This window comes from Aulostomus chinensis, chromosome 1 (genome assembly GCF_037954235.1).
Source record: "Aulostomus chinensis isolate RoL2024-O1b breed Wild chromosome 1, RoL_Achi_v1.0, whole genome shotgun sequence".
Lineage (NCBI taxonomy): Eukaryota > Metazoa > Chordata > Actinopteri > Syngnathiformes > Aulostomidae > Aulostomus > Aulostomus chinensis.
Genome location: NC_141320.1, coordinates 19,983,905 through 20,045,484, shown reverse-complemented (window position 1 = coordinate 20,045,484; position 61,580 = coordinate 19,983,905). Strand labels below are relative to the sequence as shown.

The window sequence follows — 61,580 nt, the reverse complement described above, 5'->3', positions numbered from 1 at the left end:
ACCTCAAAGTGATGCTGACAGTCATGTACTAAGAGTTGGTACGAACCTCAAAATAATGCGACAGTAATGTAGTAAAAGTCCCTACGAACCTCAAAATATTGCGACAGTGATGTCAGAAGAATTGGTAATGATCTCAAAATGATGCTAACAGTAATGGAGTGAACGTTTCGAATGACCTCAAAGTGATGCTGACAGTCATGTAGTAAGAGTTGCTACGAACCTCAATATAATGCGACAATAATGTAGTAAAAGTTGCAACGAACCTCAAAATATTGTGACAGTGATGTCGGAAGAATTGCTAATGAACTCAAAATGATGCTAACGGTAATGTAGTGATAGTTGCTAATCAACTCAGTGATGCTTACAGTAATGTAGTAAGTGTTTCGAATAACCTCAAAGTGATGCTGACAGTCATGTAGTAAGAGTTGCTACGAACCTCAAAATAATGTGACAGTGATGTCAGAAGAATTGCTAATGATCTCAAAATGATGCGACAGTGATGTAGTAAGAATTGCTAATGAACTCAAAATGATGCTAACAGTAATGGAGTGAAAGTTTCGAATTACCTCAAAGTGATGCTGACATTAATGTAGTAAAAGTTGCTACGAACCTCAAAATATTGCGACAGTGATGTCGGAAGAATTGCTAATGAACTCAAAATGATGCTCACAGTAATGTAGTGATAGTTGCTCATTAACTCAGTGATGCTTACAGTAATGTAGTAACTGTTTCGAACAACCTCAAAGTGATGCTGACAGTCATGTAGTAAGAGTTGCTACGAACCTCAAAATAATGCGACAGTGATGTCAGAAGAATTGCAAAAGATCTCAAAATGATGCGACAGTGATTTAGTAAGAATTGCTAATGAACTCAAAATGATGCGACAGTAATGTAATAAAAGTTGCTACGAACCTAAAAATATTGCGACAGTGATGTCGGAAGAATTGCTAATGAACTCAAGATGATGCTAACAGTAATGTAGTGATAGTTGCTAAGAAACTCAGTGATGCTGACAGTAATGTAGTAAGTGTTTCGAACAACCTCAAAGTGATGCTGACAGTCATTAAGTAAGAGTTGCTAGGAACCTCAATTTAATGCTACAGTGATGTCGTAAGAATTGCTGATGAACTCAAAATGATGCGAACAGTAATGTAGAGATAGTTGCTAATAAACTCAAAGTGATGCTGACAGTAATGTAGTAAGAGTTGCTACGAACCTTTTAATAATGCAACAGTAATGTAGTAAAAGTTGCTACGAACCTCAAAATATTGCGACAGTGATGTCGGAAGAATTACTAATGAACGCACAATGATGCTAACAGTAATGTAGTGATAGTTGCTAATTAACTCAGTGATGCTTACAGTAATGTAGTAAGAGTTTCGAACAACCTCAAAGTGATGCTGACAGTCATGTAGTAAGAGTTGCTACGAACATCAAAATGATGCTAATAGTAATGTAGTGATAGTTGCTAAGAAACACAGTGATGCTGACAGTAATGTAGTAAGGGTTGCTACGAACCTTAAAATAATGCAACAGTAAAGTAGTAAGAGTTGCTTTGAACCTCAAAATAATGCGACAGTGATGTCAGAAGAATTGCTAAAGATCTCAAAATAATGCGACAGTGATGTCAGAAGAATTGGTAATGATCTCAAACTGATGGGACAGTGATGTCGTAAGAATTGCTAATGAACTCAACATGATGCTAACAGTAATGTAGTGATAGTTGCTAATCAACTCAGTGATGCTTACAGTAATGTAGTAAGAGTTTCGAACAACCTCAAAGTGATGCTGACAGTCATGTAGTAAGAGTTGCGAATGAACTCAATTTAATGCTACAGTGATGTCGTAAGAATTGCTAATAAACTCAAAATGATGCTGACAGTAATGTAGTGATAGTTGCTAATAAACTCAAAGTGATGTTAACAGTAATGTAGTGATAGTTGCTAATAAACTCAAAGTGATGCTGACAGTAATGTATGTGTAGGTTCTCATTCATCCAGGTCATCGTAGATCGAAGCGAAGTAAAATCTGGTCAACTGGACGTAAGTTTATCTTGAAGACGTTTCACCTCTCATCCGAGAGGCTTCTTCAGTTCTAGTGGAGAGTGTGGAAACTCCAGCTTATAAATCTATTTGGGAGTGGTCAGTGCTATTGTGGTGGAAACGACCCTCCCGAGACTCACCTGGCCTCCCCAAACGACAGTCGTTGTGAGGTGTCAGGGAGTTTCAGGGGTGGTCGGTAGGGAGTTTCACCGACCACTCAGATGCTAATGGGCTGTGCTGGCATCAGCCGTTCCACATGGGTCTTTCAGCTGAGCTCTTTGGGGAAGTTTTGAAAGGACTTGGTTGTAAATAGGTGAAAGGAAATGTCGCAGTCCACCTCCTCTGTTCAAAGATGGTTTCTCTATCCTGACGTGGATGGCTTCTTTAACTCCTCTTTCAAACCATCTGTCCTCTCTGTCGAGTATTTGGACATGGTCGTCCTGGAAGGAGTGGCTTTCCTCCTTGAGGTGGAGGAAAACCGCTGAGTCCTGTCCTCCAGAGTTGGCTCTTCTATGTTGGGCCATGCGGTTGTTGAGGGGCTGTTTGGTTTCCCCTATGTAGAGATCCGTGCAGGCCTCACTGCATCTGACAGCGTATAACAGATTGCTTTTCTGGCTGTGAGGGGTGGGTTTCTCCTTGTTCTGATCCAGAAACTCAACAGCTTCTATCATTGATTGACAGCAAATGTTGATGACACACTGGGATTTTTGTTCTCCTGCTGTCACTGTCAAGTGCAGCTTAACATGAGAGGCAGCAGGATCATTCATGTGTTCATGTTTCCAGCAGACAAGAAGGAAACCTGGGAGGACTTCAGTGATTTTGATCACTGGTTCTCACTTCATCTTCTCAGTATAAAGTTCAAAGCGAGCTGGCCAGGAGTTGAACCTAGAATCTTCTGATCCGTAGTCAGACGCGTTATCCATTGCGCCACCAGCCCTGTGAAGAAGCTGCTGTGTTCATGTGTCCTTGCTGTTACAGAAAAGCCCAACAAGGTGGTGGCATTTTCAGGGGACACAATGGTGCAGTGGTCAGCACTGTGGCCTCCCAGCAAGAAGGTTCAGCTCTCCTCCTATTTGGTTGCTAGGAACCTGAATCAGTCCTCAGTGGAGCGGTGCTGCTGAGGCTGAGTGAGGCTGAGTGAGGGACTGAGCAGGAGCCAGCAGGTCCAAGCAGGTTCAGGCAAACTCCCCTCGGTCCACCAACATCAAAGCAGAGGAACTGAGTTCATCTAACAAAATGATTCATATCATCTCCTCTTGGAATGTTCTGGAACTACAAGTACACTTAAAATGGCCGACTTATGACCATAGAAGGAACTTTGAAGTAGATTTGATTTATTTAAGTCAGTCACAGTCATTTTTTTCAAGAACTTAGTTCAGGTAACTTGATTGTTTTACTAAGATGAGCTTTAATGTTAAAACATTGAAACAAGACCTTCATGTATTTATGATGACATCACCAATAGGAGCCTTCCCAGTCTGTCAGGGGGTAGAGTTCAGTCACCACCAATGACATCAGAGTCAGAGTTTAGACATCAAAGACAGACATTAAAGCCTCTCTTATTAAAAAAAATTAAAGTGTTATATCTTTGAAAATATACTGCAATACATGAAATACTATATTTCCATGGATGGTAACCTCGTTCTTATATTCTTTAATATACTGCAATAGTAATGGACCCTCTATGACACTGTAGTGATGAATCTATCAAGGAGTACAAATGATTAGAATCAGAATTTTGAAGTCAAGTTTGAGATCAGTTTGATCCTCTCTCTCTCTCCCTCCCTCTCCCTCTCTCTCCCTCCCTCCCACCCTCTCTCTCTCTCTCTCCCTCCCTCCCACCCTCTCTCTCTCCCTCCCTCTATCTCTCTCCCTCCCTCTATCTCTCTCTCCCTCTCTCTCTCCCTCCCTCTATCTCTCTCTCCCTCTCCCTCCCTCTCTCTCTGTCTCTCTCTCTCTCCCTCTCTCTCTGTCTCTCTCTCCCTCTCTCTCCCCCCCCTCTCTGTCCCCCCCCCTCTCTCTCTCAGGAGCTTTTAAATGAATATTTTAATAAAACAGAACAGGAGACTTAAGAGTGATCACTCAAACCCACAGGCTGAATGGGACATCTCTTAAAAACATTGAACCACTGAGTAAAACCATAGAAGCGCTCCTGTCTAGTCGGTGCTAACAAGTTAGCTGTTGCGTGAGTCCAGCTGTGCTGTCTAGGAATCCTGGTCAAAAGCCTCCACACATCAAACAGCTGGTGTGTTGGTGGATCTGTGGATCCTGCTGGAAGAAGCAGGGTGGAGCTCTGAATGGTTCCTGTCTCAAAGAGCTTCTCTGTGCAGCTCCCATCAGCTCCTAAAAACAGGAAACCAGCAGATTCACTGTTGAACGGTGGCATTAAAATGTCTCAAAAGCTGTCCTGTCCACCATTTGTTGGTGCAAAGACATTTAAAAACACAAGTTGAACATTTTCCAAAGTTGCTCTCACCGTCTTTCAAACACCTGGAATGATTTCCTCCAAATCAAAAGAAACTGGTGAAAAAAACAACAACAAAAACTCCTGGAGAATCAAACTCCACCCTCTGCTCCAACTGGACTTGGGACTTCAAATGACCCCCATTAAAAGCCTGCCTGCATCCCCATTCACTGACTGTTGTGCTGTGGGTCTCCTGGACAAACATGGCAGGATCCTCTTGATCTCCAGGAGAATAAAAGAGGGAACCCTAGAAAACAAGTCAGCGTGAAAGAGGAGCAGATTTTAAAACTCCTCATCATTTCCACCTCCAGGAGTGAAGCCTCCCAGGACCCAAGAGGCTCCAGCTGGCAGAGCTCTCACTGGTTTCTCCACCACCTCGCTAACCTGAGCTGGAGCATCTGAGAACCAAACAGTGACCCCCTTCACTCCAGAGCCGACTCCACAAACTCTGAGCCCCCACTTTACCCACAGCCAGCAGGCCTCCTCAACACTGCATGACACACGACGACTAAATTTAACACTGAAGCGTCTCATCAAGAGATCTGTCACATGAGTCTGCTGTGGAGGGTCAGTCTGTCCGTCCACATTCAGATCATTAACGCAGCAACTCCTAAGCACCAGTAGAGCCTGTTCATCGTCCCTGGGTGGGCTCGAACCACCAGCCTCTCGGTTAACAGCCGAGCGCCACAGAGACTCTGAGTCTCCTGCTTTTCATGAAGAGTTTTCAGGCTAAATTCAGTGTGTGAGGTCCACACTGCACATTTGAGGGACCATGAAGGACAGAGGAGAGTCTGACTGTCATGGTGAAAGCCTTCAGCACTAGAACTGAAACAGCCCCACCATCTTAACCTGCCAGGTGATCCTGCTTCATTCAACTCTGCTGCCTCTGCCACTGCCCTGACTGGTGAGGCTGACAGCAGGTTCTCTCTCATCTAAACTCTCTGTTTACAATGGAGGCTGAAATCCTTGTGATTGGTGGTTCAATCATCAGGTCTGTTGAACTCCCAGGAGCCATCACCTGCTGTCTTCCTGGTGCCAAAGTTGTGGACATTATTGAACGTCTCCAGGACTCATCGACCTCCACCCCTCCTCCATGTTCTCCCTGTTCCTGTGTGGGTTCTCTCTGGTTCTCCAGCTTCCTCCCAAAGTCCAAAGACATCAAGAGGGTAGTGGTTACCTGGACACTCTAAATGACTGTGAGTGTGAATGGTTGTCTGTCTGTGTGTGTTGGTCCTGGGATGGACTGGTGACCCATCAAGGGTGAACCCAGGGCTGGACTGGCCACCTGGCCGATGCACATCTTTGGGCCGGCCCATAACTGTCATAATTTTTTTTTCAAAAGTGTATAGTTTTTCATCGACCGTAACGGTATCGGAGACGTGAAACGCGGCCCATTGGTTGATTTTCTTGAAGGACATTGGGCTCGTCCAATGAAATCTCTCCGCTCTCTCTCTTTCTCTTAGTCAAGCCATGCTGTTGCAATGGAAGTGGAGGAGTCAGATCAGACAGTTGGAGACTATTTTAGTCGCCCTTCTTCCACACAGAGGACTGATTTTTTAAAGTTTCATCCTCAACAAGATTCCATGAACCCTGTCGTCCAGAGGCTCTTCGTTAGAACGGACGGCACGACGTGGAAATGGCTGACTTATTGTGGTCAACGTCATGCTTTGTTTTGTTTTGTTTGCCCTGCTTTTAGCAAGCCCAGTGATCCAAGTGTCTTCATTAGAGGCCTGACAGACTGGAGGCATGTGCACCAAAGAGTAGAGGAGCATGAGAGAGGCATGGCACAGAGGCAGTGTGCTGAGGCCTATTTTTGAAACTGCTCCAGAGCAAGACTGGCCACCTCCTTGAGGGAAGACAGCTGACAGGACACCGTGAGCAGGTTAAGAAGCAGGGCTGGACTGGGACCAAAAAATGGCCCTGGCATTTTTCATCCCTGGCAGCCCTCCATGGTTATTTACACGATATGTGTAAGCACACGCCATACCAGAGGATGTATGCGCACATTTTGAAGTTTCAAAAATTAAAATAAAGTGCAGTATTCTACATGGAAGACAGTAACCATGTTAAAAGAGTGATACTCTTTCACTACTCACAGAGACCTTCTTCTTCCACTACACGTTCCAACACCTGACGTCTCTTCTTCCCAGTCCAGCCCTGGAAGAACGCGTCGAGTTTTGGAAATTCGGCTGCTTTTCTTCTCGGGAGTGTCTCTTTTTCGGCTCCTCCTTTCTCCTTCCTCTTACTGGGCAACATTCTTCATGGCTTCTGACTGCAAGGCAGCCGCTGAGTGGTGGCACTACAACTGGATGGGTCTGTTTCTCATTTTAACACAAAATAAACTAACCGCTGTTTCTGCGTTTTTACCAAAAATATATATTTTGAAATGCCTGCTCACACCGGCCCATCCGGCTACATCCACCAAACTTTACACACATAATATAATATAATAATATAATATAATAACCCTGAACACAAGCCCCAAAGCAGTAGTTGTTTTGTTTTTCTTCATAAAGGAGGTGCACAGTCATGACTACGATATCTCTGGCAACAAACATGGAAGGGGCTTTGGGGTCTTGTGTTTCAGCTCTGTAACTTCTGGATGGCTGAAAATGTCAGAATCAGTCCTCTCACTGACATCAACCATTGGTGTGACTTTTGGTGGCTTCAGCTCAAATGAAACCAGGGAAGAGGGGCCAGACTTTGAGGAGCCCCTTAGGGTTAGTGGATGCCCCGGGACCGTGCTTGGGCCCCTTAGCACCTAGATGGCTGAAATTCCCAGCACATGCTACTCTGGGGCATCACACTATGTGTGTAAAGTTTGGTGGATGTAGCCCAAGTAGAAGCACCAGAACCCAGATTTGATCCTCAATTCTGCTCCAAAAGGCTCTCGGAGTGCAGAAGTCCCAGACCCTGATTTTGCCCAGTTTCACAAGGGGATAGTTTTTTCTCTTTCAACCTAGGAAGTTGAAATTTTAGTGTGTTGTTCTGTCCTCCATAAGGATCACATCTGTGCTGGTTTGACCCCCCTAAGTCCTTTCTGCTGTCCGTAAAGGGTGTGGCAAAGTCCAGTAAAGTCTTTAAGCATCATAACTGGTCAAAGTTGCTCCAAATGAGATGAGCTTTCTGGGAGGAGTTCACACCTCTGCCAGAAACCAATATTTAAAACTTTGAAGCCCCACCTCCTTCCTGAAGCTACTTCCTGTTTGGGAGGGGGTTCTAGAATTATTCCACCAGATTAGGATTTCATAAAGTTTCAGGTCTGTATCCACTGGAGAGGCCAATGAGAGCAAAAGAGCAACAGGGTCAAAGGTCAACAGGCCTCGTGTCTCAGCCAGGCCTCAAAGGGTTAAGTGAGCCTTTTGGAGCTCCTTTGAAAAAAGGCCTGACACCAATCTTGTTCAGGACCAACATGAAGAAGGATCTTTGGAACATTTTCACATCTTTAAGACCGCCTTGACTCCTTTTTATAGCAGGAGTCACTGAACAGCACAAAGCTGCTATTGCAGCCATCAGGCCTCATTTCTGATCAGTTATTATTGTTGAAACAAAGCTGAATATCAATTATTGATTTTTATTGTCATCATTTTGAACACCTGATGAGAGAAACACAATAAAAACATTTGAAAAGGAAGGATCAGAGTGTTGTTGTACTGCAATACTACAGTACAGCATCAGAGACACTCAGTTATTGATTGCCTGAATGATTGATTTCCCCAGAAGAGGAACAGCTTTGTTGGAGCAGTAAAAATACACACATCAGAACGACAAAGTTACATTGGAAAAGAAACTACATGACATTACCAGCACAACATCTGAAGAACAGTTAGGATCAATTTAACTGGCCAGATAGTTAGGATTTCTTTAATGATATCCTTGATGAACCCAGACATCAGAGTGGTTTGTTCCCCTCAATCATAAATCTGTAAATACAGCGTGAAGTGATGGAACTAAAAGGCCACCTCTGAGTGCAGGAGTGAGCCTCTGTGACGGATGTGACGTCAGCAGACCGCCATGAGTTTGAGTCATTGTTTATATTCTTAATGCTGATTGGTCGATCTATAATGGTGACAAATGGACTTCGTAGGTAGAATAAACATCCAGAAATTAAATGAATTTGTAGATTGTCTTATTAATCAAAAGATAAAGTAGCAGCGTGCTGTCTTCACTCGATCGTTCCTTATTGACTGCTAACTCAAAAGAAATGGACTTATGATGTTTAATGCCCCTCCATCCATTTTCTACACTGCTTATCCATCAAGGTTGTGGGGGGCTGGAGCCTATCCCAGCAGCCTTCAGGCAAGAGGTGGGTTCACCCTGGACAGGTCACTAGTCCATCACAGGACCAACACATAGAGACAGACAACCATTCACACTCACAGTCACACCTACGGTCAATTTAGAGTATCAATCAGCCTCGTCCTCTCTTGATGTCTTTGGACTGTGGAGGAAGCTGGAGTACCAGAGAGAACCCACACAGGAACAGGGAGAACATGCAGACTCACACAGCCGGGACTCCAATCTGGAACCTTCTTGCAGTGAGGCAACAGTGCTGACCACTGCACCATTGTGTCACCAGAAAGTGACACCAGATTGTTTGGATTCTCTGTAAAATGAAGTACACATGAACATAGCACCTTCTTCACAGGGCTGGTGGTGCAGTGGATAAAGAGTCTGACTACGGATCAAAAGGTTCTAGGTTCAACTCCTGGCCACCTGGTTTTCAACTTCACACTGAGAGGCCTTCACACCTGAAGTGAGACACACTGATAAAAGTCACTGAGCTCCTCCCAGGTTTCCTCCTTGTCTGCTGTCAACATGAACACACGAATGATCCTGCTGCCTCTCACATGAGAAGCAAAACATCCCAGTAGAAGCTGTTGACTTTTGTATCAGAACAAGGAGGAAGGAGCCATTGAACATGAAGAACAAGTGGATGCAGAGTTTTATTGGTGTTCAGGAATCAGCCTCTGGAAAACTGGGGTAGTGGAGGCTCCAATCTTCAGAGCCTCACCATCTGACAATTTCTCCATCTTTTCATCTTGAACCATCAGCAAAGGCAGAGGCAGAGGTTCAAGATGACCTCCCTCCAAAGGCAGTGGGTGGTGTTCTCAGAGCCTCCCAGCAGATCAACCCCTCCCACTCTCATTCACACAGAGGCATCAAAGAAAGGCAACAGGAAGATGGTTCCTCCTGCTGTTCAGTAGTCAGTCCAGAATCTGGGTCACCAACAAAATGCTGGATCTCCTCCAGAGTGTGGATGAGTCCACTGCTGGGATTGGAGCTCTCATGGAGCCGTCACCTGACATGAGCACACAGAGTCACCTGACCGCTCCTCCACTGAAGCTAGAAGACTGAACAGGGCTGTTGTTTACTTGCTAGCTGATGGGTGAGCAGCTGATGTTTGCAGTCACACTGAAATAAACTAAAATAGAGTCAGGAGCTCAAATCCTGTCAGCACCAAAGGAGCCACGTCTCCTCCACCTCAGTCACACAGAGACTCCTCAGGATTCCTTCATCTCTCCATGTCATTTTGTAGCAGGCTCCTGCTGCTCCACCCTGCCTCCCCCTGACAGACTCAGCTCCTCTGAGACTGAAGGTAGCTAGGAAGCTCAATATTGGAACCATTTATGCTAATAGACATCATTAACATTCCCATCCAGTAACGATGAGCTCTCTCCAGCAGTTTGGTTGACAGTTAATGAGCAGGCAGGTCGTGCTTCATTTCCATAAAAGTGACTAATATTTGTTGAAAACTAAAGAGGCAGAAAGCTGAACCTTACATGAACCCATGACCTTCCGTGTCGTTTAACATGTTTTATGTAACATGAATGACACATCAATATCCAAATATATACATGACATCAATTATCTCTTGATACAGATAAACATCTATAACAAGTGAGAGAAGTCATGTTGTTCTCCGACCTCTCAAAGGTACATAGCAGTGCTGGAGGAGTGCTGACATCATCATTCTGGTTCCTTGCTGGATGAAGGCCTAAACTCTGCAGTGAAACCTACTGCCTTGAACTCCCTCTTCATTCTGGCTCAGGCTTTTCCTGCCAACAAGGCAGTGGCAACAGAGGCAGTCAGCTGATGTCCACAGCTCAACATGAGAAGGACACTTTTCTTTGAAGACAAAACTTTCAAGGAGTTTTTCCTGCCAATCCAGGACAGCACAACTCCCAAACCAATGTTGGGCAGTTCCTTCAAAGCTGTCATGCCTTATTTATTACTTCTTACTGTCATTTTAAAATAATTGGTTCCATTAGGACTGTGTCTGCCAGCGCTTGGTGACTGTACAGGAGGTCTGTGGAACGCAGGGCCACCACAAGCCCATTTCCTCAACTCTCCATTTAGTCCAGAGGTCCCCCAAGTCTGGACCAGTGAGGAGAAATGTGATAGTGGAGAAGACCTTTTGTTCTTCAACTGGTCCAACTTGATGGTGAGTCTCCTTTTATCAAGGGTTACTGAATGCTTGTGTTATTTATGGCATTGTTAACACTTTAGAAAGCCTTCATTCTCTCTAAACAAGACATGGAAAAACTCGTCCATGCATTTATTCTTAGGAGGCTAGATTATTGTCATGGTGTCTTTACAGGTCTCAGTAAAAATCAATCAAGCACCTGCAGCTCATCCAGAATGCTGCCGCCAGAGTCCTGACCAACACTAAGAAAATGGACCACATTACACCTGTCCTTAAATCACTGCACTGGCTCCCTGTGTGTCAAAGGATTGAGTTCAACATCCTGTTACTGGTCTATAAGTCACTGAATGGGCTTGGGCCTAAATACATGTCAGAGCTGCTGGCTGGGTATGAAGCATCCAGACCCCTCAGGTCATCAGGGACAGGTCTACTCAGCGTCCACACCTGTGGAACAAACTGAACCTCTGAGGGGGGCACAAACTGTCAGCTCATTTAAATCAGGGCTGAAAACACTGCTGTTTACTGCAGCCTTCTGATAGTATTGATTTGGGATTGATCTGGGTGATTTGGTATTGATGATTGATCTAATATTGATTTGTCTGCTGTCAAATTGATTTTAAATGATTTTTGAATGTTTTAATTCATGTTTTCGATTTTAAACTGATTCTAACTTTCAATTTCTCATTCTCTCTGTAAAGCACTATGAATTGCCCTGTGTATGAATGGTGCTATACAAATAAATTTGCCTTTGATTCAGAGCTGTAAAGAACCTTTAATCCATCAGAGCACCAGGTAAGGTTCACATTTTACAGCCTTTATAAAACAAGAAGTGAAGTTCTGTGGTGCAATTGTAGTGTGTGGGTGTTGTTTTTTTCCCTTCAGGGGGCTGGAACAGCAATCCCTCTGCCGGACAGTTCCAGGGCATCTTCCAGCATCTGATGGTCCGGTGTGGTGTCTCACCAAGTGGGCAAGGCAACGTGGCAGCACAGGATGACACAGCCTCTCCGTCTGCTGTTGAGATCTCCTCTGCTGAAACTGCAGACAAACTCCCTTCCCACAGGCTTTGGTGGTCTTGTGGACAATGCTTTGGTCTTTATCACAGGGTTTGTGGTTCAGAGGGTTCTAAAAAGGACTCTTGTGATGTGTGCAGTGCCAGCCTGGTGACAGACGCCATACACTCTTCACATGATGAGAGCTACCACCTACTTGTGCTCAGACATAATGGTGGGCCTATGATTCCAACTGAAGGCACAGTCAAGGTGGTGCGGGCAGCAGAGCGGGTGATTGGCCAGGTCCACTCAGAGCCAGTTCCCAAAATGTCAGCAGTCATGCATGTGGTCCGTGAGGAGACTGGCACGGATGATGTGTTTTTGCTTGGGGACATACTGGAGACACACAATCTGCCATTGACAACCACCATTCAAACCTACTAAAACTAGTGGTGTCTGGGTTCCCCAAAATTAGGCTCCACCACATTGCACAACTCACCTCACTCAAATACCAGAGTGCAAGCACAAGAAAGCCACTGAGCCAAACTGGTCTCTGTACACACCTGGTGTCAATAGCATGACAACTGAGCAGTTAAATATCACTTTTATTGTGTAGAAACACCATTCCTCCAGATATGTAATCATTGATACACATGTAAATGTCTCTGGATGCACTGTAGGAGCAAGTAGCCCTGTTCCAAGATGGCCGCCCTGTAGGCACGCTGCTGTAGCGAGCCTCAGCAGTCAATGTGGCATCTAGTGTATGTATATACTGTATGTCTATGGATGGAATACACTGCAAGGGCAGGCTAGCTAACATTTAATTGATGAAAAGAATCAGAAAGGCAGTTACAATGACATCATCAATACAAAACCTTGTGTTACAAAGGTGAGGTGAACAATTTTAACAGTCAATCTCAAATTTAGGCCTGAAATTAGAAAATAATATTAGCTAGCTAGCTAACATGAGCTAGTTAATGTTAGCAAGCTGGCGATATTTAGCACCACCAACTAGTTCAAACAAGGTCAACAGCTGTTATGATGATGGTCACATGATTGAAAAGATTCAAAACAACTCTGTGTATCAATGTGAGATAGAGTTACATAAATGAATAGAACATTACTCACTGACTGAAAACTGAAAAAGCACCAGACTTTGGTCAACTTTTTTGCCGACTTTTTTTTTTTCTTTTTGCAAAGGAAAATTTCTTTGTGTAGGACCTTTTATCCACAGGGCAATTCAGAGTGCTTTACAGAGGTAGAGGGAGAACTGAAAGTTCTCAAGAGTTTAAAATTAAGTAAGTGAATTAGAACATTCAAAAGTCATTTCAAATCAATAAAAGTTTAAAATCAATCTGACAGCAGACAAATCAATATTAGATCAATCCATCAATACCAAATCAATACACTGTCAGAAGGCTGCAGGAAACAGCAGTGTTTCCAGCCCTGATTTAAATGAGCTTACAGTTTGTGCCCCCCTTACTGTGTGTTTCCACCGAATGCAAATTTGCGTGAACAGTTTCTATTCAAAGTCTATTTGAACGCGCGAATTACGCGAATTTTCAGTCTGGCGGCGCGAATGAGTGAAATTCGCGAGGCGAAATATTCGTGCCACGAAATTCGCGAGGTGAAATATTTGCCATTCGCACAAGGTGAAAATATTGAACTTTGGAGAAAAATTCACATCAAGACAGTCAATCAGCGTTGAGGATGTCCCGACGTCATGGCTGACTGACTGACTGACTGGCTGTGACTGACAAGATGGCGGACAAGTTGATGTGGCTATGTGTGGAAACCCGGTGCTATATGACACTACGTGTAAAAATTACAAGAACCGGTTGAATAAAGTGGTATCCATTCGTTACATTCTGTCACCGATCCTAGCTAGCAGGTCGTCAAACTGGCCAGTCGTCATCCGAAAATACCGCTTGAAGCGGAGGTTATGCAGACGGAGCCCTTGGAGGAGCTCGGTTCACCGAGTGGTTCAATTCACTGAGCTGAGCTCGCCTCTAGATGGTGTTGATAACCCAGATACGACGGCGTTTAGTTTTCTGGTGTATTTCTGCCTTCCACGGCAGGTACAACACAACAGTTCTGTGAATATTCATGGTGAAATGGCAGAAGGAAACGTTGCCGGAAATACTCGCTACTCGGGCAGGCGAAATTCGCGTTCGCGTCCAGTGTGAACACGCAGTCAGAGGTTCAGGGAGTTTGTTCCACTGGTGTGGACCACAGAAGCTGAAAGCAGCTTCACCCTTCTTGGTTCTGACCCTGGGGACGCTGAGTAGACCTGTCCCTGATGACCTGAGGGGTCTGGATGCTTCATACCCAGCCAGCAGCTCTGACATGTATTTAGGCCCAAGCCCATTCTGTGACTTATAGACCAGTAACAGGATGTTGAACTCAATCCTTTGACACACAGGGAGCCAGTGCAGTGATTTAAGGACAGGTGTAATGTGGTCCATTTTCTTAGTGTTGGTCAGGACTCTGGCGGCAGCATTCTGGATGAGCTGCAGGTGCTTGATTGATTTTTTACTGAGACCTGTCAAGACACCATTACAATAATCTAGCCTCCTAAGAATAAATGCAAGGACGAGTTTTTCCATGTCTTGTTTAGAGAATTTACAGAAGAATTATCTTGATGTAGAACCGTCTCTGGTGATAAAATGGTGTCGTCTGGACCTCTGGACCCTCTCTCTGTACCTAGGTAACAATCAGTGGCTGTGCATGTGTCCATGTGTTTTTGATATCTGGAAAAGTAATTGTAGCCATGACTTTCCAGAAAGTGTACCTTATTTTTTGTTTAAATATAATGTGTTTGTATTATCCCATATAGGATGGTTTTTGCCAACGTCCAGACACGAAAATAAAACATTCATACAACATCCTTGGTCAGGGGGAGCAGGAGACGATGACAGGAAGCCTTGATAAAGAGGCAAGTAGATGTTCTTGGTTTGGTAAGGGTTAATTATGATTAGAGCCTATCCCAGCATCAACGGTCGAGAGACGGGTTACACCCTGGACAGGTCCCCAGTCCATCGCAGGGCCAACACACAGAGACAAACAACCAGTCACACTCACATTCATACCTACGGTCAATTTAGAGTATCAGTCAGCCTCGTCCCCTCTTGATGTCTTTGGACTGTGGAGGAAGCTGGAGTACCAGAGAGAACCCACACAAGAACAGGGAGAACATTCAAACTCCACACAGAAAGATCCCGCGCCCGAGCCGGGACTCGAACCCAGAACCTTCTTGCTGTAAGGCTACAGTGCTAACCACTGCACCACCATGCAGCCCTAGAATAGCTTTGACATTAAATAAATTCAAATGTGTGTCCTTGTCTGAAACTTAGTCTTCTTTTTACTTTTTTCCCTGCAAATGTCCCTATGCATTCCATCAACTGCTGCTTCCATGGCTCAGATCTTATTCAGCATTTTGTGATCGAGAAAGTGCTCTTTTGAATGACTGGTACTCTTGAGTGTTTGGGCTCTTGTAGCTCCCATCGTTAACCCATGAAACAAGACGGTCCCTCTCACTGGTGTCAATGATGCCTTTATCATAGTGTTTTTCTATCATCAGCCTGAAGCCCACTTCATAGTAGTCTGCACTGTGGCTGGTGGTCTTGGATTTCATACCTGTGAAAAGAAAAAGAGTCAGGTGGGAAGAGAACACAGCAAAGTCATATTGAATGTTGTGGGTTGTGGGTCTACTGCTCTGAAGGCAGAAATACCTGCAAGAGGTGAAAGGAAGGGAGAGAGAAACCCACTGACTAATGGCAAGTCTTTGCCAGTCGGCACATACACTACCATTAGGGGATGGTTTAAGTCAAGCCTGAAACAGCTCGAACTCGAAGCTTTATCAAAAGCAAATGAAGGCCACTCTTAAATGCAGGGATGGTGTCCCCTCTCAGATCTGAGAAGGACTGATGGTTTCACAGGAGAGGAGCCTGAAAGCTGGAAGCTCATGGCCCTCCAATCTGTGTACGTCCTAAAGAGAAGTTGTGTTCAAGTTCAGGGCTGTGCCATGTCACAAGTCCTGTTTGTGATTTTCTTGCACATGACTATGAATCATAGTTGTGGTTACCTGCATCCTGCTTGAGAGACCGTGAAGTTGTAGGATGAGACACTATGAACATCTTCTTCAGGGTTTCCTCCATGTCGCCCTTAGCTAAGCCTTTAGCGATCTCCCTCCTGCATACGTGGGGGGAAAAAAACAGCCCAAGTGAGTAAATCATGCTGCTATACATTTAATATGGAGATCAGACTGATGTTGTGCTTTGTTTGAAGTGTCATGTGGGGCCCCATAGTTCAGGCAGTGGGGCAGTCACTCAGTGGGTTTTCAACTTTAATCATAAAAACAGTCATTATTTTTTTCCCAATTTTGACCCATAAAATTACAATGAGAATTGAGATTTTTCCCAGATTATTCACTCTCACTGCCTCCATACATACATTTGACGAAAGTGATGCTCTGACTTTCACAGAAACTCTTATTCAATACATTGTTATGATCCAGCATTCCTGTGTCTAACTCACTCTCTCTGCCTAGCCCCAAGTTCCGCCCCTGTTGGTTGGTGATTGGCTGCTTCCTCTGTCAGTCATTCTGCGGCACACGGGAAACACCAGCTGAAGCCATTTCACTGATGACCCTCCGGGGTCTATAAGTCTGAGCTGGTCGTTTCTGTGTTGCCAGAATATTAAATAGCGTTCGTCGTCCTGACCTGCTCACTTTCCGTTCAATTTGTAAGTTTTTTTCCAAGTTCGCTGCCTCGTCGCTGATTTCTAGTTTTTCATTGTTACATTTTTTTCTAGTCCGAGTAGAGAGCACTCCTCGTTGAGTGAACTTTTTTCTAAGTGTGATTTCACTCCACCTTTTTCCTGAGCCACTGGGGTGAGCCAGAAGACCCAGTTTTTCTGTGGTATTTTTGTTAGTTATTTTCCGGATTATAGCAGGTGAGTGCTGACTTTTTGGATTTCCTTTCCTCTTCTAATTTGGCTCGCTGATTCCTCAGCCTTGATTTATTTTCCTCTCCAAATTCTTGTTTCCCCCCAGAGTTCGTCTGGTGGTCGCCCTTTGTTATCGTTCTTTCAGCTTATAGTGCTGCCCGTGTTTAGATTTTAGGGTTTTTCCAAATTTTAGTTTTTGCACCCGTGCGTTTTCAGTGTCTTACTTGTTTGTTGTACCTCAGAGAAACCATGACCATTGTACACCAATAAACCTCATTTGTTTAAAGCTTGAGCTCCTTGTGTGGACAAACTGTCTCCTCTTGTGCTGATTCTGGTAGCCTGGTGAAGGCAGGTCTAACAGAAATACTCTAAAACTCTTCAAGCCTTCTTCTGTGATTCCAAAAGGCCATCATGCTGTCTTTCACCCACTTGGATTTGCTTTGTCTCCGTACGGAGACTCCCTGGCAGGGATTTCTACTTACAAAAAACACAATGTGTTTGTATTATGTAAGAGATGAGATGCTACAGCCTCCGTCACAGTCAGAGAAGATGGAGCAATGAAACTGAACTGGAAAAGAAGATGGTGGTCTCAGACGATACTGAGTGCCCCAATACACTCCACTATTTAACAAACTCATTTGTGCCTACACCAAATTATTTCATTCCATTCACGGAGTTCTCATCACTGGCTAATATAGCTTGTGTTGATTTGTTACAGGTTTTTATGGACATAGATGATTACATAGATGTAGACTACAAGACCACTCCCCTCAGGAGTAATGAGGTATCTTTATCTTCTATTCTACTTCTCTATTGTACTCTATCATCCTCCTTTTTTGGTCAGCCTCCCATGCAGTTCAGGACCAACTTCCCTGACTTTAGCCCTAGAACTTGTAGCATCTTTTCTCCTGTCACCAGAAACAAGGAAGCAGATTTTTGTGATGATTTTCAGGCATTTGTGATCTATGTCTATGATTTATTTTTGGACAAATTGTAACTTTTTCCTGTAAGTCCCAGGTATTTATACTAATGGATGATATTGCAATATTTGATTCCTTAATGTCCATCCATCCCTCCAATTTCTTCTACTTATCTGGGATCAGGTCAGGGGGCAGCTGCCCAAGTAGGCTACTTCATCATGCCTGAACCACGTCATCTGACTCCCCTCGATGTGACGGAGCAGCACTTCTACTCCGACCTCCTCCCCTGTCTCTAAGGGAGAGCCCTGCCAACCCCCAGAAGAAACTCATTTTAGGTGCTTGTACCTGGATCTCACCCTTTCGGCCATTACCCAGAGCTGAGGGTAGGTACGTAGATCGACCAGGAAATTGCAAGCTTTTCCTTTTGGCTCAGCTCCCTCTTTACCACGATGGATTGATGCTGAGTCCGCATCACTGTAGATGCTGCACCAATCCACCTGTCGATCTCATGATCCATCTTTCAGTCACTCATGAACAAGACCTCAAGATACTTGAACTCCTCCACTTAGGGCAGGGTCTCATCCCCATCCCAGAGATGGCACTGCACCCTTTTCCAGGCTAGAACAATGGACTCGGACTTGGCAGTGCTGATTCTCATCATGGCTGCTTCACACTCTGCAGCAAACTAATCCAGCAAGAGCTGAAAATCATGGCCTGATGAAGCCAACAGGACCATATCGTCCTCTAAAAGCAGAGACCTGATCCTGCAGACACCAAACTGGATCCCCTCAACACACCAGCTGTGCCTGTTTTATGACCAGGACAAAAACTACAGTGCTCCTCCTGGATCCGAGGTTCAACTATGTGATGCACCTCCCACCCAATAGGCCTCTCCAGGAAGGCTGAGGTGTGAGATCCCTTGATAATTTGAACACACCCTTTGGTCCGCCTTTTAAAAAGAGGAACCAACCACCCTGGTCTCCAATCCAGAGGTCCCCCCCCCCCCCCCCCATGTCCACACGATGCTGCAGAGTTGTGTCAACTAAGGAAGCCCTACAGCATCCAGGGCCCTGAAACACTCCGGGCAGATCTCAGCCACCTCTGGGACCCTGCCATCAATGAGCTCTTTGACCACCTCAGGAACCTCAGCCACAGTGTTAGGAGAGCCCACCCTAAATTCCTTAGGCACTGCTCCTCACTGGAAGATGTGTTGGTAGGATTGAGGAGGTCTTTTAAATATTCCCTCCACAGATCCACAACATCCCGAATCAAGGTCAGCAGCACACCGCCTTCACCATACATGGTGTTGAGAGTGCACTCCTTCCCCTTCCTGAGATGGCTGATGGTGGTGAAGAATCTCTTTGAAGCCATTCTTTCTCCATGGCCTTGCCGCACTCCTTCCATGTCTGAGTTTTTGCCATAGCAACCGCAAAATCTGCATACTGCTTCGCCTGCCAGTACTTGTTGGCTGTCTTTGGAGTCCCATGGGCCTAAAAAGCTTGATAGGACTCCTTCAGCTTAATGGCATCCCTCACCACTGGTGTCCACCAGTGGGTTCTGAGATTACGCCACAACAGGCACTGGCCACCTTATGGCCACAGCTCTGATTAGCTGCTTCGAAAAAGGGAGGCATGGAATATGGCCCACTAGGACTCAATGTCTGTTGCCTCCCTTGGGACATGGTTCCCAGAGGAAATCTCCCAGAGGTTGGAGTTAAAACTCCTTCTTATGGAAAACTCCATCAGACAGTCTCAGCAGACCCTCATAATACTTTTTTGCCTACCAGGCCTGGCCGGCGTCCTCTCCTACCATTGTAGCCAACTGACCATCAGTTTGTGATCGGTTGACAACTACGCTCCTCTCTTAACCCAAGTGTCCAAGACATAAGACCTCAAGTCCACAAAGTCAATCATCTAACTGCAGTCCAGGGTGTCCTGGTGCCAAGCGCACATGTGGACACCCTTATGCTGAACATGATGTTCGTTATGGACAATCTGTAATGTGCACAGAAGTCCAATAACAAAGCACTGCTCCCCAAGGAGAGTATTCTCTTGTTCACCAGGTTAAACTCCTGGAATCCTGTATGTATGCCCAAAATAATACCTCTACTTCCAATATTTTTCATAGGTCCTCCAAAGACTGGAACACTTTTACAAGTGAGGTAAGTCTGAATCTCACATACCTGCATATCTTGGCAGCCCGACTGTTCCCAGTAGTGAGGGCTTCTTTGTGATGTTCAGTGCGGACCTCCATACACAGTAAGGTGTCTCCTCGGTTGTTGTGCTTGACCTTCCTCAGCTCTTTATAAAGATTTTGGAGCTTATTCGTGTCTTCTTCATGAGACCTTGGACTTTCAGTCTTTTCATCCAGAATCCTCAATGCTGTCAAATAGCTGTCTTTGGGCGGAATGTGATCTGCATTCACCTCATTGTTGCTGCACTTTCGAGCAGATTTCAGGCTGAAAAGATACAGATGTGTTCTTAATCATAGTGACATTGGAATAATAGAACTCTTGGAACTGCCACTAGTATTGGTAGTATACACATGTATAACCTGACCTGCTAACATTTTTGTGTTAACGACAGAAAGCGATAGGAATGATAAATAAACGCTTACTCTCTGTACTCTGCCACCATACCAAGATGGAAGGCTCTCATTTCATCGATTTGTTCCCTTGATAAAGTACTGGTGTTGATGGCATCCAGGAATTTTCGAGTGTCTTCCACTCTTGTCTCTTTTGTACCCCCAATGATGGTGAAAAGTCCTGGATTCTTGAAGGACTCCTCATATTGTCTGTGCAGCCTCAGGAGAGCAGCGTTCTGTGGTATATTCTGTTGGAGCTGAGGAGAGCAGCCAAAGATATCAGAACCCATCACATGGTCCAAGTTACATCCTCTCCACACGAATAATCAGCTGACATGCTGTACTTCCAACCTCATCTTTGTCAGAACTTTTTCTGTGAGATGATTATTACACAGACATATCTTCTTACAGAATACAGTTAAAAAGCTATCAATTTCATTGATGAGGCCCTATATTATCAGTAACAACATTATGTAATGTTACCATTTATTAACTCAGAATTAAAGTAAGAAAACATGCCCAATATAAAGTGTTCTATAGCTAACACACAATACAACAATACAGAGAAAACACACTTTTTCCAAATGGTCTATCAATTGTAAGTGTATGTGGAGGATTAGCAGAACAGAAGTAGTACTCATACTTCTTGACTGCACTTCCTGCGAAGATTTGCGGCATCTTTTCTCAGATTGTTGACATCTCTGTGCCCATCAGTGGTTGCCTGGGCAATAGCATGGAATAAGCAGTTCTGGCCCTCCGAGTCTACGTTGCTCGTTGTGCCATCTGGATGCACAACCCTAAAATGACCAGTGTATGGTTGATGTTCACCTCTGATCCTTCTGTTCACAGCTGATAGGTCACCATTGTTCCTGTGAAAGATGTTTAGGTGAGTTTAATGATGGATGAAATCATGCCTGGGCTGCACGGTGGTGCAGTGGTCAGCACTGGGGCCTCACAGCAAGACGGTTCCGGGTTTGAGTCCCGGCTCGGGCGCGGGATCTTTCTGTGTGGAGTCTCCATGTTCTCCTGTTCCTGTGTGGGTTCTCTCTGGTACTCCAGCTTCCTCCCACCGTCCAAAGACATGCAATTGGGGACGAGGCTGATTGATACACTAAATTGACCGTAGGTGTGAATGTGAGGGTGAATGGTTGTTTGTCTCTCTAGGTTGGCCCTGCGATGGACTGGTGACCTGTCCAGGGTGAACCCCGCCTCTTGCCCGTACGTGCTGGGATAGGCTCCAGCCCCCCCACAACCCTTAATAGAAAGGAATAAGTGGAAGACGAAGAATGAATGAATGAATGAATTAAATCATGCCTGCCATAACAAAGATGTTGTGGATACGTCGATAGTCGCAGAAAGTGCCATGGACTTGGAGGTTTCAGAAATATGTCTTTCAACAGGGTTGTGATGTGGAATAGAAACTCTATGATGCTAGTCTTCCATCCATCCATCCATCCATTTTCTTCCAGTTGTGGGGGGGGGGAGCCTATGCCAGTGACTGTCGGGCAAAAGGCAGGGTACACCCTGGACAGGTCGCCAGTCCATGGCAGGGCCAACACATAGAGACAGACAACCATTGGCTCTCCCACGCCTACAGTCAATTTAGAGTCTGGATTAACCTGGTCCCCTCTGGCATGTCTTTGGACTGTGGAGGAAGCTGGAGTACCAGAGAGAACCCACACAGGAACAGGGTGAACATGCAGAGTCACCAAGAAAGACCCTATGCTCCATCCAGGACTCAGACTCGGAACTTTCTTGCTGTGAGGCGACAGTGCTGACCACTGCACCACTGTGCAGCCAGTGCTAGTTTTATTATACATATTCATTATTACATGTTTATACATCTGTAATTTTAATCATTGAATGCTATCAAAGTCATCAAACATTTCTTTGCTGTTCAAGTGTGATGATTAATTTCAAAGATGTGATGCTTACTGTTGAGATGTGTCTTTGCTTTTAACCAGTTGAAGTGTTATGTCTTCATGGGATTTTCCTCTCCCTGGGTAGTACTCTTCATAGAGAGCTTTTCCTTGCTCATTTGTGACAGTGATGCGGATACCTTTGCCTTCCAGCAAGTTGCTTTCTGTGAGAATATGAAGATGAAGTGCCGTGGCAGGTATCCCAGAGCTGTCCAGACTCTTTGCATAGAGCAACAGTTCCTGTTCTTCAGCCTTTGGCAGGGGCTCCATTGGCGCCTGCGTGGCCATCCTCAGTTTGTAACTTGTCCTCTGATCATCGAAAAATCGCTGTGTTTTCTGTCTGCCAAGGACATTATTAACACATTTCCCAATTTTGTGGTTTACCCGTGAATTGGTGATGCGAGAGGTAATGGATGCCAGGTGTTCTACAAAAGCATTAACAAAAGCTTCGGACACACACTCTGCAATTTCCTGAATGAAATCTCCTTTCAGCCGTTTCACATCTGTCAAATTTTTTCTTCCATCTTTTACTTCATCCTTTTCCAGATATTCCATTTTTGTCAAAAACTGAGGGATAAACTGGTCATTGATGATACCTTCTGTTGGAACAGCCTTTAACATTTCAATGACTGACGTCATGTACTGGGCTGCACTCAAAGCCACGGTGACAGTTGCAACTATATTTGATGCTTTATTTTTCTCCAGAACTCTCAAGGCAGAGTTGGCCACTTGATGCAGAATGTTAATGACCTCGTGCACCCTTGTGAGGTTTGTTAGCAGTTGTGGAATGACTTCTGTGGTCATGTATATAACTGATTTGTGAAGGCGCTTCTTGGACTCAGGATCAATTTCAAAGTTATCTGTCTTTGCTTGGATTGCTTCCTTTGGTACTTCCTGGCTGATGAACTGAATCAGAGCATCATCCAAGGCTTGGTTTTGTCTAACTAATGATAAAACTTTCTTCTTGAAAGCTGACTGAAATATTTCTTTAAAAGTAGCCTTGAATCCTTCATACATACCATAATTCACAGCAGCAAGTACTCCTTGCGTTCCTAGTTCCTGAGCGGTATACTTTGCTGCATGTTTGATGACCTGCATCACTGTAACTGGCGCAGCCCTAGTGCCTCCGACAATGCCTTTAACTCCTCTGTGGATCAATGTCCTTATATTCTTCAGTCCGTTAAGTCCATGTTTCCACAGGAACTGTAATCCACCACAGACCAGAGATACTCCGATACTGATGCTTTTAGAAATGGCCCAGTCAGCCCAGGAGAAACTTCCCTTGAAAATCCCAATAGTGCCACTAATCATGTCAGACACTCCCTCACTTATTAAACCCAAGCCAATATTTGTAGCTGCACCAAATGATAAAGCACAGACTAAAGTGCCACCAAGCACTTGCAAGACACCGATGAAAAAGCAGATGAGAGAATCAAAGGAAAATCTAGGCTTCTTTTTTACTTCAAATACGATTCCCAGACCATAACTGTACATTTTCCTAAGTTCATTTGCTGTGACAAAGTCTTTCTCTTCCAGGAGAGAGAAGGTCGATGAGTCTTCTGTGATGGCATCATCTCCACTTTTCTGAAGTTCAACAATCTTATCCAGGGCACTCTCAATGTAACCCTTCCAAGATTTAAAGATGTTCATCCTGACCTGCATTTGCAGCAAGAGGTTAGTGTTTTCATGGTGGATTTTAAAATCACTCTTTGATGAGAGATTGCAGAAAATCATAGTGTTTGTTGTTTCAGACAGAAAAACATCCACCAAGTCCTGTGCTTTCTTCAGCAACTCTTTTCCTTCAGACATGTAACCTTTCTTGCGAAGGTTGATTGTTACATAAGCCTTGTTATACAGGGCAACAGCACTAAAAAATGGATCAGATTCAGCAGCATTCTGCCAGTATTGCTGTGCACCATAGCATTCTCTGCTATTGCAATGGTGTAGGTCCGTTCTGCTTGCTGCCTGCTTGATATGATCATGGAAGTTCCTGCTTTTCCCTTTAAGAAGTGAGGAGCTTCTCTGTTGTAAATGTCCTCGAAGATTTTCCATTAATTCCTGGATGTCTGTTTCCTTCCGGACTTCTCGAATGTGTGCTTCCTGTTGAATGAGCCAGAAAGCCCATGACTCCTTCAGTGAAGTCACAGCAGGATGATAATCAAATTTTGCCCGATAGCTTTTAAAACATTCTGGAACTTTGTTTATGTTTATGCCATCACAATTGATCTTCTCCCTCTCAGTGTATTTGTCTCGAAAATCATCCAAAAATCCACAAAATGTGGAGAACAGTTTTTGTTTCAGGTCAATCACATGGAACTCCCTCTCCATATGCTTTATGTGGTTGAGCTCGCTCTGTTCTCTGAGCTGCCTGATGATGTCAACAGACTGACCTTGGTAAGCAGACTCAAGTTGCTCTGTGTTGAGGATCATTTGTACCTTGCCTGGATTTCCTTTACGACCCGTGCGCCCAAAGACTTGCTTCTCCACACGTTGACTTGTTGGAACATATGTCAGAAGGACAAAGAGCCCCCCACATGTGTTGACCTTTGGGTCAATACGTATGTCAGTCCCACGTCCAGCAAGATTTGTAGCAATGATAATGTTTCCTCCACTAAATGTTTGATTCTCAATCTCATGCCTCCCACTGACTGTGTACATGGTGATTGGATGCATTTGATCCTTTTGCATTTCTCCGTGTAGCTCATTAGCTGTCTTGACATCCTCACATATTATAAGAACGACCTGTCCTCCGTCAGCAACTTTCTTTGCAGTTTCACAGACTTTCTCTATCCACAGTCTGTTTCCTCCTCGCACCTGAACCGCAGGAAGCTCTACCACCTTCTTACGCCGATGATTTGGTATGACATAGCTGTTGATCTTGTAGTGTTCAGATAGGAAGGATTTCTCTGCATCTCCTCCTAAAGTCCCTGAAACACCAAAAATGCCTTCTCCACTGAGATACTTTTCAAAGTAATGGATGTTTGACATGTAGTTTGTCACTGTAGTCAGTGGCGAAATGGCCAGGCAATGTTTCATCTCTAAAAACTGCTGGAGGCCATCCCCCCACTTTGTGCTCTTCTGTAGCACGCCACTGGACACAAAGTCCACAGGTATGATGGCATCATACTGATGGCTCTTACTTTCATCCTCATCTTTTGCCTCAGCCTCTGGGCCTTTCTCAATCAGGTACTCCCTACCCTCTACCATCACAATGGCTCTAAGCGCATTCTCAGCAAACTGCGGTAAGAGCTGTTCTGTGTACTCCTTCAAAAAAGATGGGATCACAATAAAGGCTTTGATTTCCTGACTATGCATTGGATCACATTCATCCGAATACTTGATTTTGGATTTTAAATAGTCAACAGTCCATGAGATGAGATTATTCTCTGCCATGATTTGACATGCGCAGCCCCTCTCAAGCAGAAGCAGTTTAACTTTGTCTTTTGGCGACTGTGAATGCCAGATTTCTCCATAAGTGATGGCTTTGTTGTCAGTCACAGAGAAGTATTCAAACAGGTCACCTCCTTCAACTATCGTCTCAAATTCTCGCAGCAGTTTATATTGTTCAGCAGGTCCAATTTTGTTCATGATTTTCTCAAGTGCCTTCAGCTTGGTATCCATTAAGTCCTGCTTTGCATCCTGGGCTTCCCCTTTACAATCAGCTTTTACCAAATCATCAATCTCATTTTGTGAGAAAATCTTAAGACTCACTCCAAGCTGCAGTATGTCCTCGATGGAAAAGTCCTCACATTCAGAGACATCCAATGCAGATACCACAGTGTTGTGGAAGAACTGGGGTCGACTGATCCAATTTATCTCCCATGAGTCCATCATTTCTATTGGTCGACATGCAGACAGCCGGGCCCAAATACCAGCAAGGACTTGTTCCATGTGCCTCAAAATACTGTCCTGATGAGACAAAAATGTTATTTGGACTCCGTTGTCCAAGGTCATGTAATCAACTTCGTCTACAATTACCATCTCAAACCGTCTAGTCCCCCTTGTTGTTTGCCCCTCAAAGTCCTGTCTCAATGTGTCAGCTGCAAATGTCCCTATTGTGCCATAAACTATGTCCTGGCTGTATGCCTCTTTAACCAGCTCTTCAAAATTTTCATTTGTCCTTTTATTTGGTGGAACAACAGATGATGTCAAACCAAGCTTGGAAAATAAGTTTTCCCATTCTTTTTGGTCCCGATTTGCTAAAACTGGAGAGCTTGTCACAATGTCCGGCTTGATTCCACGGATGGCTTGTATGGCTGCAAACATTGCTAAAATGCAAGTCTTTCCTTCACCTGTGGAAATTTCTATGAGCCGGCCCTTTTCTCCTCTGGCTTGTGGCAGCAGCAGTACAAGTAAGGATGCTAGTTGAGTCAGTCTGGGGAAGTAGCCTTGGACTTGGACCATTCCGAACCATCCTGCTAGTCCTGTTGTTGTTACCTTTGTGCACTCCTTCACAGCTATAGACATAAATAGCAACACCTTCTGAAGACAAGCAATGTCTGGATCATCCAAATAAAGTGAACATATCCTCTTTTTTCCTTTGTGGATTTGGTCTTTATTTAATGTTGGATTGTTGGGCAGTTTGGCCAGCTCGTCTTTGACATGTCGAAGCACATCTTCGACAATGTTCAATATTGTCTCTGGGTAGTTTGCTTCCCTCATTTCACTCATCAGTGTGTCAAGGTCTTTATCATCCTCACTCTCCACCTGTTGCCGCAGCCCATTTGCTGGATCTCTTTCCTGGAGAGCACTTAAAACAGAGGAACAGCTTAGTCTGTGGGTCAGTGCTATTTCAAGGACAGCTGTGACTTTGCTGCTTGGCCTCTTCATAACCCTTTGCAGAAAAAGGAAGATTTCCACTGGTGTCCAGATGCCATTAAAAAGGATATGTCCAAGAAGCACTCTGCTGGCAGATGTAAGAGCTGACACAGACTCAGTGACGCTGTATAAGATCCTGACTGCCAGGTCAGGGTTTTCCTTCTGCATGTGTTTTAATAAACTGAGCAAAAAGATGTGCTCTTTAGTTTTTGAGGCTGACAGGTAGTCTTCTCTGCCAGAGACACCGTCTTGGAGCAGCTGCAACATAGCCTTAACCACATTCAGTCTTTCTGTGAGGGTAAGATCCTCATAGCCAAATGCTCGTTCTATGGCTAACAGAGAGGAAAAGGTCACACGATCAACTCCAAAATACTTAATCATTAGCTCATTCTGAAGCATCTTCATCCTGTCTTCCAGTTTCCCCACTGTACGGCCTTTATCTTCACTGATTTTAAATTCCATCAGGATGTCAGCAAACTTCTGCTCCACCACTGAAAGCTGCATTGAAAAGGAGGACAACATACTTTAAAAAAACAGGATGTGCAGAATTGATTTTGAAGGATTTTAGCAGAGGAGAGTCAGGTTGTGTGGGGGAAGCAGGACCATAATGCACATACAGGAAGCAGGCAGGGAAACCACAACACACAAGCACAACTGACGTCCATATGAGAAGACCACAACTAAAGGTAAAACTGGACAGTCTCAAGGGCTGTAGTTCCAAACCAAACACTATGGCCCGAGTTGTGATACTAAGGATAACAAGAGGAAACCCACCTCATCCAATGGTTCTGTGGGGGTTGCTTGTCCTTGGTCAATGTAAACCATTTGGTTGTGCTCTTGCTTCTGTAGTTCCCATAATTCTTGTTGCTCTTGCCTCTGCTGTCGTAGTAGCTCCTGGCGTTCCTTTTCCTGTCTCTGCTGTTCTAGTTGTTCTTGCTCTCGTCTCTGCTGCTCTAAATGTTCCTTTTGTCGTCTCTGCTGTTCTAGTTGTTCTTGCTCTCGTCTCTGCTGTTCTAATCGTTGCTGCTCTCGTCTCTGCTGTTCTAATCGTTGCTGCTCTCGTCTCTGCTGTTCTAATCGTTGCTGCTCTCGTCTCTGCTGTTCTAATCGTTGCTGCTCTCGTCTCTGCTGTTGTAGTCGTTCTTGCTCTTGTCTCTGCTGTTGTAAGCATTTCTCCTTTTCTGTTGCAAGAGTATCTCTTGTTAGTAGGATCAACATGAATTAATTGGAAAGGGCATTAATTGGAAATAATGTAATGCACTCAGACTCAGCATTTTACATTAAATCAATGGCAGGTAGAAGTGAGCAATACTTGAAAAATGTAACCATCAGTAATAATAATTAATCTGTATTATACTTGTTAAAATTCTTCACCATAAAAACCTAAATAGCAGACCAGTTAGTGATGTTATTGAGCAGTAAACTGGTTTCTCAATATTGACACAATCTTAGCCTCTTACCAAAATGCGGGCACACGTGGTAATGTCCTTCGGTTCCACAGAGCAGTTGAAACTGTGAGCTGTTTCTGCATTCTCTTATAGTGTATTTATATCCACCATAATCACATTGTAGATCAGCCTCTTTGTGATTTTCATATCTCAGGTAGATTGGGTAGCCAACCTCAAAGACTGCAGTAGCACCAGGTGCTAAAGATCTGTATTCCTGCAGAGAAACAACGAGAAGACAATCAGGATCTGAATGCTATTTGTCTGTTCCTGAAGTGTTTCTTCAGTGTTCCTTCAAGGGTTCCAGTTCATCATTACAAAGAGCTATGGTAATCAGTTTTTTCCTGATCATATAAAGCTTAGAAAATGGAAATATTGAAGGGGTGGATGAAATAAGCACTTTTATTTAGTTTGAGAGGATTGCTCTACAGATTTTGATGGACTGCAGACTGTCACTGAGGGTGGTGGGGGGCATTAGGTTTGGTGGAGGTATACATTTGTGTGTAATCAGCATAACAGTTAATTCCATAATTGCACAGAGTGTTACCAAGAAGGAGAAAATAGATGATGATGACAAGTGGTCCCAGCACTGATCCTTAAGAATGCCATGATGAAGGGGACGCTGACATTTGGTTCCTATGCAAACTGCTTCCTGTCAGATTGGTACGGTGTGAATCAGAGGGGGAATGTGCTGTTGACTCCTCTACCATCCAGATGCTTCATGAATGTCAAACAGGGTCATGGGGTGATGGCAGCTTTCAGGAGGTCCTGACATATCAGGATGAAGTGCAACTTGTCTGCCCTGAAAACCCTTAGCATGGGAGCAGTGTTCCCTTTAATATTCATGTGTCTGGGCAGACACACAAGATCCCTGAGTGCACTGAGGATGTCTGTGAGCAACATTAGTTGTGCACGATGTGGCCACACACCAGTATCACACCAATTCACCTGATGAGAGAATAGCAAGGTACATGGCTTGTTAAAAGAATCAAATTACACCAGAAATTTTGATTAGTTTACTTTTAATATTTTTGAGGGTTTACCACTCAACCACTGAGCTGCTGTTGCCGTCTCTTAAGTCTGCTGAACTGTTGTTAGCTAGCTAACCTTTATGGTGCCGCGGCTCCTATGGGCAGGGCACATCCACAAGCACTGTCAATGCTATGATTGGCTGTGTAGTATAAATGTACAATTGTATTGTACACATCTGTTTTTAATTTTACTGTTTTTACTAAAAAAAACCACTGTTCATGACCTTTTTACTGCACTTTCAAAAACTGGTGACAAACGTTTCACTTCAGCCAGTGTATTTTGTCAGTCCCATGGAATGGTGATATCACTGACAAAATGATACTCTGAAATGGGCAGCAGCCCCCTTGGACGTGGCCTTTGTTTTGGGATGGAAAAACAAAAAACTGAGAACGATCAGGTGCTGGTGAATTCTACTTAAGTCCGAAATTCAAAAGATGAAGGCTCTATCATTGAGACTGTCGGGATTTTTTGGTTTGTGAGAGATCAGCCCCTCTTGCAAACATTAAGAACCCCCAGAGGTGGTCTTTAATTCAAGTGAATGAAGTCAGTGGACTGTTGTCATATTTCACGAAGGTGCGTAACGTTGAGTTTTAGTCTGCAAGGGGAATGCAGATCAAAGGTGCTTTTTTGGCCCCTGCCATCGCCACCACCACCTGATCCTGATCTGGCGAGGCTGGTGACACCCCCGCCCTCTGATGCTGTTGTATCCGTATCTCATCCTGTGCTGCACGTGCTACAGCAAAGCCTAATGATTTGCATTATTACAGTCCCCTTTTGTTGTTAAGATCAGATATTCAAAATCAGAGCACAGACCAGGGCACTAAGAGGCCATCAATAGACATCTGAGTATTCCCAGGTGGGTTCCAGGTGTAACCCTAGGCTAACCCTAACCCCACACAGGTGTGACATCACTCAACCAATCAGAGAGCCTGGTGTCGTTCCCTCTGAAGTCGAGATTGAGCCAGGACTTCGAGGTTGATTTTCCAGTGGTGTTCACTTTCAGCTCAGGAGAAAAGAGCACTCCTGACCTGCAGACCCAGACCTCCAATTGCTCCAGGTGAAGGAGAGAGCACATCTGATGTTTGCACGCAGGAGCATAAGGAGGTGGAGCAGGTGTGGAGGAGGTGGAGCAGGTCTGGAGGAGATGGAGCAGGTGTGGGAAGAGGTGGTCCATGTCTCCAGGTTCTCAGGCAGCAGTGCTGCTCCTCTGCTGGTCTGGGTGATGAGTTTCTAATATCTCATCCCTCATGACCCCACCGACCAGAGACCAGCCTCTTCTGGATCCATGGAGCAAACGTCTCCTGCTGCTCCTCTACATTGAGGCACCATGGAGGCCCCAGACCAGCCTCAGTTACAGGCTGGAGCACCTGGTGCAGGTGGAGCACCTGGAGCACCTGGAGCAGGTGGAGCACCTGGAGGACCTGGAGCAGGTGGAGCACCTGGAGCAGGTGGAGCACCTGGAGCACCTGGAGCACCTGGAGCAGGTGGAGCACCTGGAGCAGGTTCACTTGCTGGTTTAAGGGTGAGGCTTGGCAAGAAAGGACCATGAGCCTGCTTAGAACCAGCAATGATGCTTGAGCCTGATGGAGTGGCAGCTTGATGATTGATTACAAGAGGACCCATGTCACATAAGGCAATCTCTACATTTCATTTGGTTCTTCTTAGGTTGGAGAAAGTGAAAGTTGTGAAAATCCCGTGAATACTCACCCCAGATTTAGTGTTGTGGTGCCACGTGTAGCCAGTGTCATTACATACAGAATAGGTTTTCCCCATGGTGTTCAGGCTGTAAATCACATTTACAGAAACACACACACACACACACACACACACACACAATATTATTTACATACATCAATTCAAATACAACACCGGCCTCTTGCCACCATCCAAAGACATCAAGAGGGGACGAGGCTGATTGATACTCTAAATTGACCGTAGGTGTGACTGTGAGTGTGAATGGTTGTCTGTCTCTATGTGTTGGTCCTGCGATGGACTGGTGACCTGTCCAGGGTGAACCCCGCCTCTCGCCGGAAGGCTGCTGGGATAGGCTCCACCCCCCATGATCCTTAATGTGTAGGAATAAGAGGAAGACAATGGATGGATGAATGAATGAAGTCAAATACAGCAGATGTGGCTCCATGGCTCCCAGGCAGAGGGCTGTCGAGCACATGAAAGTGTCTCTGGTTCGATCCCCACGTCCCTCCAGTGACCATGTCAAAGAGCCCTTGAGCAAGAAGCTGAGCTTCTAAGTGCCCCTGATGAGCAGGCAGCTCCTTGCATGGCAGCTTCACCCTCAGTGTGTGTGTGTCTGTGTGTGTGTGTGTGTGTGTGTGTGTGTGTGTGATATGTGAACGGGTGAATGAGAGACTCTACAGTACTTTGAGTGCTAAGGCAGAAAGGTGCTAAATAACAATGAGTCCATTTACTAAACCAAAGAGAGAACAAAGGAACAAATTTTTAAAAAAATCAAAAATGTCTTTTTCTAAAAAAGGTTTTATTTTAGAAAGTCAAGTGTCTAAAAACTGCACTGAACTTAATTTCTGTAATGTCATCGTAAAAAGTTAAACTGAATTGCTACTGATATTTGAACTTTATTATAGAAAAAATATTGAATACATGAAGTACAATACAAGGACAGTGACCAGTGTGCAATATGAATAAACAAGTAGAAATACCCATCTGTACAATCCATCCTTCCATTCATCCATCCACCATCCATCCATCCCTCCACCATCCATCCACCATCCATCCCTCCCTCCATCCCTCCATCCTTCCACTCATCCATCTTCTCCCTCTTCTCCTGTTAAGGGTATAAAAACGCCTGAAGCAGCAGACAATCGGTGTTGTTCACTGTAGCTGCATGATAAGAAGAGTGGTAGTTTCAGGATGTCACCACAGGAGGGCAGTAAGCCAATGAATTTGGATGGCATTACAAGACAATGAAGAGGCACAGGTTGTGAAGAGAACTTAAAAAAAAGACCGAATGGCTCCATCTAGTGGACATCAGGGCACATGGTCATCTTTATATTAAAGACTCTTCATAGAGCACTTTATTGTCTGAAGGCAGTGTGGTTAAAAAGTGTGTTTTCAATCGGTATTGTTGTAATTTTACAATCTTCAACAACCAGTCTGACAGAAACACTTTCACCTTCAAGTCTCTGATAATAATAACAACAGTGATTTGTGTCTAGAAGTCAACACTTTGAGCTGCCGCACATGGAGGAACCACGTCCTATCCTACTGTTGGTGTTGATAATATTATTGAGTGATTATGCAGGCTTTAGTTCAAATGACTGTCCCCAGCTGGGCACCATACACAGGATACATAAATGTGCTGATTGACTTCCTCACTACATGGCTTAGGATTAAAGCGTACTAGCCACTACCTACTAATGAGCTCGTAGAATAATGAATACTCACATGAGAGGAGGTTCTGTAACGACTGGTTAGAATAGTCTCTACACCTTCATGTAGCTCAGCTGTTGTCCTTCATAGAGTAAAAATGCCTCTGGCCAAGTACATTCCCTGTGTGTGTGTGTGTGTGTGTGGGGGGGGGGGGGTCACTGAAACAGTTTCACTTTCAATTTCCTACAAAACTCCTGCTGACGTCACATTTCTCTTCAAAAGCAGCAGACAATCGGTGTTGTTCACTGTAGCTGCATGATAAGAAGAGTGGTAGTTTCAGGATGTCACCACAGGAGGGCAGTCAGCCAATGAATTTGGATGGCATTACAAGACAATGAAGAGGCACAGGTTGTGAGGAGAACTTAAAAAAAAAACCGAATGGCTCCATCTAGTGGACATCAGGGCACGTGGTCATCTTTATATTAAAGACTCTTCATAGAGCACTTTATTGTAGTAGAATAGTGATTTGTGTCTAGAAGTCAACACTTTGAGCTGCCGCACATGGAGGAACCACGTCCTATCCTACTGTTGGTGTTGATAGACACCCTGGAATCCGTTCAACACCGCCTGCGCTCAACACAACAACTCACTGAAGATCACCCCACTACCTTCCCGAGGAACAACCTCTTCTAAGCAGCCCCACTACAAGCCTGATCAAAAAGGAAGGTCTTCATTCTGCTCTTAAAGGTCGAGAGGGGGTCTGGGTCCTGGACTGAAACTGGGAGACGGTTCCACAGGAGGGGAGCCTGAGAGCTGAAGGCTAGACTTTTGTCTACTTTCAAAGTTGTTGTTTTTCCACAGAGCAAAGACATTAACAAAGAGGACATGATGTCGTTCCTACATGGAAGCAGACACAAAGCAACATTGTTGCCAACTTTCCAGTGAGTGGATATGAAACAACAACAATATGTACGTGGTCACACAAAAGTTCATTATGAGGAGGACGCTGCCATGAGGGACCTCTGAGTCTTTCCGCCATGGACCAAGGCAAACGGGCCAGACCACTTTATTCTCTGTGGAAGGAAATGCCACTGTTACCAGATGTCGTGGTAATAAAGTTGTTTAATTCATGTTTCTTCCAACTCTGACTTCCTGTCTCAAGGACTTTTAAACTGTTGTGCGTCTCTTTACCCGTGACCACATGACTGGTAATGAAGCCAGTCCTGAGAGAGCTCATGTTTTCAGACTCCCAGGCCTCCATGCATGGTTTGGTGATGCAGCACAGAAGCAGTTTTAGGTCTACAGAAAGACTCGTTTAGGCTACGCTCCTATAGCCTTTATTGGTACGTTGTGGCTACGCTCCTATAGCCTTTATTTGTATGTTCTGGCTATGTTCCTATAGCCTTTATTGGTGTGTTCTGGCTACGTTCCTATAGCCTTTATTGGTACGTTCTGGCTACGTTCCTATAGCCTTTATTAGTACGTTCTGGCTACGTTCCTATAGCCTTTATTGGTGTGTTCTGGCTACGTTCCTATAGCCTTTATTTGTATGTTCTGGCTATGTTCCTATAGCCTTTATTGGTGTGTTCTGGCTACGTTCCTATAGCCTTTATTAGTACGTTCTGGCTACGTTCCTATAGCCTTTATTGGTGTGTTCTGGCTACGTTCCTATAGCCTTTATTTGTATGTTCTGGCTATGTTCCTATAGCCTGTACTTCCATGTTCTGGCTACGTTCCTATAGCCTTTATTGGTGTGTTTTGGCTACATTCCTATAGCCTGTACTTGCGTGTTTTGGCCCTTCCCAAAATATTATTTTCCTTTCCTTTTCCCAAAATAATTTTTGTATTCAGACAAACTGCTCAGCAAGTCGATCGTGGGAGCTGGACAGAAGACTGGGCCTGACTTTGCTGTGAATAATAAATGCTTTCTTAACGACTCCAAATAAACACTGCTTTTGCCAAAACTCTACACTTGACAGAGGTTGTCAGAGGGCAGGTTTACCTCTCACTCACGCGTCTTACCTTCTTCCTGTTTTTATTCTTTGTTGTTGTTGCTGATTTTAGGGTTTGCCATGCCAGATCTATGGTAAAGACTGTGGGATTTTTATTCTTATGGTGAGCTCTCAGGTGAGTGTAGGTGCAGGTTAGTGTATTCAAGCTTCTGACAACATTGTGAATAAAATGCTTTGTTTTCCATCTTCTCTGTTTCAGTCTACCCTTTCCATTGTCACAAGTGCAGGGTTTGAATTCCAGGAGGTCAAATAAAAGAATTTAATCTCAGAAGAAATTGCCTACTTGAAATTTTACCGATGTTGCAAAATATTATTCATCTTGAAGAGCAAGCATACATTATGAACTAAAGATTCCCCTCACCACTGTCACATTTCTTTCAGATGGACAAGCCTTTGTTTTGGAAGTGGCGGTGTCTTCTTCTCATGGTCCGAAATACAAGGGTACGACAGCCCGACACAATATGTGTATACTCACGTTGGTAACTCTTTATTTTGAGGGTCTTTGGAGATGATCTGCAAACTCTCAACAAACAAGTAGTAGAATGTCAACATCTGGTGACCACATTAGAGTAAACCATCAGTAACAAGAAATGTTACCAATGTTTCTGTTGTTGTGCCAACTCAACCAGACCAAGAGATTCATTCAGAGATGTGACAATCAGTCCAGCTGAAGAAAGGACTTTGGGCCTGTGAGGCCTGACACCCCTTTCTGAAGCCTGCATTTGAGTGCCCACATGTTTCTTGAAACAAAGGGTCATAAACAGGGGGCTCAATCTGGCCACTGACCCCTCCAAAAACTCGTGCCTCGCTTGACCGGAAGTTTGCGTGCCGCACTGCTATTTGCTGAAAGCCAGTACCATCCCACAGGAAGTGACATCATCTGCCTCACCAGATAAAATTTCAGTGCAAAGAAGGTTCGACCTCTTCGGCTCTCCTCTTCGGACCTCGAGCTGGCAGTGCAGCGACGGCAGAGAACTACGCAAAGGACACCTCTCCCCCCGGTCCACTCGTCCAGAGAAATGATCGTCGAGCCACGCAATCCGCGTTAACTGGTCCCTGGAGAAAGCAAGCTCATCCCAGCTTCTTCATCCTTCCCACCAGTAACTCCAGCAGACCCTGCAGGCTGCCCCGCCGCCGTTCTGCTGCCCTCCGCACCGAGCCAAACCGAGCTGGATCAACAGAGATCAAATCCCTTACCGCTCCACCGGGTCAAGTAAGGATTCCCTTAACGAGGCATTTTCTGGGCAGAGAAATAGCTCAATGTGTTGTATGATGTCTGTGAATGTTCTGTTAATGTGACGAAGTCCTGTAATTAGCAGAAATTACATAGCATTATACATTATTTATTGATGTTAGTTATTAATAACCGTGACCTCTCAAGAAGGTGTTACCTGTTATTAATACTGCACAAGTGTGTTAACACACATTTTTGGGTTTACCTTTGTCCTCTCTCTCTCTCTCTCTCTCTCTCTCTCTCTCGCTAAGCGCTCCGCTTATTTATCAACATTCCACGTTTATACCTCCATGGTGCTAACTAGCGGCTAGCGAGCCTCAGCTAACTAGCCTAGCTGCTAGTCCCGCTGCAATGCTAACTGGTTGCTAGGCAACCACCCCCCCTCCTCACTCTCTCTTCCATATACACACACACACACACACACACACACACATATTATCACTTGTGTCTTTTGGTTAGATAAACGTTATACCAACGTGTTGCTGATTGATTGATGCACTGTTAATAAATGTATTTTTATGATAAGAGAGAAGTCGTAGTGTCTTTTGTGTACAAACTTGTGGTCACGTGTCTCAGCAATAGCCAGTGTTCTGATCTCATCCTCCAACATCAGAGCTGTCCCTTGGTCGTTAATGTTACAGAATATTGACTGTTAGTAGATAAACTCTGTTAGAGACTGGTAACTGTTACAAGTTTGGTCGCATTTTAGTTTCCCTGAACTCATCAGGGTGGTGCCCCGAATAATTAATAGTTAATATTTTGGCAGGATAGCGCTACACTCCCCACCGTGAGGGGCAGTGTGGCAGACGATAGTGAGTGGTCACCTAGAAGTAGACCTGGTCCGACCCTTCTCCGTCCTTTCCGCTTCCTCTCCCTCCTTTATGGAGCCGACAGCCGTGCGTGGTGGCGTCTCGCTGGTCAGCAGATCGGGTTACAAACAAAGCGGTGTGGTGTTACGGGGAGCTGGGCTGTCTCCCTTGGGAGCATGTGCGTGGTGCGCTTTCTGTGGTCTGGGCTGCGGGCTTCCTCCTCCTGCCTCGTCTTACGCCTTGATTCTGGTCTCCGTGCCTGGCCGTCAATTGCCTCTGTGGCATGAAAAAGAGGTCAAGAATCTGGGCTTCTCTCAAGGTTTTGCAGCATCAAATGAGGAGAAAGGTTGAAGAGCTTTCTGGTGGCGCCCCTCTTGCATCCCAGTAAATTCCACTGCTGGTGGTCAAACTCACAAGAAACTGAACAGCTTTACCTTGGACATCTTTTATTTAAAGAATCCATCAAAATACTTTGAACGAATTAGAAAGAAATACCAAAAATATGAAATACAACATAAATAGCACCTCCACCTCTCATCACTGCTCCAGCTTTACTCTGCTGGTGCTTCTTGCAGCAAAGTCATCAACAACATCATATGACGACTGATTTGAGACCACGTGGTTTATGCTCACGATGGCAAGTCCACTGAGCCGTTCCTGCATCACAGCAGATCCCAAGTCAGTTTAAGACAGGAAAAGCTCTGGGTTCTTCTCCTCGATTAGGACGGTTGATACAATACTCATTTTACAAGTTGCACCTTTAACCTGTTCTTCTATTGGCACTTGGATTAAGAGACAAGAGGAAAAACATGAACGTCATTTTTAACTTTCTGTGTCTGTGTATCTTCTGGGCCGGTTGCCAAGCTATTAGTCAACTGTACTACAATACCCACACACACCTTAGTCACGCCCACTGACCATTCCCACCAATCACAGCTGGAGGAGCCAGGAGGCGTTTCCCCTTCAGTCATACACACCTCTCCTTTCACTCCTTCAGGTTCCTATCCCTCCTTTCACTCTGGCTCCTCCATCAGAACTGGGCAACAACAACTCCTCTATCTGTGCTGCAGCCTGGCCTTTTATCCACTTCAACCTCTCCCTCCTCACCCGTCCAGCCCTCCTCTCACACCCTCACTCTTACCTCCAACTTTGGAACTCCAACATGGAGCGACACAAGATCTTCAGAAGAAGTGCAGGTTATAGATTTGCTAGATGAAACGGTTTCCATGAACAAAGGGTTCACATTGATGGAATAAAGTACAAGAATTCTTTGATTTAAAACAAATGCATGACCAGTTTTGTGTGAAGGGGAAACATGAATTAGACTTGAACAAAACGTGGTCCAGATGTAGAACTGCAGCAGTGTTGAACCCAGGTCTGACTGCTAGAGGACCAACAGAGCCCATCAAGCTCTGTGTACTGGAACGTGGAGTTTAGTTCCTGTCACACAGCACTGCTCTCTCTCTGCTCCTCTCAGCCACACTCCTGGATCAAGCTCAGTCACACCACACATATGAACACTCACAAACACACAAGGACACACACTCACCAACACTAAACATGAACAAACACAACCTGGTCAGCCTGAGTCAGGTCTGCTCAGGTGTCCTCATTCAGGGGGGACTGGACCCAAGCATTTCTTTGGTTTTTATTGTGTGTCCTTAGTCTGAGGGATGTTTCCCTCTCTATGTTCAGGAGGTTTATGGGACTTGCTGGTATTTTCAACTGAATGGTTTACTGGAAGCTGGAGTGACTGATCAGACCAGTCACTCCAGGAAACCTCCTTTAAATGCTGTCAGAGAGGGAGAGCCGTCTGCTGGTGGTGGTGTTCATTCCTCAGTGGGAGCCTCTATGGTTGATGTTCTACTGCCCTCTGGTGGTGAGGCAGTTTTCTATTCTTTGACATCCTTCAAATCCAATACAACACACACACACACACACACACACACACACACACACGAACACACACACACACACACACACACACACACACACACACACACACACGGAGGAAGTTTGAGTTCAATGAATTCTGAAGTCAAGTTTTGGAAGTCAACCATGAAAATGAACCTCCATGTCTGAAGTTTAAACTGGTAGCTGTGGTTTGACTGGTTGGTTGTTTAAGTTACCAGGTTTGTAACAACTTTCCCATTCAGGGCCTTGAATTTCAGGGGAATCCTTGAACCAAGTCATGTCCAAATAAGGGCATTTCTGGTTCCTTGAAGCTGCCTTCGATGCTCAGCCACAGGTAAATCCCTCCTCCTTGTAACAGGACAAAGTAAACATTGTCCCCATGGTAACAGCCTCTCCTCACTGGTCACTACACAGTAGGAACATTCCTAAAACATGGCTGCAGCTGATTTATGCTCATTGTTCACGGGGAAAGGAAAGTTTGTTTGAAGGTGAAAAGAACATTTAGATTATTTTTGATGGTAAAACCAGATTTTACCAGGAGTTTCTCCATTAAAACAGAAATGTTTGAGTTTCAGCTGATTTGACTTCCTCAACAACATTGGATTCCATTCTTCTTTCACTCACAAACCAAAAGCTTGAGACCAAATGAGGGCTGGAATGTAAACTGACTGGTCTCTGGCTCGCGCTAAGGAAGTTAGCATGTTTGTGTTCACCACCCCTTCCTAATAAGATGTTTGGAGTGTGCAGTCAACGCTGGTCTGACCTGTTCAGATTAGCCACACCCTCATTGGGACTCAGTAAAGTGAGACAGGAAGGTTCCACTTCTAATGGAACATTTGAACGTTTGGAAGAAAGCAAGAGAGCAAACTGGCTTGCAGTGTGGCTCTGGTTCCAGTGACGTGTTCCTGGTCCTCCACCATCAATCCTCTCTAGTTCAGCTCCAACCCACCACAGAGCTCCAGGCTCCTGGAAGACTTCTCTACTTTCCTCTGAACCTCCAGCTGAAACCCAGTTTGCAGTGCTGTTTGTTCCATGCAACTTACTTGACACAAACATCAGCCACACTGCACTGTCATGTCAAAGGTTGGTTTCTATTTAATCACTGAGCAAACGGAGAGCAAACCAAACCCTCCAGGACGCTGCCTCCCAAAAACAATTCCCTGTGAATCATTCCATGACCTGGAAAACCACATCTGTCATGAACAGACTGGAATTTCCTGTGAGCAAAGAGTTCTGTGGAGGAAGGAGCAGACGAGGCTTCCAAGACAGACGACGGAACACAAACATGCAGTCCACCCAGGCAACATGAACTCTGAGCAGTTGGTGCAGGGCTGCCACGTTTCATTCACTAGCAAACATTCTATGATACCCAGCAGACTACAAACTACTGGGGTGTCACCATTGACTCTACTTGAAACAACTGGACTCACATCCAGTTTGAAGGTTTCTGACTTGGATCAACTTCATATTTTTATGTAACGGCCTCAAGAAATGGAAAAATGGAGAACGTTCATGTCATTACATGTTGTTCTCCATTGGGTCACTAGGGGGCAGCACCTACCTGCAACTCCTGTGAGCCCTCAGTCTCACCTCAATTTCAGGCTCCAACTACAATGAAGCTTCAACTCTTCTGAATCCTCTCCACCTGTCAGATCTGTTTGAAACTTCCAGGTTTGATCAACATCCCAGTCTGAACACATCTACAGGTCAGTAGTGACCACAGCGCCACCTACTGGCAACAGGAAATGACAGATTTGACACTGAGATGTCCTCATGTAGCCTGTTCATGGTGTCCTGCTCAGATGTGGTCAGACCCACCCTGAGAGTTTGGGGAGAACCCTTGGATGACCCTTAATTTCCTTTTATTAAACTTTTATTAAACTCCAATAAAACTGAAGTCATTGTCCTGGGCCCAAAACATCTTCGAGACACCCTATCTAATGAGACAGGTACCCTGGAAGGTATCACCTTGGCCCCCAGCACCACCCTAAGGAACCTAGGAGTTCTCTTTGATCAGGATCTGTCCTTTCATGCCCACATTCAGCAAATTTCTAGGACTGCTTTCTTTCATTTGTGAAACATTGCTGAGATCAGACACATCCTGTCTCAAAAAGATGCAGAAAAACTAGTCCATGCCTTTGTCACTTCCAGGCTGGATGACTGCAATTCCCTCCTACCAGGCTCCACCAGTAGGTCCCTAAAGACTCTCCAGCTGGTCCAAAATGCTGCTGCCTGCGTGTTGACTAGAACTGGTAGAAGAGACCATGTCTGTCCTGTACTGGCTTCTCTGCATGGCTCCCTATCACACTCAGAATAGAATTCAAAATTCTCCTTCTACCATCAAAGTCCTCAACAGTCAGGCTCCTTCGTACCTGACAGAGCTCCTAGTCTCCTATTATCCAGCGAGAACCCTTCGCTCCCAGGATGCAGGGTTACTGTTGGTTCCTGGAGTTCTAAAAGTAGAATGGAGCCAGAGCCTTCAGCTATCAGGCTCCCCTCCTGTGGAACCGTCTCCCAGTTTCAGTCCAGGATGCAGACACCCTCTCGACCTTTAAGAGCAACCTTTTTGATCAGGCTTATAGTTGGGCTGCTTAGGCTGGCCCTTAGATATGCTGCTATCGGCTTAGGCTGCTGGGGGATCTCCCATGGTGCACTGGGCTTCTCTCTCCTCTTCTCTGTCCTCCTGTACTCATACATGTTACTAACTCATCTTCTTCTCCCCTCATCCCAGATCCTGGTGCTGCTGGAGGAGGCTGCAGACCTGAAGAGGCTCAAGCTGCCACCTGTAGCTCCACCTGCTCATCGTCTGTTCATCAGTCTCTTCAGAGTTTTTCCTCATGTTCTCTGCCTGCTGACCCGATACCGGTGAGCATGTTACGTCATTTCCTGCCTGTAATACTATCGCTGTGTTGTTCGACTTTCTCAATCCTCCCTCAGGTGTACTGCTAACTTAATCGCTTTAAGCACCACTGTATACAACGTTTTGGTGTAATACAGAGGTTTCTGTCACTTAACTCTTTAGCAGGACTTTGCTCTGAAATTCCTCGTTCTATTTGTTATATTTGCCACAGGTCCGCTAGCTCACCTTAGCACACTAGCTATGGCCGCTCTCTCTCTTTCCGCCTCTCCCCCCACCTCTCCCTCCCTCTCCTGCTCTATGTGCCAGATGTTTAGTTACTCCTCTGCCTCCTTTAGTGATAATGGTACGTGTAAAAAGTGTAGTTTGTTTGTAGTCCTGGAGGCGAGGCTTAGTGAGTTAGAGACTCGGCTCCGCACCATGGAAGCTAGCGCTAGTCCTTTACCTTCAGGAGCTGCTCAGTCCACCTTAGCGGGTGTGGAGCCACCTAGCCTAGCCACCGCTAGCAGCTCCCCCGCAGCTCCCCAGCAGCTCCCGAGCAGCCGGGAACTAGCCAGTCCCGCTGGGTGACATCACGAGGGAAACCTAGACGCAGTAAGCCCGTGTTTGCCCACCAACCCCTTCATGTTTCCAACCGCTTTTCCCCACTCAGCGACACACCCGCTGAGAGTGAAACTCTTCATGTCGGCTCTGTTGCTCGCAGCCCCGCTGTGAAGTCATTGGCAGTTCTGTTCTTCGCAACGTGAAGGTAGAGACTCCAGCGAGCATAAAGTGCATCCCAGGGGCCAGAGCGGGCGACGTTGAGGCAAATCTAAAGCTGCTGGCAAAACGTAAGGTTAAATACAGTAAGATTGTAATACATGTCGGCGCTAATGACACCCGGCTTCGCCAGTCGGAATTAACTAAAGTTAACATGGCTTCGGTGTGCAATTACGCAAAAACAATGTCGGCCTCCGTAATTTTCTCTGGCCCGCTGCCCAATTTAGCGAGTGACGACATGTTTAGCCGCATGCGTTCATTCCATCGCTGGATGTCTAGGTGGTGCTTAGATAACAACGTGGCTTACATAGACAATTGGAGCTCCTTCTGGGGAAAGCCTGGTCTGATTCGGAGAGATGGCGTCCATCCTACTTTGGATGGTGCATCTCTCTTGTCTAGGAACAGAGGCCAGTTTGTTAGCCATACTAATCCCTGACAAGCACCCAGAGTTCAGACCAGCAGGCAGAGCTGCAGTTTAACACGCCCCTCTGCTGGTTCCTTCGTGTTGTCACCCACCCAGCCTATAGAAACTGTGTCTGCCCTGAGGCTTTATAAGCCTGCACCCAAATCTGGAGGAGTAACTTATAGCAACTTAGTTAGAATTAAAACAACTGCTCCAGCAAACCAACCCAGTAAAACTATTAAATGTGGTTTGCTTAATATTCGATCTCTTGCATCCAAGTCTCTCCTAGTGAACGATTTAATTTCTAATTATCAGATTGGTGTATTAGCACTCACTGAAACCTGGGTGCAGCAAGATGAGTATGTTAGTTTAAATGAATCTTCCCCTCCTGGTTACATTCACTACCATGTACCTCGCACTACTGGCAGAGGAGGAGGAGGAGCTGCAATCTATCAGTCAAATTTGGTGCTTAACCCTCGACCTAACAGTTCCTATAACTCATTTGAGAGCCTTATTGTCAGCTTTTCCCACCCAGACTGGAAAGCAGAGAAACCACTCTTACTTGCAGTGGTGTACTGTCCTCCTGCACCTGATTCTGAGTTCTTAGAAGAATTCCCTGACTTTCTGTCTAACTTGGCATTGAATTCAGACAAAGTCATGATAGTGGGTGACTTTAACATCCATGTGGACGTCAATGATGATTCTCTGGCCACTGCGTTTAAGTCGCTTCTTGATTCTGTTGGCTTCTGTCAGAGGGTAAACAAACCCACTCACACTTTTAATTACATCCTTGATTTAGTACTCACTTATGGAATAGAAGCTGACCGCATCATAGTTCTTCCTCAGAACCCCGTCTTGTCTGATCACTCCTTAATTACATTTGAATTTACTTTAACAAATTATATCCTACCTGGGAAAAAGTCCCGCTTCAGTAGATGTCTATCTGACACTGCTGTTTCTAGATTTAAGGAGCTTATTCCAGCAGAGCTTGCTGCCACATCTTGTAATAATATATTGGGCAGTGATGCTGATTTCACCCCCTCACAGGTAGACTATCTTGTGGACAGCACTGCAGCAGCACTCCTTGGGACACTTGATGCCGTAGCTCCCCTGAAGAAGAAGTTTATCAACCAGAAAAGAATAGTTCCCTGGTACAGCCCAGAGCTGCGTGCCTTAAAACAGAAGACCAGACAACTGGAAAGGAAGACACATTCCAGCCAGCACGAGGAAGTCCACCAAGCCTGGAAGGAGAGTTTATTAATATATAAAAAAGAACTCCGTAATGCCAGAAGCGTTTACTACTCGTCCCTGATAGAAAAGAATAAGAACAACCCCAGGTTCCTCTTCAGCACCGTGGGCAGGCTCACCAAGAACCATAGTGCTGTTGAGCCATGCATCCCCCCAACTCTCAGCAGTAACGACTTCCTTTCTTTCTTTACTGAAAAGATTGTGAATATTAGAACGAAGATTGCCAGTAATGGAGGACAAACTACAGTCCCCATAGAAGCACCTCCCAGACTTGGTGCATACTTGGACAGCTTCTCCCCCATCGACCTGCCAGAATTAACTTCTGCAGTCGGTTCCTCCAAGTCAGCCACTTGTCTGCTGGATCCCATCCCAACAAGCCTCCTTAAGGATGCCTTCCCTCTAGTCAACACTTCTATATTGAACCAAATTAATCTTTCCTTAGTCACAGGTTATGTGCCACAGGCTGTCATCAACCGTTTACTTAAAAAACCTTCTCTTGACCCAGATGTGTTAGCCAACTATAGGCCAATATCCAACCTCCCCTACATCTCCAAGATCCTTGAGAAGGTTGCCCTGGAGCAGCTACATGAACATCTGCACAGCAACGAGCTCTTTGAAGCCTTCCAATCTGGATTCAGGGAACACCATAGCACTGAAACAGCACTGGTCAGAGTCTCTAATGATCTTCTTATAGCTTCAGACAGAGGTCTTGTCTCTGTGCTTGTCCTTTTGGACCTCAGTGCTGCATTTGACACCATCGACCACAGCATCCTGCTACAGAGACTAGATCATGACATTGGGATTAAAGGAACTGCCCTAAAATGGTTTAAGTCCTACTTATCTGACAGGTTTCAGTTTGTTCATGTTAATAATGACTATTCAGAGTACAGCAGAGTTACATATGGTGTACCACAGGGTTCAGTTTTAGGACCGATGCTCTTCATTCTTTACATGCTCCCATTAGGTGACATAATCCGGAAGCACTCGATCAACTTCCACTGTTATGCAGATGACACACAACTTTACTTGTCGATGGAGCCAGACGACACAAGCCAGTTTACTCATCTGCAAGACTGCCTGAAAGACATTAAATCCTGGATGTCTTGTAACTTCTTAATGCTCAATTCAGATAAAACTGAGGTAATCATTTTTGGACCTAAACACCACAGGGACACACTCTTGAATCGGATCACTACTCTAGATGGCATCACCCTAACTCCGAGTACAACTGCAAGGAACCTTGGAGTCATTTTTGACCAGGACCTTTCCTTCAGCTCCCACATAAAGCATGTGACTAGGACCGCCTTCTTCCATCTGCGAAGTATCGCTAAGATTAGGAAGATCCTTTCCCAGAGTGATGCTGAAAAACTGGTGCATGCATTTATCACTTCTCGGCTGGACTACTGCAACTCTCTCCTGTCAGGATGTCCTAAATACTCTCTAAAGAGTCTCCAGCTGGTCCAGAACGCTGCAGCGAGGGTTTTGACGGGAGTTAAGAAGAGAGAACACATCTCTCCACTGGCTTCCTGTAGGATCTAGAATCGACTTCAAAGTCCTTCTGCTAACTTATAAGGCTCTCAATGATAAAGCTCCATCCTATTTGAAAGAGCTCATTAGTCCCTACTGTCCTACCAGAGCACTCCGCTCCCAGAATGCAGGTCTTTTAGTGACTCCCAGTATCAATAAAAACAGACTGGGAGGTAGAGCCTTTAGTTACCGGGCTCCTTTACTGTGGAACCAGCATCTCTCCATGGGTCAGAGAGGCAGACACTTTAACTACGTTTAAGTCCAGGCTTAAGACCTTCCTCTATGACAGAGCCTTCAGTTAGGACTGGTTCAGGTAGCTCTGAACCATTGATAGCTATGTTGCTATAGGCTTAGACTGCTGGGGGACACGTCAGGTTACATGGAGCCCTTCCCTCCTCTCCTCTCCTCTCCCCCTCTCTCCTCCTCTCCTCCCTGCACACTTTTGGAACTGTCATTACCATTACTTGTTGCACTTTGTAGTTTGGCCTTGGTTTCTCGCAGTCTCTGTGTTTCCACAGATCCACCAGAGCCCCAACCGCCGCCTGCATCGCCCCCCCCCCTCTTATTCCCTACTGTTACACCGGCCTGCGCTCCCCTTCCATGAACCAGTCTGCCATCCAGTCCCCCATCAAGCTGGCTTGCTCTCCCTGCCTCCCCTACCAGAAGCTTCCTTCTTCAGCTGTTATTAACATTTCCATGTTTCCCACATTCTGCATTGTAAACTGTTTTCTTGTCTGTAACAACATCTACTGCACGTCTGTCCGTCCTGGGTGAGGGAACCACTCAGCCACACTACCTCACTGAGCTAGTCAGTGAGTTGGTCTGCTAAAGGCATGTTGAAGAGGAAGTAACAATGATATCAAACTTATTCTGAAGGGGGACCCCTTCCCTCCCGCGGTCACAGGAAGTGACGACAGCACCGCTAGAAGCAGGAAAGAAATGGTAAAAGGACTCAGTTTGTACAGAGCCTTTCTACCTCAGCAGCCATGCTAGCAAACCCCCTTTGTTTGGTTGTTGTTGTTTAGTGACTGTGGATGAACACACAGGAGAAGTTGAGCATGAATCTGTGTTCCTGTTCACTTGAATACATGCAGGAGTGTGAGGTGGAAATACTACTGTTTATTTTTGCATCTCCACCTTCCAGATGCTGGTCTCCTTCTGGGGTCCTGACTGACCTCCACCTTGTGTTCTGGATCCACCTGAACTTATGGTCTTTCCAGCTTGTCCATCTGTTCAGCCTCACGTCAGTGTCCAACTTGACCCGAGCCTACTTGCACCCACAAACTCAGCCAGAAACCTGGGTTTCATGATTGATGACCAACTGACCTTTCAGGTTCATGTGGCCTCAGTTTCTCGGTCTTGCCGTTATGCCCTTTACAACATCAGGAAGATCAGACCCTTCCTGACCCAACAGACCACACAGATTCTGGTTCAGGCTCTTGTCATCTCACGCGTTGACTACTGCAACTCTCTTCTGGCAGGTCTGCCTTTATGCTCATTCAAGCCTCTGCAGATGATCCAGAATGCAGCAGCACATCTGGTCTTCAACCAGCCCAAAAGGACACATGTCACCCCGCTGCTGGTTTCTCTTCACTGGCTTCCAGTGGCAGCCAGGATCAAATTCAAGGCACTTCTCTTGGCTTACAAAACAGTCACAAGAACGGCTCCAGCCTACCTGGAATCCCTGATCCAGGTCTACTCTCCTTCTCGCCCACTACGCTCTGCATGCGAAAGACGCCTGGTGCTTCCAGCCCAGCGCTGCTCCAAATCCCTAGCCAGACTCTTCACTTCTGTTGTTCCCAAATGGTGGAACGAACTACCGAACTCTGTGCGTTCTGCTGAGTCCCTCTCTACTTTTAAGAAACAATTGAAGACTCAATTGTTCAGAGAGCACCGAGGCACTTAACCTGACTCTTCTCCTCTTTGTCCTGTGGGGTAGAATCAGTCAGAGGGTCCAAGACCCAGCACTTAGTGATTATGTAGCACTAACTGTGTTGTATGTCTGTTATATTAAAAAAAAAAAAAAAAAAAAAAAAAGGGGGGGGCGACACTTCTTCTGCCACTAGATGGCGGTACCTGTGACCAAGTCACCACTGTAGTACTTTTGCGCTTCCTTTGGACTTTTCCTTAATTAGGTCTAAATTCTTGCTTGTGTTGTACGTCGCTTTGGACAAAAGCATCTGCTAAATGAAATTGTAGAAAGGCAGTGACAATGACATCAAGACAAAACCTTGTCCTTACAAAGGTGATGGTCACGTGATTTAACCTTCCTCCTGTGTGAGGTTTTAAATGCAGCAAAGAACCTCATCAATTTGTTTATTGTATCAAGGCTTTTTGACTTTGTCAGGAACCTCTAGTTCAACCAAATCAAACCAACAAATGTTGTTCACTGAATGATCAAATAGTGAGGGTCTGTCTGGACCAGTGATCAAAATATGATAAAGCAACAATCAGAGCCAAACCTGAAGTCAGAAGTGCACTGTCAGCAACACTGCCAGCAGCTCCTCTCCCAGTCATGGGAGCTTCAGGGACTCTCATCAGCCTCGTTCTCCCATCGACCTGCACAACAACACAACAAACAAAGACGGCAGGTCCAGTGTGGTCCTGATAAGACCACTGGACTGCAGGGTCCCAGTATCACTGGTGACAATGGTTTTACCAGCTGGGACCTTGGACAAGAACTTCTCAGAGGAAACTCATCATGGAGGCTCAGTGAAGAAAACTAGACCTGAGCTGCCTGCTGGAACCTAGCAGGTGAAGGACAGAGCTCCACCTCTTTAGAGACACCACCACTGTGGGCTCATGTTGGCAAAAGAAGTGGGTCAGTTTTTGACACACGTATGTTGTTACACACGTAGACTTTTCCTCTGTTTTTGTTTTTTACTGGTTTTGAACCAGTAACTGGTTTCTGTTGGTTTGATTTGCTTGACTGGTTGTTGCTTGTTGACCTTCTGTCACACCCCAGACACGGGTATGGGTAGTGTGAGACCCAGACATTAAACCATTGATGGCAAAACACAACAGAGTTGCATAAGTTGTAACAATATTTCCCCAGTTGTGATACACAAATGTAATAAAGCAGCTATATACAGAAGGGACCAGAGGTCTGTAATAAAAATCATCAAAACGAAATAACGAGCTCAAAACAAAAGCATAATAACTCAGATACAAATCAAAATATTTAACGATGATCAAACATGTACAGTCTGTTTTAGCAGTACACTTTCAAGAATAAATCAAATATGCATATTCTGTGTTTTAGCAGTCACAATACTTTCAACAAGAATAAGTCAATGCGCATATCAACCATGGTTTACTCTTATCTTAATCAATAGAAAGAACATCATAACTTGGAAACAATAGAACTTTTGAGAAACAATATTCACCTCTGGACCTCAGCAATGAGCACCTCACCCCAGCAGAGTTAACAGCAGACTGCCTTGTAAGCCCACTCTCACCCCTTATATACTCTCATGGCCCCTCCCACCAGACAGACCAAAGACCAGTTAAGGGGAGTTGTATTGTTTTCCCAAATTGTTCTGTGTACCTTAACATACAGCAAAGAAACACCATGTCCTTCAGTGACCATATATATCTACTACTTTGCAATAAACAAATGTCCAGTGTCCTTCATTGACCAAACCCATTCACATGTCCATGTACTGTTCGAGTTCCCCTGTCTCCGGACAGGGAATGGTTCGCCCCAATTTGGGCGTAGCCTTCGACGCCTACTGAAAGGCTCCAGCCCCACCCTGACTCTTTTAGGATCCAGTTCAGAGCCCTGGTGAAGGAGAAGGTTGTGATTTGTTTGATGCATGGTTTTGTTGAATAAACGTCCTTTAATGTTGCTGGTTGTTTCCGGGTTTGTCCATGTTATCCCACCAAACAATTGTGCACTTATTGAGGTGGGTTAGGGACAAACAGTGACAGTGGGGTCTAGACTGTCACACCTTCCAAATCCATATTTTGGGTTCTGGCTTGTTCTGCTTTTCATTTTGTGTTTGTATTAAAGTTCTGTTGCTGAAAAAGAGACTTTTTTTCTCTTTTTCTTGAAGTAAATATATGAGGGTCTAAACTGACCCATAACACCATGGATGTTCCAATAGTTAATGATATTAAAATGAATACTAAATCAAACCAATCCATGTCAGAGATGTGTTCTAACACCCTCAGTAACGGTCAGGAAACACAACAACCTTTGGTTCATTTCTAGGATTTTCTTGAGGTTAATTTTACCATTTTTTTAACTGAAATCGAGGGTTTAGTGACTAAAAAAAGGTCCAGAGGCCAACAACTAAATATTCAAACCAATATTTCCATGGATAAGGAAGCCTGACAAGGTCACCAAGAGATGGAAACAACTTGGAGGATAGAAAATTGTTTTAGTTTATTTGACAGCTGATTGAAGACGTGGGTCAAAACTGACCGTTACCATAGAGATGGGAACAGAAAGCTGACACAAGAGGAAGGTTCCAGCTCTGAAAAAGGAGTTTGATCAAAATCTTGAACTGCCAGTAGAAATGTCCTTTTGTATGTTGACCTTTGTTGACAGAAGTCACTTTAGCTTGGCAGTGAAAAGAATGGCTGCTAGCTTGACAAAGAACTGCACAAACCAGGTTCAAGCTGGACTTTGGACCCTGGTATCTGCAACGACTCCATCAACTCCTAATCTAGCAGCTCTGCTGGGTCCAACTATTTTACAGAACATTTGACAGACCTGTGGAGCAGTGAGGACACACATGAGTTGATCACATGATCCACTGAAGCGCCATTTTATCTGCCACTGAGGTCACCAACATGAGCTGGAGTTGGGAATCTTGAACTGAACCTGGTATCACAGCGACACCTGCTGCTGCAAAATGGAACAGCAACACTGAACCAAGTACAGGATTGGAGGGAGACTGATGGTCGCTGTTTGGGTTTTTGAAGAACAAGGAGGGCGTGGCTTCAAGCTGGGTTCTCAGAGACTATTTCCCCAACCTCTACATTGGTATCTACACTGTCATCCAGTCACATGACTGAAGTCATCCAATCATGTGACTGAAGTCATCCATTCATGTCAGTGATGTCACTCTGCAGGACTGTCATTGCCGTCTCCTTCTAGAAAAGAATCCAGACTCCACATTTCCTCTTATCTATTATTGTGTTCCTCCCTCCTGGTCTTTCCTCTGAATTCTCAGAGTTTCTATCCAGTTCAGTTCTGACAGATTTAGTCATTAGTGTCAATAAATTTCCTTTTCTACACTGATTATATGTCAAGGTTTGTGTGGGGGGGTGGAGCCTATCACAGCTGACATTGGACATGAGGGTGGTTCACCCTGGACAGGTCACCAGTCCATCACAGGACCAACACATAGAGACAGACAACCATTCACACTCACATTCACACCTACAGTCAATTTAGAGTATCAATCAGCCTCGTCCCCTCTTGATGTCTTTGGACTGTGGGAGGAAGCTGGAGTACCAGAGAGAAACCACACAGGAACAGGGAGAACATGGAGACTCCACACAGGAACAGAGAGAACATGGAGACTCACACAGCTGGGGCTCCAATCTGGAACCTTCCTGCTGGGAGGCAGCAGTGCTCACCACTGCACCATTGTGTCCCCTGAAAATGCCACCAGATCGTTTGGATTCTCTGTAAAATGAAGTACACATGAACATGAAGAGGTTTTCACAGGGCTGGTGATCCAATGGATGGCATGACCATGGGCGCTGCTGGGGGCGGGGGTACATGGGAACGATTCTAAGGGCCCGAGCACTGACAGGGGCCCTCAGTGGGGCTGTAAAGTAAAAAAAAAAAAAAGATACTTTAAAATGAGCTAATTAAACATGGTTGTCGATTTCCATTACTTTTTTCTTGAGTTCTTCATCACATTGTCATCCCCCTCCCCTCTTGCACAATGGTGCAGTCCAATTCAAACCCGCGAATGCCGCTCTGAGCTCCGTCACTCTGCCGCTGCTGCAGGTGTGCGCTCACTGCCGCTGAGTCGCTGATGGACGGTGTGAGAAACGAGCGGTAATAATGAAGTCTGGTTGGCTCAAACGAAGAGGAAGACGGGAGAAAGAAGAGAGGAAGAAAAGAGGCAGACAACTGGTCCCTCAGTTCTTCTCCAAGAAGGTAGGCTCACTGGCCTTGAGAGTTCTAAACGCTCGTGAATGAGAACAGGGTTCTGATGAACGCGGCCCGATGAGCCAACCAGGAGAACAAGTTTACAGCGAGCGGTGCAGTGCCAGTTCTCATTTAAAAACGCTGCCTTTGTCGTCACGGTGAACAAACAGCTGAAGTGGGTGAACTTGCGAGATAAACTGGACTCAGTACAAGATAAAATACTACGTTTTGCTGGTGCTGAACTCATGACTAATGGGTGCCTTCAATATGCACAGATTCAGCTTCAGGAGGACACGCCCACCCAAACTACTGGAACCAGGTTTGGAGAAGGAGCTAAGCAGTACATAAAGGCTGTAGGATTCTAGTTTTTAAGGCCCCGGTCCATCAGTGCTCTGCCACAAACCCAACTTGTGGGTTGGAGGCGTGTGGGTATCCCTATGTGGGTCTAATCTGTCACACATTCTTTATAGTTGATTTCTTTATTGTGTTACTTCCAGCCTTTATCACAGTTCAGTTAAATTATTGACTGTTAGGGGAACACATGGAAGGCTGAGTGTGAGTTCACTACAATGCATCTCACTGGCCTGCATCCCTGAAACAGTGCAGTCCATTCTGCCACTCTCCCTTCTGACTGCACTCGTCCTGATCTGCTCTATGCAGTCTATCAAATGCAACTCCAGAGCATTTTTGGAGAGGTTTGTGTGCACTTTGGATTTTTTTGCCCTCTGCCCGTTACGGTTGCTGGTGGAGGAAGGGCATTCAGTGAACTCAGACTGATCCTGAGTCACCTCAGGTCGACCATGGGGCAAGAGAGCCTGAAGGGTCCTGCAACACTTTCAGCTGAAAGGGAATTGGCTCGCTCACTGGACTTCAAATATTGAATTTGTGACTTTGCTACAAAGAAGACTCGGCGCCTCGACCTGGGCATTGAAGTCTTTACTGTGTGAGCAGTGTAAGTGAAGATGTCTTCATGTTGTTTGTATGTAGTGGAAATATTTTGGTGATGAACTTGAAGTACAAAAAGGCAGCAAATGGCAGGGAAAAGACAAAAAAGGATTGGAATTGCTTTTATCTCTGCACAGACTGGGACAGAAAAAAAGGCAGCCACTCAGTGAAAGCTGGAACCCCATTGAGACGCATTATTTTGAAACGTGGTGAAACCTCAACGAGCTGGTGGGAGAGGTGGGGTGGTGCTGGTGCTGGGGGCTTGTCTCACATGTTTTTGCCCCTCGACCCTCTGCCTGTACGTTGGGGTTTACCCTCGTGGACGAAAGGGTTGCTTCCCTGCGCCTTCGGGTCGGGGAACGTGTCCTGACGGTGGTGTGCGCGAATGCTCCGAACACCAGTTCAGAGTACCCACCCTTTTTGGAGTCCTTGGGAAGGGTACTGGATGGTGCCCTGGCTGGGGACTCCATTGTCCTACTGGGAGACTTCAACGCTCACGTGGGCAACGACAGCGTGACCTGGAGGGGTGTGATTGGGAGGGACGGCAGGCCCGACCTGAACCAGAGTGGTGTTCAGTTATTGGACTTCTGTGCAAGTCACAGTTTGTCCCTAACGAACACCATGTTTGAACATAAGGATGCCCACCGGTGCACGTGGCACCAGGACACCCTAGGTCGCAGGTCTATGATCAAGTTTTGGTCAGATTCTTAGTTCAAATCAACACAACATTCAGCACTTCAGAAAGTTTTCCACGCTTTGTAATTAAGTAACTTGTAATAAGTTTATACGTTTATTTAAAGTCACACAAACTCATGGTCCATGAACAGGCAATGAAAAGTCTGACAAAAAATGCAGTGATGATGATGGGGGGGGGGGGGGGGATTTGGGGGGCAAAATTTGAATCTTTCAAGGGGCCCAAAATTTCTGGTGGCGCCCCCGGTCCGGTGGATGAATGCTGCTGCATTTTTCAAATTTATTTCTGTGCAGAAATAAATCACACCACCTGTTTGGGCGAATACCAAACACTGAGTCTCCTTCTCCCACTCAACACTCAACACAACGCAGAGCAGTAGCAAGGGTCTGCTGAGATGTAGGCCCAGACCGGCTCCATGTACACGAGGTGGTAAAAAGACTAACGCCGTGCAAGTGAAAAAAGCGTGATGCAACAAACAAAAACAAATGCATCATCACATTTTGCGCCGCAAACAGAGAAACGATGCATAGCACAACAGGAAGCGAACCAAGAAAGCGGCTCCAAAATGAAAACGCTGCAAAACCAGTTGCCCCCAACGGAAGTGCACCGAACCTGCAGGGGGCGCTCTCAGCCCAACAGCTCAATGCAGAGACGCGTAGGAGAGGAGACGAGACGGCTGACAGACGTTTGGTTTCCAAGAAGAGCGGGAAGAAAATCAAGTTACGGCATTGCGTGGTAATGTGATTTTATTTGACTGTTTACATAAAATTAACTTAAAATGCTAATTCAAAGATATCACGGTACAACGCCTCACATTACGGGACGTTCATGTTATTAACATGTTCACGCTGCCCCTTTGCTTGTCTATTGTGAGCCTGCTTGCTGGTAGCGATGAGATAAACTGAGATTAGAGACTGATTATCGTTCAAATACTACATTCAACCCTCTATCCCAGGCGTCCAAGCCTGTCCTCTTCTTTCTAATTTCAGATGTGCTGTCCATTCTGTGGCGCCGCAGGTAGTGACCACATTAATCAGAGCCAGGAGGAGTCCTGACGCCAGTGTGACACCAGAATAATCGGTCATCACGTCGGCCAACTCTTTCCACCCTGCTGGGAGTCTGAACCCTGACGTCTTCAGGAGTGGAGCACATGCAAATCAGAGAGATATCCTTTGACTGTTGGTAGATGAGCTGCTATCTGCTGCTGCTGCTGCTGCTGCTGCTGCTGCCTCACGCTGTGGGGGCGGTGCTATGCTGAATCTCCATTCTTCTGTCAGGGTTTATTGGAGCCATAAGAGCACCTCAGTTTGTAGGAGCACCCTAAAATGCACATTTCTTCTACTGGTCTTAGCACACAGCTGTTTTGTGCTGATGTGAGGAATGTTTGTTGTTATTGTTTAGAGAACAAGTCTTCATGTAAAATGGTGTATTTTATGCAAAGAGAGAAAAATGGGGATTTATTCGCATATTTATTTTATTCTGAGTTAAAACACTAAAAATGTTGATTTCACCAAAAACTGGTGAGGTTATTGATTTAAAGCATGTTAAACATGTGAAATAGTTGATATTTTTATTGACACGTTGGTTAAACAGGAGCAGTTTCATATTTAATGGTATTCTTATTGTGTCAAAATATGCTGAGCGTATTTTTTTTTGTGTGAGTGTAAAATAATTTTACTGTGAATTCATTCAAGAATTGAATTCAAGAAATTGAACCACTAGAGAGAATCTTCATACAAGTACTTGCATTCAGCAGGACTGAGTGCTTTGCTAATCAGGTCTAAAGTTGTTCAACATCAGAGAAACAGAAGAGAGATCAGTCCTGAATGAATCACAACAGAGACTGGAAGCCTGTGTCTTTAGATCAGTGGGGGCGGTCCACAAGATTCCAGTAGATTCCAGAGATGGTGAGCCACCCAGCTTGATTCCAGACACCAGTGTCTACATGCTCTGGAATAGCAGGTGAACCATCTGCTCTGTGGTAGGATCACGCCAGGCATCTGGATTAGCACCAGCTACAGTTTACGGTAGAAAGAATGCACTCATTGCTACTTTCAATCTCAGGGATTATTAGCTTTGGAACTCACAGATCAAACCCCACTTGATCTGAAAGAACTCTGACCTGGAGCCCACGAACTTTCAAGGTTAACAAAAGTGAGAAAACTCACATGAGGACACTTTATTTTCTTAAAGGGCCCAGTTCATTATTGTTCATATGAATGTATTTTTGTGTTTTATGTGGTACAATCTTAGAATTACAAACCAAAATTAAAGTTGCAATCAACTGTAACATCTGGTGATAAGGTGGAGATGGCACTCGAACCCCTGCTCCACATGAACCCAGAGAGACATGGATATTCCAGGATTGGGTTACAAAAGCAAACAGAAACCTGCATCAGGAGGTTTTATCAGGGTCTGGGGTCAGAAGGAATAAAAACATGAGAGAATCAGGAACAACCTTCATCAGGAGGGTTACCAGGGTCAGGGGTCAGCAGGAATAAAAACATGAGAGAATCAGGAACAACCTTCATCAGGAGGGTTACCAGGGTCAGGGGTCAGCAGGAATACAAACAAGAGAGAATCAGGAACAACCTTCATCAGGAGGGTTACCAGGGTCAGGGGTCAGCAGGAAGACAAGCAAGAGACAATCAGGAACAACCTTCATCAGGAGGGTTACCAGGGTCAGGGGTCAGCAGGAAGACAAGCAAGAGACAATCAGGAACAACCTTCATCAGGAGGGTTACCAGGGTCAGGGGTCAGCAGGAATACAAACATGAGACAATCAGGAACAACCTTCATCAGGAGGGTTACCAGGGTCAGGGGTCAGCAGGAATACAAACATGAGAGAATCAGGAACAACCTTCATCAGGAGGGTTACCAGGGTCAGGGGTCAGCAGGAATACAAACACGAGACAATCAGGAACAACCTTCATCAGGAGGGTTACCAGGGTCAGGGGTCAGCAGGAATACAAACAAGAGACAATCAGGAACAACCTTCATCAGGAGGGTTACCAGGGTCAGGGGTCAGCAGGAATACAAACATGAGACAATCAGGAACAACCTTCATCAGGAGGGTTACCAGGGTCAGGGGTCAGCAGGAATACAAACAAGAGACAATCAGGAACAACCTTCATCAGGAGGGTTACCAGGGTCAGGGGTCAGCAGGAAGACAAGCAAGAGACAATCAGGAACAACCTTCATCAGGAGGGTTACCAGGGTCAGGGGTCAGCAGGAATACAAACATGAGACAATCAGGAACAACCTTCATCAGGAGGGTTACCAGGGTCAGGGGTCAGCAGGAATACAAACAAGAGACAATCAGGAACAACCTTCATCAGGAGGGTTACCAGGGTCAGGGGTCAGCAGGAATACAAACATGAGAGAATCAGGAACAACCTTCATCAGGAGGGTTACCAGGGTCAGGGGTCAGCAGGAAGACAAGCAAGAGACAATCAGGAACAACCTTCATCAGGAGGGTTACCAGGGTCAGGGGTCAGCAGGAATACAAACATGAGAGAATCAGGAACAACCTTCATCTGGAGGGTTTATCAGGGTCAGTGGTCAGCAGGAATACAAACAAGAGACAATCAGGAACAACCTTCATCAGGAGGGTTACCAGGGTCAGTGGTCAGCAGGAATACAAACATGAGACAATCAGGAACAACCCTCATCTGGAGGGTTTATCAGGGTCTGAGCGCTGAATCATGGCTTAAGAATCAAAGTGGCCTCTTATTTAGGGACTCATTGATGTCATCAGTTTGTTCTCTAGCAGTTGTGTTGACTTTTATCCAGGAGATCATTGTTGCTCCTCTAGTTCTTTATTACTTTCTGGGACTTTGTGTTCAATATCACATCTGAGGGGGAACTTCTTACCTCATGGTTCTTTTAAGTTGGTCTTTAATTGTTCTCAGTGGTTCTGGAGTTCCTGCTTGAGTCTCATGCCTTCACCAATGCTAGCAAGCTCTGCTCTCAGGGGTTCTGCCTGATGTCTTTTCTGCGCTGCGTCAGCCTCAGGTTGTCTTTCCTCGTGGTCACTGGCCTCTTCAACTGCTATCCCAGCGTCTACGGGTGAGAGGCGGGGTGCATTTTGTTTTCAGAATCTTAGCTCAGTTCTTGTGTATAATCTTTGGTTTGTTTGTTTGTTTGGTTTGTCTTCTGTGAGAAAATCCAGTAGTTGTCGCTCACTTCGAGGAAAAAAAACAAATATTTTTAATACTTCATCTTTTGATTAATAAGACAATCTACAAATTCATTTAATTTCTGGATTTTTATTCTACCTACGAAGTCCATTTGTCACCATTATAGATCGACCAATCAGCATTAAGAATATAAACAATGACTCAAACTAATGGCGGTCTGCTGACGTCACATCCGTCACAGAGGCTCACTCCTGCACTCAGAGGTGGCCTTTTAGTTCCATCACTTCACGCTGTATTTACAGATTTATGATTGAGGGGAACAAACCACTCTGATGTCTGGGTTCATCAAGGATATCATTAAAGAAGTCCTAACTATCTGGCCAGTTAAATTGATCCTAACTGTTCTTCAGATGTTGTGCTGGTAATGTCATGTAGTTTCTTTTCCAATGTAACTTTGTCGTTCTGATGTGTGTATTTTTACTGCTCCAACAAAGCTGTTCCTCTTCTGGGTAAATCAATCATTCAGGCAATCAATAACTGAGTGTCTCTGATGCTGTACTAAAGTATTGCAGTACAACAACACTCTGATCCTTCCTTTTCAAATGTTTTTATTGTGTTTCTCTTATCAGGTGTTCAAAATGATGACAATAAAAATCAATAATTGATATTCAGCTTTGTTTCAACAATAATAACTGATCAGAAATGAGGCCTGATGGCTGCAATAGCAGCTTTGTGCTGTTCAGTGACTCCTGCTATAAAAAGGAGTCAAGGCGGTCTTAAAGATGTGAAAATGTTCCAAAGATCCTTCTTCATGTTGGTCCTGAACAAGATTGGTGACAGGCCTTTTTTCAAAGGAGCTCCAAAAGGCTCACTTAACCCTTTGAGGCCTGGCTGAGACACGAGGCCTGTTGACCTTTGACCCTGTTGCTCTTTTGCTCTCATTGGCCTCTCCAGTGGATACAGACCTGAAACTTTATGAAATCCTAATCTGGTGGAATAATTCTAGAACCCCCTCCCAAACAGGAAGTAGCTTCAGGAAGGAGGTGGGGCTTCAAAATTTTAAATATTGGTTTCTGGCAGAGGTGTGAACTCCTCCCAGAAAGCTCATCTCATTTGGAGCAACTTTGACCAGTTATGATGCTTAAGTTAAAGACTTTACTGGACTTTGCCACGCCCTTTATGGACAGCAGAAAGGACTTAGGGGGGTCAAACCAGCACAGATGTGATCCTTATGGAGGACAGAACAACACACTAAAATTTCAACTTCCTAGGTTCAAAGAGAAAAAACTATCCCCTTGTGAAACTGGGCAAAATCAGGGTCTGGGACTTCTGCACTCCGAGAGCCTTTTGGAGCAGAATTGAGGATCAAATCTGGGTTCTGGTGTTTGTACTTGGGCTACATCCACCAAACTTTACACACATAGTGTGATGCCCCAGAGTAGCATGTGCTGGGAATTTCAGCCATCTAGGTGCTAAGGGGCCCAAGCACGGTCCCGGGGCATCCACTAACCCTAAGGGGCTCCTCAAAGTCTGGCCCCTCTTCCCTGGTTTCATTTGAGCTGAAGCCACCAAAAGTCACACCAATGGTTGATGTCAGTGAGAGGACTGATTCTGACATTTTCAGCCATCCAGAAGTTACAGAGCTGAAACACAAGACCCCAAAGCCCCTTCCATGTTTGTTGCCAGAGATATCGTAGTCATGACTGTGCACCTCCTTTATGAAGAAAAACAAAACAACTACTGCTTTGGGGCTTGTGTTCAGGGTTATTATATTATATTACTATATTATATTATGTGTGTAAAGTTTGGTGGATGTAGCCGGATGGGCCGGTGTGAGCAGGCATTTCAAAATATATATTTCTGGTAAAAACGCAGAAACAGCGGTTAGTTTGTTTTGTGTTAAAATGAGAAACAGACCCATCCAGTTGTAGTGCCACCACTCAGCGGCCGCCTTGCAGTCAGAAGCCATGAAGAATGTTGCCCAGTAAGAGGAAGGAGAAAGGAGGAGCCGAAAAAGAGAGACTCCAGAAAAGAAAAGCAGCCGAATTTCCAAAACTCGACGTGTTCTTTCCAGGGCTGGACTGGGAAGAAGAGACGTCAGGTGTTGGAACGTGTAGTGGAAGAAGAAGGTCTCTGAGTAGTGAAAGAGTATCACTCTTTTAACATGGTTACTGTCTTCCATGTAGAATACTGCACTTTATTTTTATTTTTGAAACTTCAAAATGTGCGCATACATCCTCTGGTATGGCGTGTGCTTACACATATTGTGTAAATAACCATGGAGGGCTGCCAGGGATGAGAAATGCCAGGGCCATTTTTTGGTCCCAGTCCAGCCCTGCTTCTTAACCTGCTCACGGTGTCCTGTCAGCTGTCTTCCCTCAAGGAGGTGGCCAGTCTTGCTCTGGAGCAGTTTCAAAAATAGGCCTCAGCACACTGCCTCTGTGCCATGCCTCTCTCATGCTCCTCTACTCTTTGGTGCACATGCCTCCAGTCTGTCAGGCCTCTAATGAAGACACTTGGATCACTGGGCTTGCTAAAAGCAGGGCAAACAAAACAAAACAAAGCATGACGTTGACCACAATAAGTCAGCCATTTCCACGTCGTGCCGTCCGTTCTAACGAAGAGCCTCTGGACGACAGGGTTTATGGAATCTTGTTGAGGATGAAACTTTAAAAAATCAGTCCTCTGTGTGGAAGAAGGGCGACTAAAATAGTCTCCAACTGTCTGATCTGACTCCTCCACTTCCATTGCAACAGCATGGCTTGACTAAGAGAAAGAGAGAGAGCTGAGAGATTTCATTGGACGAGCCCAATGTCCTTCAAGAAAATCAACCAATGGGCCGCGTTTCGCGTCTCCGATACCGTTACGGTCGATTAAAAACTATACACTTTTGAAAAAAAAATTATGACATTTATGGGCCGGCCCAAAGATGTGCATCGGCCAGATGGCCAGTCCAGCCCTGGGTTCACCCTTGATGGGTCACCAGTCCATCCCAGGACCAACACACACAGACAGACAACCATTCACACTCACAGTCATTTAGAGTGTCCAGGTAACCACTACCCTCTTGATGTCTTTGGACTTTGGGAGGAAGCTGGAGTACCAGAGAGAACCCACACAGGAACAGGGAGAACCTGCAGGAGGGGTGGAGGTCGATGAGTCCTGGAGACGTTCAATAATGTCCACAACTTTGGCACCAGGAAGACAGCAGGTGATGGCTCCTGGGAGTTCAACAGACCTGATGATTGAACCACCAATCACAAGGATTTCAGCCTCCATTGTAAACAGAGAGTTTAGAAGAGAGAGAACCTGCTGTCAGCCTCACCAGTCAGGGCAGTGGCAGAGGCAGCAGAGTTGAATGAAGCAGGACCACCTGGCAGGTCTCAGCTGGAGGTGATGACATCACTGGCCTCAGTCCTCACCAGTGCTCTGCCTAGCAACAGGGACGATGGAGAGAAACCAGTAGAAGCGCTCTGAGAGTTGGAGACAGCAGGAGGAGAGAGACCACGACAGAGTCACCCATGGGAAACTGTTGGATCCACTCAGGACAGGCTGGACAGACACAGATCAAAGACAGAATTGATGATGATGTCATCAGGAGGCTTTGATAGTGTTTTTATTTGTACCTAGAATTCTGTCTTTGATCTCAGGAGGACATGAAAGAAACCCAGTTGAGGAAAGTAGAGGAGAACATTCAGCTTCATTAGAAACACTTGAACTGTTGAACAGTAGAATTTGTTTGAAACAGTTTACAACACTGAGTGACAGGATTGAAGAGGGAAGATTTTTGTGTTTTCAGTTTAATTCTAACTTAAAACTGGGCATGAACATTTTTAGTCGTTCATATTCTAACATACAGAGGAAGTCATGACATTCCCTTTTTTTTAACCTGTCCTGTTCAGGAAATGGAAATGGAAATTTAGCTGCTATGTTGAATCAGAAAAACCTTTTAAAGTCTACTTTTGCTTCAGTCAGAAAGTGGACTGTTGTTTACTC

At 45.2% G+C, this 61,580-nt stretch overlaps 1 protein-coding gene and 1 non-coding gene across 2 annotated transcripts; both read right to left on the bottom strand.

The window, feature by feature from the left end:
• Nucleotides 1–2,906: 2,906 nt before the first annotated feature.
• On the bottom strand, nt 2,907–2,979 carry trnar-acg (transfer RNA arginine (anticodon ACG)). Its single transcript has one exon. It is a non-coding gene; the product is annotated as a tRNA-Arg (tRNA).
• An 8,610-nt stretch (nt 2,980–11,589) lies between these two features.
• On the bottom strand, nt 11,590–33,130 carry LOC147270707 (uncharacterized). The gene is made up of 10 exons (XM_086199499.1): nt 33,007–33,130; nt 31,294–31,369; nt 28,570–28,771; nt 27,884–28,290; nt 22,308–27,607; nt 21,016–21,241; nt 20,406–20,629; nt 19,972–20,247; nt 16,007–16,113; nt 11,590–15,558 (listed from the first exon to the last, which is right to left on the bottom strand). Exons 2-10 carry the CDS (start codon nt 31,357–31,359, stop codon nt 15,347–15,349), a joined length of 7,020 nt encoding a protein of 2,339 aa, XP_086055625.1. The 5' UTR covers nt 31,360–31,369; nt 33,007–33,130; the 3' UTR covers nt 11,590–15,346.
• Nucleotides 33,131–61,580: the final 28,450 nt, after the last annotated feature.

What these genes read in the sequence shown, in the direction of transcription:
- LOC147270707 (XM_086199499.1), bottom strand. Translation starts at nt 31,359, where the DNA reads ATGGGGAAAACCTATTCTGTATGTAATGACACTGGCTACACGTGGCAC. An exon ending in ACCACAACACTAAATCTGGG is followed by an intron (nt 28,772 to 31,293) that starts GTGAGTATTCAC and finishes GTTTCTCTGCAG; the next exon opens with GAATACAGATCTTTAGCACC. An exon ending in GTCTCTCAAGCAGGATGCAG is followed by an intron (nt 15,559 to 16,006) that starts GTAACCACAACT and finishes TTCTTTTCACAG; the next exon opens with GTATGAAATCCAAGACCACC.